A 72089-nucleotide genomic window follows, 5' to 3' on the forward strand; every position below is an offset into this window, starting at 1 on the left:
ACCGGGTGTTCGCCTTGCGGAGTATGGGGGTCAAGTATGCTAATTTTCAGTATTCCAGGGAGAGGACTGTGAGTGGCCCTGCCTGGGATAAATCTCCCGTGAATCAGTCCAAGGGAAGTTCAGAGGAGAAAAAGAATTCTGGGAGAAAGAGCCCTGTATCCAGTTCGAAGCTAGTTTGTTACTTTTGCAAACAGAGTGGGCACATCAAGCCTAACTGTCCTAAGTGGAAGGCCTCCCAAAATGCCACTAAAATGGCACTAATTGTAGGTTCGAGTCAGGTGAACGAGAGGAGTTGGGAGAGTGGTAACGGTGAGGGGGAAGTCTGTGGAAAGCTGGAGTGCAGCCGGCTGTGCTCGCTGCCAGCTCAGGCTGAAAAAGTTACCCAACATGCTACGCCACCTCCGAATGAATTGCCTCAGAAATCGTCCCTAGACTGGTGTAAACCTTTTATGTGTCACGGCACAGTGAAAATTCATGGGATCAGTTATCCAGTTACTGTGGCTCGTGATACCTGTGCACAACAGTCTGTGTGCAGAAACGTGACTGGAGGGCCTGTAAACTCAGGGAAGTATGTGCTGTGTAGAGGCATGAACTCAGATGAATACTATGATTATGTTCATGTGGAACTCGATTGCCCCATTGTTCAGGCTGCAGCTCAAGTAGCTGTTGCTGATGTAATGCCAGTAAAGGGGGTTGATTTTCTGCTGGGGAACGACCTGGCTGGGGAGAAAGTATTTCCATCTCTTCCCCCACCAGTTGTTGTGGCAGAGAAGTGCTTTGACGCCCCAGAAATTGGTATTGAAGTTGATGCAGAAGTGGAAGCCATGTTCCCGGTCTGTGCAATTACACGATCTATGGCACAGGTTGCAGCCCGGGAGGAAGAACTGGTGAAGTCACAGGTTCTTGGGGTCGACTGTGATGAGGCAGGGCCACCAATGGAGGAACCTAGTGAGCAGAGTGTTGCTGTGGTGGGTGAGGAGAGTGGGAATGCGTGCATGGGTGCCGCCCCACTTCCCACTCAGGACACTAGAGATGGTGCTGAGTGTGTCTGTGTGGAGACTGAACCCAGCCCATCGACTGAATTAGGAGAATTTCAGGACGCTGGGGTCGACTGCGGGGATGCAGGACCACCGTCAAACGCGCCTGAGGAACAGAGTGTCACTGTTGAGGGTAGAGGTGATGATGTCAGTGTGGAGTCTGACATTCCTCCCCCTGTCGAGTGTACTAGAGGTGGCGCTGAGATTGATCGCCCTTCGCAATCCAGTGTCCCGACCAGTTCCTTATCTCAGTCCTCAGTAGAGCTGGCGGGTGTTGGGTCAGCAGAATTGAGGGTGAAGCAACAGGAGGATGTAACATTAAAGCCCTTCTTTGCTCGAGTAGGGGAAGAAAGAAGTATGGAGTGTGGTAAGGAGGAGTTCCTGATTAAAGACAATGTTTTACATCGCCGATGGACGCCCACTGGCGCCACGGTGGATGGAGGAGTGGGTGAGTTAGTGCAGGTGGTGGTGCCTGTGCAGTATAGGGTGCCGTTAATACAGTTAGCACATGAGGGACCTTTAGCCGGTCACTTGGGAAACAGAAAGACAGTGCAGCGCTTAAGGTATAACTTTTGGTGGCCAAGTATGCCGGGACAAGTTGCTGCGTACATCAAGAGCTGTCACACGTGTCAGATAGTGGGCAAGCCTAATCAAGTTCTTCCTGTGGCCCCTTTGACTCCCATTCCTGCAGTTGAACCTCCGTTTACCCGGGTAATCATTGATATCGTGGGCCCTTTACCTCTTACTTCTGCTGGAAACAAGTATTTGTTAACCATAATGGATGTTACAACGCGATACCCAGAGGCTATACCAATCAGAAGCATGCAGGCGAAGTCAGTAGTCAAGCAACTTATCCTGTTCTTTACTCATTTTGGCCTGCCCAAGGAGTTGCAGTCAGACCGTGGAGTAAATTTTACATCTAATTTATTTAAGCAGACAATGACAGAGTTGGGCATCAAACACATTTTGTCCAGTGCCTACCATCCGCAGTCACAAGGTGCCCTGGAGAGGCATCATCAGACCTTAAAGACCATGCTGCGCACCTTCTGCTATGATAGTGGAAAGGATTGGGACCTAGCGGTACCCTTTGTTATGTTTGCAGTGAGAGAGGTACCAACTGAGTCGTTAGGGTTTTCACCCAATGAGTTAGTGTTTGGGCACAGAGTTCGTGGTCCCTTGGATGTGGTGCGAGAGGCCTGGAGTAACAACAAATCTGGCAACCAGGAATCCATGCTTGACTATGTCTGCCGCACTCGGGAGAGACTGCATTGCGCTTTAGAGCTTGCCCGTGACCATCTAATCGGGGCTCAAGCGAAAATGAAGGCTCATTATGATAAGAAGGTCAGAAGTCGTGAGTTTAAGCAAGGAGATGAAGTTTTGGCACTGCTGCCCATGCAAGGAAAACCTCTGGCGGCTAGATTCAGTGGTCCTTATATTGTGAAGAAGAGAGTTGGGGAACTTGACTATTTAATTGTTACCCCAGATAGGCGGAAGAGTACTCAGTTGTGCCACATTAATATCTTGAAGCCATACTACCGCCCAGTTGATTCTCATTGTGGGATGACTGCTGATGTCTCTCACCTGGGATGTGAAGGACGGGGAAAGGGGGACGTGGCATCGGGGGAGCGTGCTGTGGAGGGAGCTGTTGGTGCCGGTGATGTGAGTGGTGGACCGGGGTTGCAGCCGCAGTTCCTGGGGGGTGACTTTGGAGTGGACGTCGAGGGAACCAGGGATAAGAGCGCTCCTGTAGTTTTGACGATTGGTAGTGAGTTGGAGGAGCAGGAGGAAGTGCTTAGTCGTGGTGAGATGTTACCAGCTGACCTATGGGAGGGCAATGGTTATGCAGCTCTGGTGGAGAAATTGCGACACCTTGATCCAGTAAAGTGAGAAGAGTTGTGCAACAGATTATGGAAACATCCGAAAGTTTTTGGAGATTCACCGGGATTGACAACTTGGGCTACTCATGACATTGATGTTGGGGATAGTAAGCCTGTAAAATTAGCTCCCTACCGCATCAACCCTATCAGACAGAAAGCTCTCGATAATGAGATCAAGTATATGTTGGACCATGGATTGATCAGGAGGAGTTTCAGTGAGTGGAGTTCACCAGTTACCTTGCAGCCGAAGCCAGATGGGAAGGTTAGGTTGTGTGTGGACTTCCGGAAGGTTAACTCACTGTCTAAGACCGATGCTTATCCCTTGCCTCGGGTCGATGACTCCGTGGACAAGGTGGGAAATGCCACTTATATCACCAAGCTTGACTTAGTAAAAGGATACTGGCAGGTCCCGCTGACGGAACGGGCTAAACAAGTGGCTAGCTTTGTTGTCAGTGGTGCAGTATATCAGTGCCAGGTGATGCCTTATGGATTGAAGAATGCTCCAGCCACTTTCCAGAGGCTTATGGATAAAGTGGTGGATGGCATACCTAATTGTGTCGTTTACATCGATGATGTCATTGTGTATGACACCAAGTGGGAGGAGCACCTTGATCATGTGGAAATGCTCATTAAGCGGTTGGAGGAAGCTGGCTTAGTAGTCAACTTAGACAAGTGCGAGTTCGTACGTGCTAAGGTCCAGTACCTTGGATTTGTTGTAGGACATGGGCAAGTGGCTCCACCTCGGGCTAAGGTGGATGCCATTTCCAACTTTGCAGCACCCCAGTGTCGCCGTGCCCTCCAGCGATTTTTGGGCATGATCGGCTATTACAGACGATTTATTGGGAAGTACTCCACAGTGCTTGCCCCTCTTACTGACTTATTGCGCAAGGATAAGAAGTGGCAGTGGACAGCCGAGTGTGAGCAAGCTTTTACTACTGTTAAGTCTCTGCTGTGCCACCACCCTATATTGCGTGCACCAGATTTTGACAGATCTTTTGTGCTGGCAGTTGATGCTAGTCGAGTAGGGGTAGGAGCAGTGTTGATGCAGCCGGATGAGGGCCAGGTTGAACATCCCATTTCATACTTCTCAAAGAAGTTTAATAGAGCCCAGAAGAACTATTCCGTCATAGAGCAGGAGTTATTAGCGATTATCCTGGCCCTGCAACACTTTGCTGTCTACCTGCCCCCTTTTGGCCCTGTGATCAAGATTTATTCAGACCATCATCCCCTGCAGTTTTTGAACAAGTTTAAATTCAAGAACCAGCGTTTGACCCGCTGGAGTTTGCTTTTGCAGGAGTACAATTTAGAAGTTAGGCATATTAAGGGGATTGATAACGTAATTGCTGATTGTTTATCCAGGGAGGGGTCAGGGTCTTGATTCGAAAATTTTGATCCAGGGCTCAAAATTTTCCCTTGGGGAAGGGCGTGTTATGCTGTCCGCCTTTCCGTTCCCACGGATGCAGCCGTTACAGCTGGGCTAGGGGGATTATGCAGTATGTATCCGTGTCATTCGCGGAGTTTATATTAGCGAGTGCTACAAGTTCTTTTGTTTCTTTCGTTCCTGCCACTGAGGGCAATTTTATTTAATACCATGCTGAGAATGCATTTGATTATTTTGATTGTCTTATGTGAGCTACCAGTATATTTAATGATGTTTTGCTTGCATTAGAAGTACCAATTTATTGTAGAGAGAGAGGGTCACGAATTTAAGTTCTTATTAATTAATTTGATTCATGCGTTCGCGCTTGGCTGAACACGAGCCTAGCAGTAGGCCAGTCTCTTCCCAGCTAGCTTCCGTATCGTGCGTGTGTGCACACTCTCTCTCTCTCCCCAGTCATTTTTATGCCGAGCTGGCGTTTTCATTTAAGTTTATTTTTATTCTTTTGTTGCTGACTGAGGGAAGTAGTTATTTTATTTTGTTTTTGTAACCGTGTTGTCTTTGGAGGGCCAGTTTGGCTCACCGTGGTCCTCTCGCTGCCTTTGTTAACGTTCCCCAACACACGTACATACACACACACACCCCTAACCCCTACACAGTTAATCCCATCTCTTTGCTCAAGGCTAGTGAGAACCATCGTGAGCTATTAACTGCGTTCCCCCTTGGACACGGGTTAAGTAGAAAGTCGTCACCACCGGAAGTAAGTGGGAGGTGTTCCTGTAGGCTGTCTCGGGCGGTATTACTTCCGGTAGTGACGATAGTAGGCTAGATCTATAGGTAGGCTGTTCCGTTTTATTACCAAAGTACAGAGTGTTGCGTTCTTAAATAAGTACTTTTCCGTTGCGCAGTTTTTCTCTAGTTTGCGGAGTGTCAGTGCCGGGGTCTGCGTTATTTTTGCAACGCAGTGGAGGCCGATCATCTAAGGCTGACTTGTTGTCTTTTTGTAATAGCCCCGGGCTGGCGCAAACCGTAACAATATATACACACACAAGCATGTATAAATATATACTGTATACATACATATATATATATATATATATATATATATATATATATATATATATACACACACACAAGCATGTATAAATATATACTGTATATATATATATATATATATATATATATATATATATATATATAAAGTCCTATTATTTGGCATCCACGGGACCAAGCTGATGCCGAGAAATTGGATTTGCCGAATAATCAAAAACCTACCCACCCAGTACCTTCAATATACTGAACACTGTCATCACCACTTATGGTATTACAACTGTGTTTGGAGAGAGTACTGTATACTGTACAATACTGCAATGAATACAGTACTATACCTGAATCTGAAATAAATATATAAATTAGTGAACATATACAAGTGTAATGACACAGTAGGCCTACAAGTCAGATAACACTTCCAGCATGGCTGAAATCATAGGGAATATTACCTACCAGCTCAGTACATCACTTGTATTGGTAAACTCATCACTACTTGTATTATTACAAATATGTTTGGAGTGAGTACTGTATACAGTACTTTAACTAAACACACAACAAAACAGTTGGAAAATACATCAAATAAAGTGAAGGAATATGAATTGGTAAGATCTTTCTGATGAAAATTAAACGTACATTTAGCACTCATTCTTTTGTTCATTTTTTTGTTTACATGTGAAAGGGTGAGTATTGATGCAAACAGTAATGTATTCCATTAACCCCTTAATAACCTCGGGCATTGAACAATCCTTTACAGTAACGATGTCAGTGATGTCGAGTTAGTAAGCTATGAAAAAACTGTGAACAATTATGGGAAGAGAACGCAGGTCACTGGTATGTTTACACGACTCTACAATACGATTCTAAGCAATCAGGAGGTTGGTTAATCTCAGATGTTTTCGCCCATTTGATAAATGCACCGTAACTTTGTAATTTCTCCCATGAATCATAGCGAATCATAGCATGGGTTTAGGAAGCTAAATAACATTGTTAGGTGCGCCAGACGATTATCTTTACATCTTTAAGAAAATGGAAGAAATTTAATCCCTCTTTGAGTACGCAGACTAAGTTTCTTCCATTCTTCTGAAATCAATTTATTTTTCTTGAAGATGTGAAGATAATCATCTGGCGCACCTACAGTAGCATTGTGTTATTTAGCTTCCTAAACCCATGTTATGATATCGCTATGAGTCGCGGAAAAATTGATAAAGTTACAATGTATTTACCAAATGGGTGAAAACATCTGAGATTAACAAACCGCCTGACCGCTTGGAATCGTAGTGTAGAGTCGTGTAAACATACCAGTGACCTTCAATCCCTCCCCATAACTGTTCAGTTTTCTTTATGGCGCACACTAACTTGACATCACTGACATCGGTACTGTAAAGGGTTGTTCAATGCTGGAGGTTATTAAGGGGTTAATGGAATACATTATTGTTTGCATCAATACTCTTTCACATATAAACACAAAAACGAACAAAGGAATGAGCACTAAATGTACGTTTAACTTTCATCAGAAAGACCTTAGCAATTCATATTCCTCCAGTTTATTTTTCAGTATTTTTCTGACTTTATGTTAGGTTAGTTTGGTTAAATTGTTAGGTACAGTTAACCCGTCACGTCCCGAGGTTTTCCGCACCTCCGACATCCCCCAGTCTCGAGGTATTTTCGAAATTTTTTTTTTTGGCTAAAACCTCCGCTATTGGTGAGAAACATCGAAAATTCATAGAGAAATCGCTCACCTGAGGTTTAAAATACTCAATCCAGGTAGGAGTTCCTCCTTACCTGACTGGGTTTTCTAACATGCTGGCACCAAAGAAAACGAGTTCTATGGGAGGGTAACTATTTTATCCACTCATAAACGGTATTTATGTATTTACTTGGTACGAATTTATATGTAGTATGAGAGTATATTGGTTTTCAAGCAGTAATATAGGCATTATAAGCATTGTTTCATTCACTAACTAATCACCATTCATGACCTTTTTTTTCCCACATTACCTGATCATTATTTCAGACTATTTCTTCCTCTAATGCTATGTGAAACTTGTCCTCCACATTGTCATCGATTGGGGAATCACTCTGGCCCTGAATGTCTTTATTGGCCAGGTCACTGGTAACAGGTGAATTGCCGAGACAATGGCGTGAGGGGGGGGTTATGCGGTGTAAGGCATTGTCCCTGCTTAGGATCTTGTAGAGGAATAAAGGAAGGTGTCCTGTGTATACATACGAAAAATCATGTGCGAAAATTGAAAATTGTGCAAATTAGGGACCTTGCAATTGCAAGACGTACCGGTATGTCACCAGGACTGGCAAATGCAAATCGTTGCAACGTACCCATACGTCAACAGGACGGGGCGGGTTAAACACGGTTAGGTTAGGTTTAGTTAAACAGGACATTCCCTTCCACCATTATGCTGAGGAATGAAAATACTAGAGCTGTCACAGCCGTACAGCTAAAAACAACAGGGAAACTGATTTAACAAGCAACATTTATTTAAGTCACAGATAACACTTCCTGGACTGCCGAGATGATTCCAGACATCTGCCAAATAATCAGTGATTTTCGTAAATGGGACTTTTCTCAAAACTGCCGAAATGTCAGATTTGCCGAATAGTCAGCTGCTAAATAATAAGACTTTTACTGTGTATATATTCCGCTCTGACCGAAGGGCCGGGGGATCGAATCCACCCAAGGGTCATTGGTAGACATCAGGAAGGGCATCCGGTCACAAAATGCTACATGCTCCAAACCAAAGTCCTCTACCCAGGGGCAACGCCTTAGCCCTTATCCAAAAAAGGGGTACCTGGCGTAAAACTCACTATATATATATATATATATATATATATATATATATATATATATATATGTTTGTGGCCACATCGTACGGGATTAAGGCGTCTGGCAATACATACAGTACATAGATAAATGGATATATATATATATATATATATATATATATATATACAGTGCTCGTCAGAATATCGAGCGCCCTGCGTCCCTCCTATGAAACAAACCTTTCAACATTGAAAAAAAATATAAATAAATCATTTTATTTACCTTTAGTGCTTCATAGGGTAGCCTTTACGCTTCTTCACGGACCTGAGACGTCTTGGAAGTGAAAGGGCAAGGCTCCTGAGGTGCTGGTGGGGTATTTTGTCCCAGGAGTCACGAATGGCAGCTTCCAGCTTAGGCAGAGAGCTCACGTCCTTCCCTTGGAGACTCTTCTTTACGAGGTACCAGAGGTTTTCAATTGGGCTGAGGTCTGGGCTATTTCCTGGCCAGTCTTTCATGAATGATACCTCGCAGTCACGAAGCCAATTGGTGACCGATTTGGCCTTGTGAGTAGGTGCAATGTCCTGCTGAAACACTCGTGCACCTGTTAGCTTAAAGAAGTCTGGTAAATGATCACACAGATGCTCCAGGTAAACATCCTGATTCACTCTAAGGTTCTTGGGAAGTACAACAAGCTTCCCCAAACCCTTCCCTGAGAAACAACCCCATTCCATGAGTGAATCAGGATGTTTAACTGTGCTTTCTACATACCGTAGGTCAAGTGGGTCACTACCTTTGCATCGGTACACACGTGCTCCTCTGTTACAGGTGACACTAAACGTTACCTCGTCAAACCACAACACTGACAACCATTGCTCCTCACCCCAATTAAGGTATTTGTTAGCAAAGGCAAGCCTACGAAGTCGCTGGCTGCTAGAGAGAAGAGGCTTTTTCACAGGCCTATGGCTTGTGTAACAAAGTTCATGGACCCTACGAGACACTGTTCTCACAGACACCTCACCAAACACTTCCGGGTTGCTCTCCTTTATTTTCCTTGCACTCACACGAGGATTAGACTCCACTGCACATTTTAAAACATTAAAAGACCTTGGGGAAGTTCCTAGGCCTACCAGACTGCGGTTTCTTTGTGGGAACTTCACCACTGTTTTCCACTCGAAACCGTGCGCACCACCGACGCACTGTCGATCGAGCCACACCAACCAATTCACTGATTTCCTTTGTCTGGTGGCCTGCCTCCTTTAGAGCAATGATCTGGGATATGATTTCACTCGATAGTTCATGGGTAGGTGCCATAACAAAGTGGCAAAAGCCAAAACACTGCGGACCACTTGGTAAAAAAGGGAGCAAAAAGAGAGGGAGGCACGGCGGAGTTCCTCTCTCTCAGGCAGCCTGTGGGCAACTGAGGCGGGAACCAACCAGCTCGTCGGAAGGCCTCAGGCGACCATGATGTGATGCTAGTGTCGCAAACTTGTGGCTCAATTTTTACCACCAAAAACGGGTGATTCTTTTTTGGCCATGAGTATTGCACGCCCGGCCATGGGCGCTCGATATTTCTGACGAGCACTGTATATATATATTATGTGGAGTAGACTGTAGCACCAGTCGAGCAGGGCAGTACTCCCAAGGTGGATGGAAAACTGATGATAGGGAGAGCTGGAGCTGCTGTTTCATCAGCCCTCGGGACTAGGTCCTGACCATCCCCCTTTGCTGAACTTTTTCAGTGTCTCAGTAACACAGAGAGTAGGCCAGCATGCTCTCCAGTACAAGTTTCTCTAACTATCAACACCAAACTACATGCACAGTACACACATACTTCCTTTTCAAAATTTAAAAAGAAAAAATGGCATCGAATAACATAGCCTCGGAGTCCCCAGGGGGGGGGGGGACCATTAATGCCCCCACCTTCTGCCCCTCTCCCGGTGACGACTCAAGATGCCTGGACCCACTGTCTGACTCTCTTCTTTTTCATTTCTGCAACATTCATGGCCTTTCCTCTTACTTTCGCTCTGTTGAGCACCACCTCTCCTTCTCTAAACCTCACCTTCTTTTTCTAACTGAGACTCAGCTGTCTGAGGCAACTGACAGCAGACCCTTTTCTGTATCCTCCTATTTTCTCTATACTCATTTCAAAGCCAAAGGTGGCTGTTGTGTATATATATGCAACAACTTATCTTGCTCTCATGTTCCTGAACTTGATTCTTCTGAATTCTCTACACTCTGGCTTCGGCTTCCCTGTCATTCTCTGACTAAATATATCTGTGCTGTTTACTCATCTCCTAATTCTACTGACTATCAAAAATTCTTTGACTATCTTACTTCTACGATGGAACACATTCTATCCATTTCTCCTTTCTCTGAAATCTCCATTCTAGGAGATTTCAATGTTCACCACCAACTTGGGCTCTCCTCTCCTTTCACGGATCCACCTGGTGAACAAGCCTACACCTTTTCTATCCTTAATGACCTAGAGCAGCTTGTACAGCACCCTACCCGTATCCCTGACCGTCTTGGAGAAAGTTCCAACATACTTGACCTCCTCCTTACAACTAATCCTTCTGCTTACACTGTTAATCTTTTCTCTCCGTTGGGCTCCTCTGATCACAACCTTATCACCTTAAGCTGTCCTATCGCTCCAGTACGGCCTGCGGACCCTCCAAAGAAACGTCGTCTGTGGCACTTTGGAGCCACGGACTGGGAGGCCCTCAGGCAATACTTCTTTGATTTTCCCTGGAATGATTATTGCTTCCATGGCCGGGAGCCATCTGGGTGTGCCTTGCGCATTACAGAAGTTATTCTTTCGGGCATGGAAGCATACATTCCATTCTCATATCCTTTGACTAATGCACGAAAGCCTTGGTTTAATCACGCTTGTTCTAATGCTGTCCGCAACAAGGAAAGGGCCTATAAAAGGTACCGGAGCCAACCCACCCCTGAATCACATCTTTTATACGTTTCTGCCCGGAATCATGCTAAGTTTGTTCTTCGCTCTGCTAAAAATAATTTCATCCGTACTAAGTGCTCTTAACTCTCCAACTCGAATTCTTCCCGCTCCTTCTGGCACCTTGCCAAAAACCTTTCTAACAACTTTACCTCATCATCCTTCCCTCCTCTTTTCTACTCTGATGGTTCTGTAGCTATTTCTTCTACTGATGAAGCAGATCTCTTCGCTCAGACTTTCTCCTCCAATTCCACCTTAGACGATTCTGGTGCTGTTCCTCCATCACTTCCCCCCTCTGACTTCTTCATGGCTGACATTAAAATTTCTTCAGCTGATGTATTTTCTGCTGTCACAGGCCTCAATACTAATAAGGCATATGGGCCTGATGGAGTCCCTCCTGTTGTTCTCAAGAACTGTGCTTCTGTGCTTACACCCTGCCTAGGCAAACTCTTTCGCCTTCGTCTGTCAACTTGTACCTTTCCTTCTTGCTGGAAGTTTGCTCTCATTCAGCCAGTCCCAAAGAAGGGTGACCATTCCCAACTCTCTAACTATCGTCCAATTGCTTTAACATCCTGTATCTCAAAAGTTTTCGAGTCTCTTCTTAACAGAAAAATTTTAAAGCACCTTTCCTATCACAACCTTCTTTCTGATCGTCAGTATGGGTTCCATCAGGGACGCTCCACTGGCGATCTTCTCACCTACCTTTCAGACTCCTGGTCATCCTCCTTTCAGGACTTTGGTGAAAGCTTTGCCATTGCACTTGACATCTCTAAGGCTTTCGATCGAGTCTGGCATAAATCTTTGATTTCCAAACTGCCCTCTTACGGTTTCTATCCTTCTATCTGTGCCTTCATCTCTAGTTTCCTTTCTGGTCGTTCTATAGCTGCTGTTGTAAATGGCCATCGTTCTTCTCCTAGATCTATTAACAGTGGTGTTCCTCAGGGCTCTGTCCTATCACCAACTCTTTTCCCTTTATTCATCAATGACCTTCTAAGCTGTACATCTAACCCTATCCACTCATACGCTGATGACTCCACCCTTCACCTTTCCATTCGATTCCCGCAACGTCCATCTCAGCAGTTACTTCAACAAACAAGGGATGAAGCTATGGCACACCTAATGTCTGACTTGGCTCATATCTCTAGATGGGATAAGAATAATCTTGTTGTTTTTAAAGCATCAAAGACTCAGTTTCTTCACCTATCAACCCCACAAAATCTTCCACAGGTATACCCACTAATGTTTGATAATATTCAGCTTAATCCTGCATCATCCTTGAACATGCTTGGGGTTTCATTTACTCGGGACTTGTCTTGGAAAGATCATAGTACATCTCTTGTAAAATCTGCTACCAAGAGATTGGGTGTGCTAAGCCGACTCCGTTCCTTCTTTACCCCTGCACAATTGTTGACTCTATACAGGGGTTTTATCCGCCCGTGTGTAGAGTACAACTCGCATGTGTGGGGAGGCTCCCCACATACAGCTCTTCGCAATATGGTGGAGTCAAAGGCTTTTCGCCTCATTAACTCTCCTCCTCTTACTGACTCCCTTCAACCTTTGTCTCTTCGCCGCACTGTTGCATCTTTATCTCCTTTCTGTCACTACTTTAATGGTCACTGCTCCTCTGAACTGTCTGCATGCATTCCTCCACCCCTACGATGGGCGCGTAGCACCCATCTAGCAGCAAACTCTCATCCCTTTTCTGTCCAACTCTCTAATGCAAGAGTTAACCGTTACTCCCAGTCCTTCATTTATGCAACATGTCAACTCTGAAACTGTCTCCCTCTTTCTGTATTTCCTACTTCCTGTGATCTCCAGTTTTTCAAATGCAGTGTGTCCAGGCATCTGGAAATGATCGGATCTTGAATTTGGTTCTCTCTTGTATTTTGTTTTTCTCTTGGAAGGAATAGTTTTGCAGGCTCGTTGCCTTTGGTTCCTTCTTCCTCACATAAAAAAAAAAAAAAAAAAAAAAAAAAAAAAAAAAAAATTATAACCATCTACCGGTATTGCCAGAAGCCTTAATCCCGTACGGAGTGGCCACAAACAAATCGCCTCCATGTCACTCTGTCCCCCTCCATTTCATTGCCCTGCTCGCAACTCTCAGCCCCTCTCATATACCTCTCCACTCCATCCCTCCATCTCATCCTTGGCCTCCCCCTCCCTCTCCCCCCCTCCACCATACTCACATATACTCTCCTCATCAGTCTCTCACCCTTTGTCCTCCCCACATTATTTTTTTTTTTTTTTTTTTATGCGAGGAAGAAGGAACCAAAGGCCATGAGCCTGCAGTAACAGTTCCCTCCAAGAGAAAACAAAATACAATAGAGAGCCAAATTCAAGATCCGATCATTTCCAGATGCCTGGACACACTACGTTTGAAAGACTGGAGATCATAGGCAGCAGGAAATACAGACAGAGGGAGACAGTTCCAGAGCTGACCTGTTGCATAAATGAAAGACTGTGAGTAACGGTTAACTCTTGCATTAGAGAGCTGGACAGAAAAGGGATGAGAGTTTGCTGCCAGACGGGTGCTACGCGCCCGTCGTAGAGGTGGAGGAATGCAAGCAGACAGTTCAGAGGAGCAGTGACCATTAAAGTAGCAATAGAAAAGAGATAAAGATGCAACAGTGCGGCAAAGAGACAGAGGTTGAAGGGAGTCAGTAAGAGGAGGAGAGTTAATGAGACAAAAAGCCTTTGACTCCACCCTATTGAGAAGAGCTGTATGTGGGGAGCCTCCCCACACATGAGAGTTGTACTCCACACAGGGGCAGATAAAACCCCTGTATAGAGTCAACAATTGTGCAGGGGTAAAGAAAGAGCGGAGTCGGCTTAGCACACCCAATCTCTTGGAAGCAGATTTTACAAGAGATGTAATATGATCTTTCTAAGATAAGTCCCGAGTAAATGAAACCCCAAGCATGTTCAAGGATGATGCAGGATTAAGCTGAATATTATCAAACATTAGTGGGTATACCTGTGGAAGATTTTGTCTGGTTGATAGGTGTAAGAACTGAGTCTTAGATGCATTAAAGACAACCATATTATTTTTACCCCAGTCAGAGATATGAGCCAAGTCAGACATTAGGTGTGCCATAGCCTCATCCCTTGTTTCTTGAAGTAACTGTTGAGATGGGCATTGCGGGAACCGAATGGAAAGGTGAAGGGTGGAGTCATCAGCGTATGAGTGGATAGGGTTAGATGTACAGCTTAGAAGATCATTGATGAATAAAAGGAAGAGAGTTGGTGATAGGACAGAGCCCTGAGGAACACCACTGTTGATAGATCTAGGAGAAGAACGATGGCCGTCTACAACAGCGGCTATAGAACGACCAGAAAGGAAGCTAGAGATGAAGGCACAGATAGAAGGATAGAAACCGTAGGAGGGCAGTTTGGAAATTAAAGATTTATGCCAGACTCGATTGAAAGCCTTTGAGATGTCAAGTGCAATGGCAAAGCTTTCGCCAAAGTCCCTCCAATATCTGATGTAATACAGCCAAAAGCATGTCCAGAAAGTGGGTTTGTCAGCATATTGGGACCCTGCCTCCTGGACTGGTACTTATGTACCCTAACCCAGCCTAACTTAGAAAACCAACCACATAACTCCCTACCAGACATGCATAGCACCTATTCAAGATCCTATTCACACAAATAAGGGACAGAAAGCATGAAATAAGTGAAAAGGAACCAGAGAATGAGATTTAGAGGTTAGTATGGAAAATATTTAGCAGTATCCAGGGTACTTCCAACATGTCCGTGGCCATCGTGATGAATAACCAGCCTCCTCTCGGACCCTGACAGCAATAAGGCACACCTGAAGAACCTACAGTATTCCAGTGTTGCACTGCACTTCATCTTTGGCACTTTGATTTCTAATTTCTTCATATTGCGTATTCTTTTCTCACTTGCGCTGCACTTGAAACTCATCACTGTTGCACTCTGCACTTTAGCCTTTGCACTCTGAATTCTAATTTTTTAACACGGCACATTCTTTTCTTACTTGCTCTTGTACTTGAAACTCTCCACTGTACAGCAGCACTCTGCACTTAATCCTTTGCACTTTGAATTCTAATATCTTAACACTGTACATTATGCTCTTTACACTGCACAACACTGTAAATTCCGGTGTGGTCTAGTAATGAGTTTTTGTTGTTTATTCACTGTCAGAGTCTGAGAATAAGTGTTGCAGGTGGCTGAGGGGCACGTCGCTGGGACGTGGTGATGGACTACCCACTGCAGATGACTGAAGATAGCCGCAAATTCACGTCCAGTGACGACCCCACCGTGGTCGATGTGCTGGGCTGTGGCCTGTCTTGAGGAGGCAATGGTGTGGAGCCATGGCTGGGCATGGCCGGGGTAACAGGCCTGAAGAAGGTGTCAATGGTTGACTGACGTAAGGAACAGCGATTCTGGCGAGTGATGATGCGCTGTCTAAAAGCGTGCACTTCCTCCACAAGTCCCAGGGGCCTCATCTCCTTGTCAAATTCCGGATGGTCAAGGTAGTCCAGAACGAACTCAACGTGCTCCCGGAGTGCGCTCAGCTTGGGGATGGCTAGAGTAATGGCGCGCTGGGAGGAGTCCACATCATCCTTGTTGTCCTCGTTGGAATCTTCCGGCTGGATACTTGCAACTGAAGATGCGATCTCGATATCAGACATGATCTGATACCCAGGATCACCCTCGTCATCATCCATCCACTCACGCACTTCATCCACATCAGCATCATCACCAGCCACACGATGAAGTGCATGGAAGTTATCGTCAAAACCTACAAAGTCGTGCACCACATCAGCTCCAAGAAGCAGACAAGACCAACCACTTTCCAGAGTCCTGACAGAGACTTCCCTGCATGTACTGGCCCAGTTGTAGATGGCTGGCTTGACGTTGTAGCGGTGAAAGTCTTCCATAGTCCACTGGCCTTGCATATCCCATCCCTCCCTGTGCTTGTCCTCAAGAACAACCATCACCTAGTCCAGGAACTTCCTACGGTACAGTCTCTCCGTTCCCATGATCACTCCTTGGTCCATTGGCTGGATGAGATCAGTCGTATTAAGTGGCAAAAACATGCACCTAATGCAGCCATTCTCAGCCACCAACTCCTTATCAGATGGATAAGCAGATGCATTGTCCAGAAGAAGGAGGGCCTTTACCTGGTTTTGCGGGATTCCCAGTTTCTCCGTCTGGTAATGGATGACCTCCTTGACGAAGTGCTAGTGAAACCAGTCTTTGAAGATCTTGGCTGTGAACCAAGCCTTCACAGAATGATACCAAATGACAGGAAGGACATCCATCACCCCACGAAGGCACCGAGGCTGCTTTGCACAGCCAACAATAACAGGCTTGAGCCGATGCACGCTGTTAGCATTGGCACAACTCAAAGCAGATATCCATTGCTTTGAGGGCTTGTGGCCAGGTACACGCTCCTCTGTCTCCTCTGCTAGAGTGGTCATTGGCAACGAGCAACAGAATAGACCAATTTCGTCAGTGTTGTAGGCTTCACTGAGAGTGAGGCCCTCCCTGTCAATCAAGCCCTTCAACTTCTGCCGAAACTCTACTACTCCCTCCTAGTTGGCATCCAGAGCTTCGCCATGGGCCTTACGGTTGTTAAGTCCATGGGATAGCTTGAAAGCGAAGAGCTAACCCTCGGATGCCTTGAAGTCTGGGGTGTCGTGTAACCTTGAGAACTTCTCGCGGCAGCCTTCAACTCCGTACCATGCACCAGCACACCAGCAGCACGTTGTTGTCGGTACCAAATCAGTGTGAAGCGATCGATTTCTGCAAACCGGGGAGAGTACATAAGCTTCCTCTCCACATTGCGTTTGGTCTTCGATGCGAAGTCAGCCGCGTACTGCACGTTGTCCCAGGATTTCTTGATATCAAACAAGGTAGAGCGGGCCAGGTTGAATTCTTGGAGGATGCGCGACATCGACTATCCTGCATCCACCTTCTCCAATATCTCTCTCTTCTTCTCTAGAGTCAGAACCACTTGTTTCCTCTTCTCAGGCGACGGGGTCAGCATCATCACACACAAGTAAGAGGCAGACAGGAACAACACAGCCTGCAGGAAGTAGGGTACAATCATAAAAGCAAGCACGTGGGCAGCCATGGTGAGGAGTATGCACTCACGATGATCGGTAGGTGGGAAATGGGGAGGAGGCAGCGTCGCCCTTCCGGACATCAACAGAACTACGCGGCAAAACACAGCTGGTCCACGCCGCGCACCAATTCAAATTATGGGTGAAAAAAAAATCAGATTTTTTCTGGCTTTTCTACGTTTTATAGCCATTTGAGGGTTCTGAAGGCCCGGGCCAAAAATGTCCAGACATCGGAGTGTACAGTTACTGGGCATCCAGATATGAAAGTGATTACTTTGTATGTATATGTATATATATATATCTATATATCATCATCATCATCATCAGCCGTTTCAGTATCCACTGCAGGACCGGCCTATCCCAATCGAAGTCGGGACGATACAGCCAATGTATCTCTACCAAGTGGCTTAGGCTGTCTGGTAGAGATTGTATGTAGAGTGAGAAGTGCTTGTAAGTGTAATTATAGTGTTGGAGTGGCTCTGGATGTGTGTGTAGTCTGTGAACCAAGTGTAATCGGCCAGCGCAAGCCGACTGGGTGCAAGCATACTTTATAGTAAGCGACACTGGTTCAACCACAGCACCCCTTGTGTCTGCCAATGCAGTACGTGGCAGGGTGAACACTCGAAAAGTTTATTACCCTGGTGGGGCGCGAACCCTGGCTCACCCGTGCACGAAACGCACACTCTACCACTGTACCACAGAGGCTCCATATATATATATATACAGGTAAGCCCTTAATTCACGCGAGGGTTACATTCCCAGACCCTTCGCATATGTGGCAAATTCGCGTATATGTTCTGCCCTTGTGTGCACATAATTACGCATGTCTACTCAGTACATGAGTTGCAGGAGTACTGGCTGGTGGATGACATTACTTCTATCCCAACATTCGGGAAGTATATGTCACGAGATCGGTTCTGACAGCTGCTAGGATACCTGCACTTCGCTGACAATGGAAACCCGTCCCAAACTGACCCTTTGTGGAAAGTGAGGGATTTCCTCAACAGGATTAGGGATCGATTTATGCGATTTTTCCGTCCTATGCAAAAAGTCATCATAGATGAATCCCTGGTATTGTTCAGAGGACGTCTCAAATTCATGCAGTACATCCCCAGCAAACGCCACCGCTTTGGGATAAAGTTCTTTGTGCTGTGTGACTGTGAGACGGGGTATATCCTTGATTTCGTGATCTACTCTGCAAGTACAATGGACGTGGACAGGAAAGACCCTCTTGGCTTCTCTGGCTCCGTTGTAAAAGTGCTGATGGAGAGGTATTTTGGTGGGAATCATGTGTTGTACACAGACAATGACTACACAGCACCGAAACTCGCCAAATACCTGGCTGAACACGGCATCGGCACTGTTGGCACTGTACGGAGCAATAGGAAAGAGTGGCCAAGTTTCCCTGAAGCATCATCATCATCCAAGGGAGATGTGCATCTGAAGAAGTCTGACAAGCTTCTGGCGATCAGGTGGCACGACAAGAAGGTCGTGAATATGCTCAGCACCATCCACAAGGGGGAATTGCAGAGAACTCGGAAGGTCAGCTACAGGACGGGAGAGCCAATCATGAAGACCGATGCCGTTATTGACTATAATATCAACATGAGACTTGTTGATAAGTCTGACATGATGATTGGCGAGGTAGACTGTCTCAGGAGAAACACCCGATGGTACAGGAAGGCTTGCCTCCACATGCTCGATATGTGCATGCTCAACGCCTTCCTCCTCTACAAGACACAAGTCAGGGGCATAAGGCAACCATCCCTGAGACAGTTCTCCAAGACTGTCGTGCAGCAGCTGCTTGCACGATTTGGTCAGGTGACGGCATTGATCCCGAGGCGACACTCTGACACACAACCTGACCGTCTTGAGTGCCACAATTACATGAGCCGGCACCAGCTTGTGAAATTGCCTCTCACCACAGGCGACAGGTTGTCACAGGGCCGCTGCAGAGTGTGTCATAACACCACACGGAGGCCTCGGACGAGAAAAATGAGCACACACCAGTGCCAGGAATGCCAAGTCGCTCTCTGTGTGACTCCGTGCTTTGCCGAGTACCACTCTCTGAGTAAATACTGACAGTGACATACAGTGATGCAACAGTGACGTGCTTTACCAATAACTGTATAAGGGATAATGTAGTAATGAGGGATATTTTGCCTAGAAAACAATGTAAATATTGACCAGTATAATAAGTGATATTGTAATAAGAAAATCTGCGGCACTGCTGTGATTCTGTGATGCGACAGTGACGTGCTTTACCAATAATTGTATAATATAGTAATAAGAGATATTTTACCTAAAAAATTATGTAAATATGGCCAGTATATAAGTGATATGGTAATAAGAAAATCTACGGCACTGCTGTAATTCTGTGATGCGACAGTGACGCAATATAGTAATAAGTGCAGTGTAAATATAATGTATATTGCCCAGATTATATGTAAAATAGTAATAGAAGTTAGAAATAATGAAAATATCGCCGCTAACCAAACGTCAGTGAGCGTGTGATGCCGCAGTGAAGTGCGGGCAATTACAGTGCCTTTTACCTACCTCAGTGAACACAGAGTGGGTGTTTATTGTATGTGCAGTGTTCATATATGTTTATAGTACTATTATCAGAGAGTGGTTCGCATTTGGTACTGGTGTATAGGGCGTAAAATAGTGATTTTACACCCCTCACTTCTAACGGCACTGCCCGTCCTGTGAAAGTCCACAAAGTCATGAAACCTACATCACTGCAAAGCTGAAGGTTAGTACTTTCTAATGGTACCTTATTTTTTTTTCTAACTTTATTCTGTGCAGAGTTATTAAGGTTTAAAGGTTTGTTTACATTTGGCTGGAACCCCCGCGGGAGAGGCCAGTCGGGGCAAAACAGTGCCCGCGGTTAAAGGGTTAATAATGTTGAGGAACTTTCACAATGCTGTGAATGAAGCAGAATTGAAAGAAAATCCACTTAAAAAAAGAATACAGTATGTATTTGGGGAGAAGTAAACAATGTTTCGGCCCAACTAGGGCTCAAATGTTGTTTATTTCTCGCCAAATATTCTTTTTTTGTTTTTTACATGGATTTTCTTTCAAATTAATATTGTTGCTTTTAAGTTTTGAGTAACATAGCTCCCCAAATGGGTAGACTTTCCCAGAGTCCAGGAACATAACCCCCAATGTTACCATTGTTTCTTATGGGATTATTATGTTTAAACAACGCATTTTTAACTAACGCGACCTCTCCAGGAACCTAACCCTCACGTTATTTGAGAGGTTACTGTATATATATATATATATATATATATATATATATATATACTGTATATATATACTCAGTCCTCATAAATCACAGCAGTTTGAGTCTGGACCACTGCCGTGATATATGAATAATAACTCTTAAGTGAAAAATTAATTTGGGTCTGGACTTTGTCCAACCTGCCCCCAGAGCACCCCACCTACGCCGATCTAGGCACCATCAAACACAAACATACAAATTTAGGAATATTCAGTTCATGTATTAAATAGAAATAAGCAATATTAAGGGATCTCACCTTAATCCTATGATGAAATTGCTTAAGTGAATGAAGTGGGGTGATGTTGGGAAGAACTCAGAACCTCTCAGCACTCGATCTTCCCAAGCTCTTTCGCCAGCTTTGAAAACTTCTCTCCCTTCTCAACACAAAGAATGAGCTCCAAACTTTGACTGTACGACAACAGTGGCAGCTTGTTGATGCCATACTGCTTAGAGTGCTTCATCGGGGGGTCAGGAGGGGCCATGGCAGGTAGGAGACGGAGGGAAGTTGCACAAAAAAAACAGTTAGCTCTCGTACTCCATGGCGACGGTCTGTAATGTGCAGACTGGCGGGACAAGAACAACAACAACATGGCAGCATTAATATGCACACCCGCCACCAGGGACGCATGGCGATTGGTTGTTGGGTTGCGATTTTCAGTTTGAATATTGCAGTTTACGGGTCTCCTCGGAAAAGGCCCACTTGGGTGCCTGGGTCCACGATTTTCTTGACTTAACAGTGATTTAAGGTTGGCAGCAGTTTGACGGCCATTTAACTGTGATTTACGAATCCTTGATGTATGAACACATGATTTACGAGGATTGAGTGTACAGTAAAACTGTGTTTTTCGCAGCATGGATGTTCCACCAAAACCTCACAAACTGAGTAATGTTGAATTGTGAAGTTAAGAATCAATGGGAAAAATAGGGGAGCTTTCTGGTGGGACATGTACCTACCCTATCAGAAAGTACTATAACACCAAACAGGCCCTACCTGAAATTAAATGAAGATTGTTTGTTACTGCTAAAACAGCATAGCACAATAAACATGTGCCAGAAAAGACATTAAAACTGTTATAGAGCTGCAACACCAATAATCCTTACCAGAAATAAAGTGAAGACTGGCTTGAGTGGGAAGTGAAGGTGTGTTGAGAGTGGATGGGCTAGTTCCCAATGTCACTAACCAAGGAAAAGCCGTCACTTTTCACCTGATTATTTAATTTTCGTCATCAAAGTAGGTCAACTAAACCCGTCATTTTATGTGCCCTCTTTGTCACTAAAAGGAAGGGAGAAATTACATTAACATTATTTTACTCACTGCTACAAGGAAGAGTGGCTGTAATATAGTCAAATAGAATAAAAAATTGGTGGGCAGAGTCTACCATCTCTGTATTGGGACGGTTATTATTTTTTCCTTCCTTAAAAATCGATTAGCTTTAGTTTACATCCAATTCAGGTATTTGTCCATCAAAACAAAAATAAATAGCATTACAAGAAACATGTAACGATTCTTTGTTAAGAAATAGTAGCACGACACGGCTGAAGATCGTACGTTACGATCACAGACAATAACAAACTCACATGTCTACTGCCCAGCTGGACCTTCTGTGTATTCACGACACGGCTGAAGATCATACGTTACGATCATAAGCAATAATAAATTCACATGTGTCTACTGCCCTGCTGGACTTGCTGTGTAAAGATCCTGGAAAACTGTTGCATAGAAAAATGGACAGTGCCTAGACTGAGCATCGGTACGCATCATCTGCTGAGTGTCGGTTGCCAGCTGGGAGCATCGAATTGTGAGGAAATTCGTGAATTGTGAGACATCTCGGAAACTTTTTTGTTGGGCGAAAAATGAAGTGTCGAAGTAAAATGTCCAAATACAAGGACTTACTGTGTACAGTAAGCTCGCCCCGAACACGTTCTTGCCGAACGCGCTCGCAATTATACACGGTTAGTGCTGGGATCCGTATAAGACAACGTAAGATTAAAGAACCATTACGAAAACTATAAATTTATGCAAGAGAGGCCTTTGAAAGGCCAAATCCTCGAACTTCAGCGCAGCACGCACAGTTTGTTTTGATCACGTGATAATGTGATTTGCTGTACTGCTTTTCCACAGTACTGTATTTGTAAGTTAAATATTTACATTACTGTTCTGGTAAGTTTATGTACAGTTTAAGTACTATTAAATAATGTTAAAGCGAGAAATAAAGTCTTATAACCAGTTTACCTGATAGGCGTCGGAATACTGCCTTTTTTATTTGTTTGTTAAAGATTTGCTGCACTGATTTTTCACAGTACTGTATTTGTAAATTAAATATTTACTGTTCTGGTATGTAAGTTAAAGCTCTTAAATAAAGTTAAAGCATTAAATAAAGCGTTGTAACCAGTTAACCTAATTTATATGATTACCCATGATCGGCGGATTCCGAGACAATTATCCGTCAAGTCAATTCTCCGTCAGACAATTCCCCGTCAGAACAGGGACGATTCCCCGTCAGGGCAATTCGCACCCTGAACGATTCCCCGTCATTCTATAAATAAACTTATTTCGCTTTTGAATTATATTCTAGCGTCACCCACAGCTGTCTTCATTAATGACAGTGAATTGTCTTGTTATTGTAGTGATGGCGAATTGACTTGATGACAAATTGTCCCAAAACCAATTAGCATCGGAATGTTGCCTTGTGTTTACGTGTTTGTATGTTGAAGTTTTGCTGTGCAGTACTGTATTTGTAAGTTAATACTTTAAATAAATCTTCTAACCACTTAAAGTGCTTCATATTGTTTACCAATGGCAGATAACAGCAAAACACCACATTTAGGGGGTCTTGGGAACAAAATAAGGAATAGTTAAAACTTATGCGGTTTTGCACCGAATGCACTGTGGTTGGAACGAAACTCTCTCATTAGGGGTGAGTTTGCTGTGTATATATATATATATATATATATATATATATATATATATTAAAGATGCATGAAGAGAGCATTATAACCAGTTGTTGAATGATGAGTTTGACTGGGACAGGGAAGGTTTGGAGCCAGCAGATCCAGTGTCTGGCCCTTGGCCTTTGATACTGCTACTGTGAGTGAGGCAATAGGCAGGATGAGGGTGGGGAAGGCAGCAGGTGTGTCTGGGTTGACTGCCGAAATGCTGAAGGCTTCAGGCGATATAGGGGTGAGTTTAGTCACTGACCTGATAAATAGGATTATTTATGAGTGTGTTGTCCCAGATGATTGGCTGAAAAGTGTAATTGTAAATGTGTATAAAGGGAAGGGTGATGCCCTGGAAAGAGGAAATTATAGAGATATAAAGCTTTTAGATCAGATAATGAAGGTAATGGAGAGAGTTTTAGAAGGTATGATAAGAGAAAGAGTGAATATTGATGAGATGCAGTTTGGGTTTATGCCAGGTAGGGGGACCACTGATGCCATATTCATTGCTTGACAGCTTCAGGAAAAATATATTGGTAGGAGAAGGGATCTTTATTTTGTTTTTGTTGATTTGGAAAAGGCCTTTCACAGAGTCCCTAGAGAGGTGGTGAAGTGGGCAATGAGAGAGCTTGGCTTGGAGGAGTGGCTGGTTAGGGTGGTTATGGCCATGTATGTGGGTGCTCACACCCAGGTAAGAATGAATGGAGATTTGAGTGATGAGTTTTCCGTGAATGTTGGTGTGCATCAGGGGTCAGTCTTGAATCCCATGTTGTTTATCATGGTACCTGAAGCCCTTTCACGTGACTTTAGAAACAGACTCCCGTGGGAGTTGTTGTATCCTGATGATTTGGTGTTGATTGCAGAGAACGAAAGGGAGGCGGAGGAAAGGTTTAGGAAATGGAGAGATGGTATGGGGCACAAGGGTTTAAGGGTAAATGCAGATAAAACAAAAGTGATGATATCTAGGGTTGGTGGCGGTACTGGCAAAGACGAGGGAGAGTGGCCATGTGCAGTTTGCCACAAGGGCGTGGGAAGTAATTCCATCTTGTGCGGTGTGTGTGATAAATGGGTGCATAAGAGATGTAGTGGTATCAGAGGTAGACTGCAAGATAATGCTGATTTTATGTGTACGCCGTGCCGGGGTGAGCAGGTGGAGATTGTCAGACGTGAAAGGATTGAACTTGCTGGTGAATCTCTTGAGTGTGTGGAAGAGTTTTGTTATCTGGGAGACATGTTGTGTGCTGGGAGGTTGAGCTGGAGCTAGCTCTGTGGCTAGGGTGAGAAGTGGTTGGAAGAAGTTCAGGGAGCTCTTGCCTCTCCTGACATTGAGAGGTTTCTCCCTACGTGCTAAGGGGTCTTTGTGTGCAGCATGTGTTAGGAGTGTAATACTGTATGGTAGTGAGACCTGGGCAGAGAAGGAGGAGGATATTCGCTGGCTCAGACGTACAGAAATGACAATGATTAGGTGGATGTGCAGTGCGTCCCTGGGTCCACAGCCTGGAGGGGCTGGGTTTACGATGGAAGAGTTGAGAGGTAGGATGGGACTGGAGTGTACTGGTGTTGTGATGAGGAGAGGTAGATTGAGATGGTTTGGACATGTGGAGAGGATGGGGGATGATAATTGGGTGAGGAAGGTGAGAAGTGTTAATATTGGGGGTGGGGTTATGAGGAGTAAACCGAGAAAGACATGGGACAAGGTCATTAAGTGTGACCTCAGGGTTAAGGGACTGAACAGGGAGGCTGCAATGGATTGTGCAGAATGGAGAGCCGCCATTAGGTGACCAAGGCCGGCACATGCATGCATGTTGGAGCCTTTGAAAATATATATATATATATATATAAATTAGGAGGAGGCCATAGCACGGGCCGACCAGGGTAGTACTCCCGAAGGGAATGGGAATGCTGGTTATAGGGAGAGCTGGAGCTCCTGTTTCAGTAGCTATCTAACCATTCCCATTTGCTGACCTTTTCAGTTTGACAGTAACATGAGAGTAGACTAGCATACTCTCCCAAACATTTCCTCTGACTATCTATGCACTACACCACATGCACTTTACATTTCACACAACATATCCCACTACGTTACAGGGGTTGGCGCCAGCAACGGCATGCGGTCAGAAAACTTTGCCCCCGCTACCTAGTGGCGGACTTCTTGGGGGAGGCGTGGCGGGGGTTCCGCCGGCATAGATCATGTGTCCAGGGCAAGATGGGGCTCGAGCCTGTGCCAGAGGGTACAGGGCATTGCGGTTCCCAGGCTGCCGCTTCTGCATAATAGAGAGGGGCCCGAACCTGGGAGTAGCGCCCCAGGAGGCTGCCCTATCAGTGGGTGTATAATGGCGGAATAGTTGCAGTGCCAAGACGCACATGGAGGGTGTCCCTACAGCTGTCCTGGCAGGGTGGCCCGAGGCCACTACCACAGCCACAGGTAAGCTGGTGGGCTAGGAGTCCCAGATCCATTGCCTGGACCTGGGACTGTGCAGTGAGTGGGACCTGTGCTGTGTCTGTCCCGCTTTATTAATACTGAAGATGACAAAACAAAATAAGTTTCAAAGCAAGCCTGAGGATAGTAAATCACCCATGGGGATGAGGGTGGGTTCATGGAATGTGGGAAGTTTGAGGGGAAGAGCGGGGGAAGTCGTCGAGGCATTCAGTAGGAGGTGAGTGGATGTGGCGTGTTTGCAGGAAGTCCGGTACAGGGGTGGATCAACCAGAAAGATTGTTGGGAAGGACTGTTGCTATAAGTTGTTTTGGCAGGGGGGGACAGACGGATATGGAGGTGTTGGTGTGATGGTTGCGGAGAAATGGGTGGAATATGTTATGAATGTTTTGAGAGTAAGCGATAGGATATTGGTAGTGAAAATTCTGTTGGGAAGAAAGATAGCTGCGATTATATCGGCATATGCTCCACAGGCAGGATTGGATGAATCAGAGAAAGATAGATTTTGGGATGATTTAATACATGTAGTGAGTGGTATGAGGGATGATGAGATAGTGATTTTGGGAGGGGACTTAAATGGTCATGTAGGTGAAGCAGCACAAGGTTATGAAGAAGTGCATGGGGGATGTGTGCATGGTCTAAGGAATGCAGAAGGGGAAAGGATACTTGAGTTTGAGGAGGCAACTGACATGATTGTGTGCAACACATATTTTAGGAAAAGAGACAGTAGGTTAATTACGTATGAGTCTGGGGGAAATAGCAGTCAGATAGATTATTTTCTGGTTAGGAGGGCCGATGGGAGGTTAGTGAGGGATGTTAAAGTTATAGGAAGTGAGGAGTGTGTGTAGCAGCACAAACTACTGATTTGTGATATGGTGCTTAAAGAACAAGTGATGTAAAAGAGGACTTTATGTACCTAGGAGGAAAATATGGAACCTGAAAAACCAAGTAGTAAGGGATGCCTTCTATAGCGAGTTGAGGAGAGTGGTGGCTGAACAGGGAGCTGTAGACAGAGGCGTTAATGAAAAGTACAGAGCCCTCAAGAACAACTTCTTGAGAGTTACTGATGTAATATGTGGTTGGACAAGAGGACCACCAAGACATAAAGTAACTTGGTGGTGGGATGAGGGTGTAGAAGCTGCAGTCAAGGAGAAAAGAAGACATTTCCGGGAATGGAAGAAGGGTGGTAGCAAAGAGGAATATTTAGCTCCCAAGCGTAGGGCTAGAAGAGAGGTATACAGGGCAAAGTCTGAGTCATAGAGACAATTACTTGATAACCTAAATCATGGGGAAAGGAAAAATATATTTAGGGTGGCAGGTCAGGTGAAGGGGGATAATCGGGATATTATAGGTGAGCAGTGTGTGAAGAATGATGAAGGAAGGGTAGTGGTGAACAGTGAGGATATTAAAGATGCATAGAGAGAGCATTATAACCGGTTGTTGAATGAGGAGTTTGACTGGGACAGGGAAGGTTTGGAGCCAGCAGATCCAGTGTTTTGCCCTTGGCCTTTGATTGATACTGCTACTGTGAGCGAGGCAATAGGCAGGATGAGGGTGGGGAAGGCAGCAGGTGTGTCTGGGTTGACTGCCGAAATGTTGAAGGCCTCAGGCGATATAGGGGTGAGTTTAGTCACTGACCTGATAAATAGGATTATTTATGAGTGTGTTGTCCCAGATGATTGGCTGAAGAGTTAATTGTAAATGTGTATAAAGGGAAGGGTGATGCCCTGGAAAGAGGAAATTATAGAGATATAAAACTTTTAGATCAGATAATGAAGCTAATGGAGAGAGCTTTAGAAGGTATGATTAGAGAAAGAGTGAATATTGATGAGATGCAGTTTGGGTTTATGCCAGGTAGGGGGACCACTGATGGCATATTCATTGTTTGACAGCTTCAGGAAAAATATATTGGTAGGAGAAGGGATCTTTATTTTGTTTTTGTTGATTTGGAAAAGGCCTTTCACAGAGTCCCTAGAGAGGTGGTGAAGTGGGCAATGAGAAAGCTTGGCTTGGAGGAGTGGCTGGTTAGGGTGGTTATGGCCATGTATGTGGGTGCTCACACCCAGGTGAGAGTGAATGGAGATTTGAGTGATGAGTTTTCTGTGAATGTTGGTGTGCATCAGGGGTCAGTCTTGAGTCCCATGTTGTTTATCATGGTACTCGAAGCCCTTTCACGTGACTTTAGAAACGGAATCCCATGGGAGTTGTTGTATGCTGATGATTTGGTGTTGATTGCAGAGAACGAAAGGGAGGTGGAGGAAAGGTTTAGGAAGTGGAGAGATGGTATGGGGCATAAGGGTTTAAGGGTAAATGCAGATAAAACAAAAGTGATGATATCTAGGGTTGGTGGCGGTACTGTCAAAGACGAGGGAGAGTGGCCATGTGCAGTTTGCCACAAGGGCGTGGGAAGTAATTCCATCTTGTGCGGTGTGTGTGATAAATGGGTGCATAAGAGATGTAGTGGTATCAGAGGTAGACTGCAAGATAATGCTGATTTTATGTGTACGGCGTGCCGGGGTGAGCAGGTGGAGATTGTCAGACGTGAAAGGATTGAACTTGCTGGTGAATCCCTTGAGTGTGTGGAAGAGTTTTGTTATCTGGGAGACATGTTGTGTGCTGGAGGTTGAGCTGGAGCTAGCTCTGTGGCTAGGGTGAGAAGTGGTTGGAAGAAGTTCAGGGAGCTCTTGCCTCTCCTGACATTGAGAGGTCTCTCCCCACGTGCTAAGGGGTCTTTGTGTGCAGCATGTGTTAGGAGTGTAATGCTGTATGGTAGTGAGACCTGGGCAGTGAAGGAGGAAGATATTCGCCAGCTCAGACGTACAGAATTGACAATGATTAGGTGGATGTGCAGTGCGTCCCTGCGTCCAAGGCCTGGAGGGGCTGGGTTTACAATGGAAGAGTTGAGAGGTAGGATGGGACTGGATTGTATTGGTGTTGTGATGAGGAGAGGTAGATTGAGATGGTTTGGACATGTGGAGAGGATGGGGGATGATAATTGGGTGAGGAAGGTGAGAAGTGTTAATATTGGGGGTGGGGTTATGAGGGGTAGACCGAGAAAGACATGGGATGAGGTCATTAAGTGTGACCTTAGGGTTAAGGGACTGAACAGGGAGGCTGCAATGGCTCCTGCAGCGTGGAGAGCTGCCATTAGGTGACCAAGGCCGTCACATGCAAGCATGTTGGAGCCTTTAAAAACGAAACGAAACGATATAAGTAATCCCCATACTCTTCGGACGCCCACTTTCCGGACGCCCCCACTTACCGGATATTTTGAACCCGGGATTTAGTATTCCCAAAATTGCAAAAAATTAGAAATAATCCAACATTTTATCCCCCCGTAATTTGAACTCGGCGTGCGCTGCTCGGACCAGCTGTGGTTTGGTGCGCAGTTCCGCCGCCGTCCGCTACAGTGCCCCTGCATCCTCCCTGCTTACCACTCGTCTCTTGTTGTGAGTGCACTCTTATCATCATGGCTGCCCATGTGCTCGGTTTTGTGGTGGTGCCCTACCTCCTGCAGGCTCTGCTGCTGCTGTCCTGCCTCTTGTTAGTGTGTGTGATGATGGCCCCGCCGGCTAAGAAGAGAAAGAGAGTGGTTTTGACTCTGGAGAAGAAGAGGGAGATATTGGACAAGGTGGACGCTGGATGGTCAACCCCACGCATCCTCCCTGAGTTCAACCTGGCACGATCTACTTTGTTTGATATCAAGTGATCCCGTGACAAACTCATGCAGTAAACGGCTGACTTCTCGTCGAAGAACAAACGCAAAGTGGAGAGGAAGATGATGTTTACTCCCCAGTATGCTGAAGTCGACCGCTCCACGTTGATTTGGTATCAACAGCAATGTGCTGCTGGTGTGCTGGTGCGTGGCACGGAGCTGAAGGCTGCTGCTGAGAAGTTCGCAAGGCTTCACGACGCTCCAGACTTCAAGGCATCCGAGGGTTTGCTCTTCGCATTCAAGTTACAACATGGCCTTACCAACCGTAAGGCCCATGGCGAAGCTTTGGACGCCAACGAGGAGGGAGTAGAGGAGGGCCTCACTCTCAGTCAAGTCTACGACGCTGACGAAACTGGTTTATTCTATCGCTCTTTGCCAACGAACACTTTATCCGAGGAGACAGAGAAGTGTGTACCTGGCCGCAAGCTCTCCAAGCAACGGATATCTGCTTTGTGTTGTGCCAATGCTAACGGCATGCACCGGCTTAAGTCCGTTATTGTTGGCCGTGCAAAACAGCCTCGGTGTCTTCGTGGGGCGATGGATGTCCTTCCTGTCGTTTGGTATCATTCTTTGAAGGCATGGTTCACTGCCCACATCTTCAAAGACTGGTTCCACTGCCTTTTCGTCAAGGAGGTCATCCATTACCAGACGAAGACACTGGGAATCTTGCGTGACCAGGTAAAGGCCCTCCTTCTCCTTGACAATGAACCTGCTCACCCGCGCGACAAGGACTTGGTGGCTGAGAATGGGCGCATTAGGTGCATGTTTATGCCACCTAATATGACTGCTCTCATCCAACCAAGGGACCAAGGAGTGATCGTGGCAATGAAGAGGCTGTACCGACGGAAGTTCCTGGACGAGGTGATGGTTCTCGATGATGAGGATGAGCGCAGGGAGGGACAGGACACGCGAGGCCAGCGGACTTTGGAAAACCTTCACCGCTGCAACATCAAGTCTGCAATCTACAACTGGGCCAGTGCGTGGAAGGAAGTCCCTGTCAAGACTCTAGAAAATGGTTGGTCTCGTCTGCTTCTCGGAACGGATGTGGAGCACGATTTCCTAGGTTTCGATGTGGATGACTTCCATGCACGTTTACATGCGCATGGCGACAATGTTGATGTGGATGAAGTGCGTGAGTGGTTGGATGACTACGAGGGCGATCCTGGGTATCAGACCACATCTGATATCTAGATCGTATCTTCAGTTGCAGGTGTCAGTACCCAGCTTGAAGATTCTGACGAGGACGGCGATGATGATGTGGACTCCTCTCAGCGTGACACTACTCCAGCCATCCTCAAGCTGAGTGCACTCTGGGAACATGTAAGGTTCATTCTCGACTACCTGGAACACCCACACTGCAGCAGGGAGATGGGGCCCTTGGACCTTTTGGAGGAAGTGCGCGCTTTCAGGCAGCACATCATTAATCGCCAAAATCGTCGTTCCTTGCGTCAATCAACCATTGACAGCTTTTTCAGGCCCCTGCTGTGCCCAGCCCTGGCTCCACACCATTGCTTCACCAGGACAGGCCCTCATGCTCTGAGCCACAGCCCAGCACATCAGGCATGCTGGAGTCACCATTGGACGTGAGTTTGCGCCTCTCTTCAGAGTCGTCTGCAGTGGGTAGTCCATCACCACGTCCCAGCGACGCATCCCTAGGCCATCTGCTTCAGCTACTCTCAGACTCTGACAGTGATTAAACGACAAGAACTCTCCACTAGACCACACGGGAATTTACAGTGTTGTGCAGTGAAGAAAACAATGCGTAGTGTTATGAAATTAGAATTGTGAGTGCTAAGACTAAAGTGCAGAGTGCAACACTGATTTTATTGACGTTCAATGGAGCGCAAATTAGACAGGAGTGTGTAATGTTAAGAAAATGGATTTATGAGTCAAAGACTTAAGTGTAGAGTGCAACACTGATTTGATCAAGGTACAATGGAGCGCAAGTAAGACTAGAGTGCGCAGTGTTAAGAGAATGGAATTCCAAGTGCAAATGACTAAATTCAGTGCAATACTTCATGTACAGTGTACTGCAGGTGCTTCAGGTACTCCTTTGTACTGTCAGAGTCTGAGTGGAGGTGGGTTATTCATCGAGATGGACAGGGACTTGTAAGTACCCAGAATGTTTCATACTGTATTGTATTTTCCATACTTACCTCTAAAACCTCACTTCACTCTTTTATGTCTCTTATTGGTGTGAATAGGGTCTCAGGTGCTATGCATGTGCAGTAGGGAGGTGTTTTTCTGAGTTAGGCTAGGTTAGGGTCCATAAGTACCAGTCCAGGAGCCAGGGACTTGTTGTAAGTACCCAGAATGTTTAATATTGTATAAACTCGCCTCTAAAACCTCATTCTCTGTTTTTTTTGCATTAATGTCAGTCTTTTATGTACCTTATTGGTATGATTTTGGTCTTAAATAGGTTCTATGCATGTCCAGAGGGAGTTGTGTAGGTGTTTTTCTGAGTCAGGGTAGGTTAAGGTCCATAAGTAGAAGTCCAGGAGGCTGGGGCCCACTTTCCGGACATGCTTTTGGCTCTATTACATCGGAAAGTGGAGGGATTACTGTATCTCCTTTGTACTGTCAGAGTCTGAGTGGAGGTGGATTATTCATCGAGATGGACAGGGACTTGTTGTAAGTACCCAGAATGTTTCATACTGTATTGTATTTTCCATACCTACCTCTAAAACCTCACTTCACTCTTTTATGTCTCTTATTGGTGTGAATAGGGTCTCAGGTGCTATGCATGTGCAGTAGGGAGGTGTTTTTCTGAGTTAGGCTAGGTTAGGGTCCATAAGTACCAGTCCAGGAGCCAGGGACTTGCTGTAAGTACCCAGAATGTTTAATATTGTATAAACTCGCCTCTAAAACCTCATTCTCTGTTTTTTTTGCATTAATGTCAGTCTTTTATGTACCTTATTGGTATGATTTTGGTCTTAAATAGGTTCTATGCATGTCCAGAGGGAGTTGTGTAGGTGTTTTTCTGAGTCAGGGTAGGTTAAGGTCCATAAGTAGAAGTCCAGGAGGCTGGGGCCCACTTTCCGGACATGCTTTTGGCTCTATTACATCGGAAAGTGAAGGGATTACTGTATCTTCTTTGTACTGTCAGAGTCTGAGTGGAGGTGGATTATTCATCGAGATGGACAGGGACTTGTTGTAAGTACCCAGAATGTTTCATACTGTATTGTATTTTCCATACTTACCTCTAAAACCTCACTTCACTCTTTTATGTCTCTTATTGGTGTGAATAGGGTCTCAGGTGCTATGCATGTGCAGTAGGGAGGTGTTTTTCTGAGTTAGGCTAGGTTAGGGTCCATAAGTACCAGTCCAGGAGCCAGGGACTTGTTGTAAGTACCCAGAATGTTTAATATTGTATAAACTCGTCTCTAAAACCTCATTCTCTGTTTTTTTTGCATTAATGTCAGTCTTTTATGTACCTTATTGGTATGATTTTGGTCTTAAATAGGTTCTATGCATGTCCAGAGGGAGTTGTGTAGGTGTTTTTCTGAGTCAGGGTAGGTTAAGGTCCATAAGTAGAAGTCCAGGAGGCTGGGGCCCACTTTCCGGACATGCTTTTGGCTCTATTACATCGGAAAGTGGAGGGATTACTGTATGTATATATATATATATGTATATATATATACACAGGTAAGCCCTTAATTCATGCGAGGGTTACATTCCCAGACCCTTCGCATATGTGGTAAATTCGCGTATGTGTTCTGCCCTTGTGTGCACATAATTACGCATGTCTACTAATTATATTACATCTGAATAATACTGTTTATGCACTACATACACCTTATAAACTAGCATAAAGTGTGAAAAACAACAAAAGTGTAAGAAATTTAACACTGAAACCTGACAAGCACAGGCGTAGGTGGAGACACTTCTGCAGTCTGGTGCACAAGTCCTCACTGCCTCCCATATGTTACATTCTGCCTTTTTTATTGTCCAAACAGTTGACTCATTCACCCGAAACATGCGGTTCGAAACCAGTTCACAGGCATAGGTGGAGACACTTTAGCACAGTCTGGTGCACTGGCCCTCACTGCCTCCCGTATGCTACGTTCTGCCTTCTTTATTTTAGGAATAGTTGACTCACCCCAAACACACGGTTCCAAGACAATTCACCATCAAATCATGGACAATTCCCTGTCATTCTATAAATATACTTATAATTGATTAATTAACACTTTAATAACTAATTTTTAGGGGGATTTTATAACTCATATAAGTAAAAAACTCGTGTACTGTACTTGCTAAATAAACTGGTATGTAAATAAATGACGGGGAATCGTCCTGATGGAGAATTGTCACTGACATTCCTCCCTTAAGTTTGTCCAACACAACTTTCTCTGTCAGCAACATCATGTTGCAGTCCGTTTTGGTGTGTTACCACATGCATCACTAGCACTAAGCTTAAGCCCCATGTTGGTAGACAAGGCAAGGAATCACTGGAAGGCAGAAAAAATAAGCCACAATTAACGATTCGCGAGTCACACATGGTTCGACCGTCGGATTCAAACTGACTGTGTGGTACGTGGTAGACCGACCTCCCACACACACACACACACACACACACACACATATGTATGCACACGGGCAGCAGGTAGGCATTTTTATATTTTATTTATTTCTCTTGTATATTAAAATTATTTATTTGAATACTGTAATTTTATGTTTTAATTATTGTACGAAAAATTCGTGGATAACCGAAATCGCGTGAAAAAAGTTCGCTTGAATTAAGGGCTTACCTGTATGTATGTATATATATATATATATATATATATATATATATATATATTCTATACAGTGCTGGGCAGGTGCGCAAAGACTTTCGCAATGCTCAGATGCGCACTGCTGCTCTCCGATAAATATCATTTGCGCATTGTGCAGTGCACAAAACCTTACGCAATATTGCGCTTTTGCACATGAAATGGCGGGAGCGCAAGCACAAATTTAGTTGTGCTTACACAACTAAATTTGCACTTGTGTACCTGCACTGTGGATTGCACACTGCGCAATCCACGGGACACGATGTCTTGGGAGCTGCCTGTATGACTGGATAGGGGATGGGGGAAGCTTGGGTGGGTCACGAGGGTTCTGGATTGTTGGGGGAAGGTGGGAGGGTAGTAGCATTTCTTAAAATGCATCAACAGAGATAATGTTTTTTTCATATTTTTAAAATTCATTCATTCATTCATTCATTGCCAGACGCCATGTATCCCAAACGGGGTGGCCAAGGGCTTAGAGTTAATTGTTTTACAGGGAGGGGCACTAATCCTCCACCAACCCCACTTGACACGTAGGGAGAACGTTATGCCAACAGCATCTGGTGTTCCCAGGCGGTCACCCATCCAATTACTAACCAGACCCAACGTTGCTTAACTTCGCTGATCGGACGGGAAGCGGTGTACTCAACGTGGTATGGCCGTTAAAATTACTATTGCAATAATACCTCAGTATACGATACCCCGGCTTAATGATGGGGGTAGAAATTGCACTATACCCCGCCTAACGATGGCCAAACACCGGTTTAACGATGGGTTTTGATTTTTCTTACCGATTTTGATGATATTTTAGACTAAAATTGTGTGTTTAGGTTGATTTATAAACTATTTGTAGACTTCAATTAGTGTGTTTTAGCCATAGGTGGGGTGAACATTGTCATTTTGGGGGTACAGTTTACTAAGCTTGATTTTTTCCAGACATACTTTATGATATTCAGATTTGATTTGTTGGTTTTAGTGAGATATTTACAGGTGTTAGGCATAAGTTAGCTTCCTTGACAGCTGTTTGGCCATATTGATTGCCTTTAAACCTGATTTTGGGCTTATCTGGGTGGCATTTGGACTTAGTTTAGGGGGAAACCCAAGGCTGGTATATGGTCCACATTGAAATACATGTTAAAAGTACCCCGATACATGATACCCTGCCTAATGATGGGGTTTTACCTAACCAATTAGATCGTTAAACCGGGGTATGCCTGTATTAGTAAATAATAATAAAAAATACATTATTTATTAAGAGTAGCATATGCAATTCCATACAAATGTCATTAAAACATATTATTTAAATCAAATATCCACAGCCTGTTAATTTATTAGGCTATGGATATTTGATTTAAATAATATGTTTTAATGATTTTTGTAAGGAATTGCACATGCTATTGTATATCTATACTGAATTATTAAATAAAATGTCTTGCGAAAATGCAGATAAAAGTAAACTTGGCAGCATCACAGCCTTTGCTTCCCTGTCCCTCTGCTCCTATCACTCCTCTGTTTGAACTTTCATGAGTTAGCAACGCCTTACTCCAGTCCTACCGCCTTAGTCACTTGGTGAGTCAAATAAATCATTTTATTTCACAGTAAATAATTTCAGTTTCATTTGTCAGTAATGGTTGCCCCCATGGAGGCGATTTGTTTGTGGCCAGTGGCCTCCCCTTACATGATTAAGGCGTCCGGCAATAGATAGATAGAATAATAATAAGTAAAAGTATACTATTTTATTTAAATATCTCAATATTTTACATTAATTTTTAGTAATATTTAGCTTACGCAATGTCGCAAAGCGCAAGCGCAAACCATTTCCATATACTTGTAGGAATTACTGTAAAACATTGAGATATTTAAATAAATTAGCATACTTACTTTTATTTATTATTATTATTATTTTCTATTATTTGTAATTTGCGCAAGTGCACAATCTAATATTTAGCTTGCACAATGTTGCAATGCGCTAGTGCAAACCATCTGCATATATTTGTGGGAATTACTGTAAAATATTGAGATACAGTAATCACTCCAATATCCGGATCAATAGAGCCATCGGTAGGTTCGGATATTGGTTTTGTCCGGATATTGGGCCCCAGCTTATGGACTTGTACTTACGGACCCTAACACAGAGAAACACCTATACAACTCCCTCCGGACATGCATAGCACCTATTTAACACCCAAATCACACCAATAAGGCACATAAATGACTGAAATAAATGCAATAGACACATGAAATGTGGGTTTAGAAGTATGTTCATACATTAATAAACATTCTGGTACTTATGGACTCTAACCGAACCTAACCTAACCGAACCTAACCGAACTCTGAAAAACACATTCCTACTGCACATGCATGAGGTAAGTTTAGTATGGAAAGAAGTACAGTATGACACTTTCTGGTAAGTATAGTATGGGAAAAAATACAATATGAAACATTCTGGTAAATATAGTATGGAAAATAGTACAACATGAAACATTTTGGCTACTTACAGCAAGTCCCTGGCCACCTCGATGAATAACCGCCTCCTCTCGGACTCTGACAGTAAAAACGATTTCCTGAAGCACTTGCACTACACTCTTCCTGAAGTCTTGCACTGAACTTAGTCACTAACACACAGAAGTCCGTTCTTTTCACAGTGTTCACTTTAGTCCAAATAATGTTCCATTAAATTTAAGTGTTGCACATTAACTTTTCCCAAGTTTTTTTAAGTTTCCAAAGCCAAAACAAAGAAGGTTAGTTACGTTAAATTTCTTTTCTACTTAGTCTTTTCTCCCAACTTGAAAACCTTAACACAACACACCGTTTTTTTCACTGCACAACACTCAAAATTCCCGTGTGGTCTAGTGGAGAAGTTCTTGCTGTTTATTCACTGTCAGAGCCCGAGAGTATCACTGGCAGGCGTCCAAGGGGTGCATCGGTGGGTAGTGGTGATGGCGTACCGACTACAGAAGACTCTGAAGACAGCCGCAAACTCACGTCGAGCGGTGACTCCACTGTAGCTGATGTGCTGGGCTGTGGCTCGGAGCATGAGGGCCTGTCTTGGGGAGGCAACGGAGTGGAACCAGGGCTTGGCACAGCGGGGGTCACGGGCCTGAAAAAACTGTCAATCGTTGACTGACGCAAGGACCGACGATTCTGGCGATTGATGATGCGCTGCCGGAAAGCACGCACTTCCTCCACGAGTCCCAAGGGCCCCATCTCCCTGTCGCAGTCCGGGTGTTCCAGGTAGTCTAGGACGAACTCTAGATGTTCCCGGAGTGCGCTCAGCTTGGGGATGGCTGGAGTAGTGTCCTGCTGGGCGGAGTCTGCATCATCATCGCCTTCGTCGTCGGAATCTTCAAGTTCGGGACTGACACCAGCAACCGAAGACGCGATCTCGATATCAGACAACGTCTGATACCCAGGATCGCCCTCGTCGTCGTCCAACCACTCACGAACATCGTCCACATCAACATCGTCGCCGTGCGTACGTAGCCGTGCATGGAAGTCATCCACGTCAAACCCTAGGAAATCGTACTCCACATCTGTTCCGAGAAGCAGACGAGACCAACCATTTTCAAGAGTTTTCACAGGGACTTCCTTCCATGTACTAGCCCAGTTGTACAGCGCAGACTTGATGTTGTAGCGGCGAAGGTTTTCCAAAGTCCGCTTGCCTCGAGTGTCACGTCCTTCCCTGCGCTCGTCCTCGTCCTCGAGAACCACCATCACCTCGTCCAGGAACTTCCGACAGTACAGGCGCTTTGTTGCCACGATCACTCCTTGGTCCATTGGTTGAATGAGAGCAGTCGTATTAGGTGGCAGAAACATGCACCTAATACGGCCATTCTCAGCAACCAAGTCCTTGTCGCACGGGTGGGCAGGTGCATTGTCGAGGAGAAGGAGAGCCTTTACCTGGTCGCGAGGAATTCCCAGTGTCTTCGTCTGGTAATGTATGACCTCCTTGACGAAGTGATGGTGAAACCAGTCTTTGAAAATCACAGCTGTGAACCATGCTTTCAAAGAATGGTACCATACGACAGGAAGGACATCCATCACCCCACGAAGGCACCGAGGCTGCTTTGCACGGCCAACAATAACGGGCTTAAGCCGGTGCATGCCGTTAGCATTGGCACAACACAAAGCAGATATCCGTTCCTTAGAAAGCTTGCGGCCAGGTACACGCTTCTCCGTCTCATCGGCAAGAGTGTTCGTTGGCACCGAGCGATAGAATAGGCCAGTTTCGTCAGCGTTATAGACTTGACCGAGAGTGAGGCCCTCCCTGTCGATCAAGCCTTTCACCGTGTGCCGAAACTCGTCCACTCCATCCTCGTTAGCGTCCAATGCTTCGCCATGTGCTTTACGGTTAGTAAGGCCATGTCGCAACTTGAACGCGAAGAGCCAACCCTCGGATGCCTTGAAGTCTAGGGTGTCGTGAAGCCTTGCAAACTTCTCAGCAGCAGCCTTCAGCTCCGTTCCACGTACCATCACACCAGCTGCACGTTGCTGTCGATACCAAATCAACGTGGAGCGGTCGATCTCTGCATACTTGGGGGTAAACATAACCTTCCTCTCCACGTTGCGTTTGCTTCTCGACGAGAAGTCAGCCGTGTACTGCATGAGCTTGTCTCGGGAACGCTTGATATCAAACAAAGTCGACCGGGCCAGGTTGAACTCGCGGAGAATGCGAGAGGAAGACCAACCCGCATCAACCTTCTCCAATATCTCCCGTTTCTTCTCCAGAGTCAACACCACTCTCTTCCTTTTCTCAGGAGGCGGGGCCATCATCACACACACTAAGAGTAGGGCAGAGAGCAGCAGGAGGCCTTGCAGCAAGTACGGCACCACCACAAAAGCGAGCACGTGGGCAGCCATGGCGAAGAGCGTAGGTCTTGTCGCGGTGAGAGACAGGCGGGAAGTGGGGAGGATGCAGTGGCGCTCTATCGGACGTCGGAGGAATGACGAACCAAAACAATGCTCTCACGCGGCGCGCGCGGCAAGTTCAAATTACGGACGGCAAAAAATCGATTTTTTTTTTTCCAATTTTTTTGGATTTTCGGACCATTTTGGGAATGTTTGATCCCAGGACGATAAGGTTCGGTTAGTGGGGATGTTCGGTTATTGGGCGTCCGGATATTAGAGGGATTACTGTATTTAAATAAAACAGTATACTTTTACTTATTATTATTCTATCTATCTATTGCCGGACGCCATAATCATGTAAGGGGAGGCCACTGGCCACAAACAAATCGCCTCCATGGGGGCAACCATTACTGACAAATGAAACTGAAATTATTTACTGTGAAATAAAATGATTTATTTGACTCACCAAGTGACTAAGGCGGTAGGACTGGAGTAAGGCGTTGCTAACTCATGAAAGTTCAAACAGAGGAGTGAGAGGAGCGGAGGGACAGGGAAGCAAAGGCTGTGATGCTGTCAAGTTTACTTTTATCTGCATTTTCGCAAGACATTTTATTTAATAATTCAGTATAGATATACAATAGCATGTGCAATTCCTTACAAAAATCATTAAAACATATTATTTAAATCAAATATCCATAGCCTAATAAATTAACAGGCTGTGGATATTTGATTTAAATAATACGTTTTAATGACATTTGTATGGAATTGCATATGCTACTCTTAATAAATAATGTATTTTTTATTATTATTTACTAATACAGGCATACCCCAGTTTAACGATCTAATTGGTTAGGTAAAACCCCATCATTAGGCAGGGTATCATGTATCGGGGTACTTTTAACATGTATTTCAATGTGGACCATTTACCAGCCTTGGGTTTCCCCCTAAACTAAGTCCAAATGCCACCCAGATAAGCCCAAAATCAGGTTTAAAGGCAATCAATATGGCCTAACAGCTGTCAAGGAAGCTAACCTATGCCTAACACCTGTAAATATCTCACTAAAACCAACAAATCAAATCTGAATATCATAAAGTATGTCTGGAAAAAATCAAGCTTAGTAAACTGTACCCCCAAAATGACAATGTTCACCCCACCTATGGCTAAAACACATTAATTGAAGTCTACAAATAGTTTATAAATCAACCTAAACACACAATTTTAGTCTAAAATATCATCAAAATCGGTAAGAAAAATCAAAATCCATCGTTAAACCGGTGTTTGGCCATCGTTAGGCGGGGTATAGTGCAATTTCTAACCCCATCCTTAAGCCGGGGTATCGTATACTGAGGTATTATTGCAATAGTAATTTTAACGGCCATACCAAGTTGAGTACACCGCTTACCGTCCGATCAGCGAAGTTAAGCAACGTTGGGTCTGGTTAGTAATTGGATGGGTGACCGCCTGGGAACACCAGATGCTGTTGGCATAACGTTCTCCCTACGTGTCAAGTGGGGTTGGTGGAGGATTAGTGCCCCTCCCTGTAAAACAATTAACTCTAAGCCCTTGGCCACCCCGTTTGGGATACATGGCGTCTGGCAATGAATGAATGAATGAATGAATTTTAAAAATATGAAAAAAACATTATCTCTGTTGATGCATTTTAAGAAATGCTACTACCCTCCCACCTTCCCCCAACAATCCAGAACCCTCGTGACCCACCCAAGCTTCCCCCATCCCCTATCCAGTCATACAGGCAGCTCCCAAGACATCGTGTCCCGTGGATTGCGCAGTGTGCAATCCACAGTGCAGGTACACAAGTGCAAATTTAGTTGTGTAAGCACAACTAAATTTGTGCTTGCGCTCCCGCCATTTCATGTGCAAAAGCGCAATATTGCGTAAGGTTTTGTGCACTGCACAATGCGCAAATGATATTTATCGGAGAGCAGCAGTGCGCATCTGAGCATTGCGAAAGTCTTTGCGCACCTGCCCAGCACTGTATAGAATATATATATATATATATATATATATATATATATATATACATACATACAGGTAAGCCCTTAATTCAAGCGAACTTTTTTCACGCGATTTCGGTTATCCACGAATTTTTCGTACAATAATTAAAACATAAAATCACAGTATTCAAATAAATAATTTTAATATACAAGAGAAATAAATAAAATATAAAAATGCCTACCTGCTGCCCGTGTGCATACATATGTGTGTGTGTGTGTGTGGGAGGTCGGTCTACCACGTACCACACAGTCAGTTTGAATCCGACGGTCGAACCATGTGTGACTCGCGAATCGTTAATTGTGGCTTATTTTTTCTGCCTTCCAGTGATTGCTTGCCTTGTCTACCAACATGGGGCCTAAGCTTAGTGCTAGTAATGCATGTGGTAACACACCAAAACGGACTGCAACATGATGTTGCTGACAGAGAAAGTTGTGTTGGACAAACTTAAGGGAGGAATGTCGGTGACAATTCTCCATCAGGACGATTCCCCGTCATTTATTTACATACCAGTTTATTTAGCAAGTACAGTACACGAGTTTTTTACTTATATGAGTTATCAAATCCCCCTGAAAATTAGTTATTAAAGTGTTAATTAATCAATTATAAGTATATTTATAGAATGACAGGGAATTGTCCATGATTTGATAGTGAATTGACTTCATGGTGAATTGTCTTGGAACCGTGTGTTTGGGGTGAGTCAACTGTTCCTAAAATAAAGAAGGCAGAACGTAGCATACGGGAGGCAGTGAGGGCCAGTGCACCAGATTGTGCTAAAGTGTCTCCACCTATGCCTGTGAACTGGTTTGGAACTGCATGTTTGGGGTGAATGAGTCAACTGTTTGGACAATAAAAAAGGCTGAATGTAGCATATGGGAGGCAGTGAGGACTTGTGCACCAGACTGCAGAAGTGTCTCCACCTACGCCTGTGCTTGTCAGGTTTCAGTGTTAAATTTCTTACACTTTTGTTGTTTTTCACACTTTATGCTAGTTTATAAGGTGTATGTAGTGCATAAACAGTATTATTCAGATGTAATATAATTAGTAGACATGCGTAATTATGTGCACACAAGGGCAGAACACATAAGCGAATTTACCACATATGCGAAGGGTCTGGGAATGTAACCCTCGCATGAATTAAGGGCTTACCTGTGTATATATATATATATATATATATACTGTATATACATACAGTAATCCCTCCACTTTCCGATGTAATAGAGCCAAAAGCATGTCCGGAAAGTGGGCCCCAGCCTCCTGGACTTCTACTTATGGACCTTAACCTACCCTGACTCAGAAAAACACCTACACAACTCCCTCTGGACATGCATAGAACCTATTTAAGACCAAAATCATACCAATAAGGTACATAAAAGACTGACATTAATGCAAAAAAAACAGAGAATGAGGTTTTAGAGACGAGTTTATACAATATTAAACATTCTGGGTACTTACAACAAGTCCCTAGCTCCTGGACTGGTACTTATGGACCCTAACCTAGCCTAACTCAGAAAAACACCTCCCTACTGCACATGCATAGCACCTGAGACCCTATTCACACCAATAAGAGACATAAAAGAGTGAAGTGAGGTTTTAGAGGTAAGTATGGAAAATACAATACAGTATGAAACATTCTGGGTACTTACAACAAGTCCCTGTCCATCTCGATGAATAATCCACCTCCACTCAGACTCTGACAGTACAAAGGAGATACAGTAATCCCTCCACTTTCCGATGTAATAGAGCCAAAAGCATGTCCGGAAAGTGGGCCCCAGCCTCCTGGACTTCTACTTATGGACCTTAACCTACCCTGACTCAGAAAAACACCTACACAACTCCCTCTGGACATGCATAGAACCTATTTAAGACCAAAATCATACCAATAAGGTACATAAAAGACTGACATTAATGCAATAAACAGAGAATGAGGTTTTAGAGGCGAGTTTATACAATATTAAACATTCTGGGTACTTACAACAAGTCCCTGGCTCCTGGACTGGTACTTATGGACCCTAACCTAGCCTAACTCAGAAAAACACCTCCCTACTGCACATGCATAGCACCTGAGACCCTATTCACACCAATAAGAGACATAAAAGGGTGAAGTGAGGTTTTAGAGGTAAGTATGGAAAATACAATACAGTATGAAACATTCTGGGTACTTACAAGTCCCTGTCCATCTCGATGAATAACCCACCTCCACTCAGACTCTGACAGTACAAAGGAGTACCTGAAGCACCTGCAGTACACTGTACATGAAGTATTGCACTGAATTTAGTCATTTGCACTTGGAATTCCATTCTCTTAACACTGCGCACTCTAGTCTTACTTGCGTTCCATTGTACCTTGATCAAATCAGTGTTGCACTCTGCACTTAAGTCTTTGACTCATAAATCCATTTTCTTAACATTACACACTCCTGTCTAATTTGCGCTCCATTGAACGTCAATAAAATCAGTGTTGCACTCTGCACTTTAGTCTTAGCACTCACAATTCTAATTTCATAACACTACGCATTGTTTTCTTCACTGCACAACACTGTAAATTCCCGTGTGGTCTAGTGGAGAGTTCTTGTCGTTTAATCACTGTCAGAGTCTGAGAGTAGCTGAAGCAGATGGCCTAGGGATGCGTCGCTGGGACGTGGTGATGGACTACCCACTGCAGACGACTCTGAAGAGAGGCGCAAACTCACGTCCAATGGTGACTCCAGCATGCCTGATGTGCTGGGCTGTGGCTCAGAGCATGAGGGCCTGTCCTGGTGAAGCAATGGTGTGGAGCCAGGGCTGGGCACAGCAGGGGCCTGAAAAAGCTGTCAATGGTTGATTGACGCAAGGAACGACGATTTTGGCGATTAATGATGTGCTGCCTGAAAGCGCGCACTTCCTCCAAAAGTTCCAAGGGCCCCATCTCCCTGCTGCAGTGTGGGTGTTCCAGGTAGTCGAGAATGAACCTCACGTGTTCCCAGAGTGCACTCAGCTTGAGGATGGCTGGAGTAGTGTCACGCAGAGAGGAGTCCACATCATCATCGCCGTCCTCGTCAGAATCTTCAAGCTGGGTACTGACACCTGCAACTGAAGATACGATCTACATATCAGATATGGTCTGATACCCAGGATCGCCCTCGTAGTCATCCAACCACTCACGCACTTCATCCACATCAACATTGTCGCCATGCGCATGTAAACGTGCATGGAAGTCATCCACATCGAAACCTAGGAAATCGTGCTCCACATCCATTCCGAGAAGCAGACGAGACCAACCATTTTCTAGAGTCTTGACAGGGACTTCCTTCCATGCACTGGCCCAGTTGTAGATTGCAGACTTGATGTTGCAGCGGTGAAGGTTTTCCAAAGTCCGCTGGCCTCGCGTGTCCCGTCCCTCCCTGCGCTCATCCTCATCATCGAGAACCATCACCTCATCCAGGAACTTCCGTCGGTACAGCCTCTTCATTGCCACGATCACTCCTTGGTCCCTTGGTTGGATGAGAGCAGTCATATTAGGTGGCATAAGCATGCACCTAATGCGCCCATTCTCAGCCACCAAGTCCTTGTCGCGCGGGTGAGCAGGTGCATTGTCAAGGAGAAGGAGGGCCTTTACCTGGTCACGCAAGATTCCCAGTGTCTTCGTCTGGTAATGGATGACCTCCTTGACGAAAAGGCAGTGGAACCAGTCTTTGAAGATGTGGGCAGTGAACCATGCCTTCAAAGAATGATACCAACCGACAGGAAGGACATCCATCGCCCCACGAAGACACCGAGGCTGTTTTGCACGGCCAACAATAATGGACTTAAGCCGGTGCATGCCGTTAGCATTGGCACAACACAAAGCAGATATCCGTTGCTTGGAGAGCTTGCGGCCAGGTACACACTTCTCTGTCTCCTCGGATAAAGTGTTCGTTGGCAAAGAGCGATAGAATAAACCAGTTTCGTCAGCGTCGTAGACTTGACTAAGAGTGAGGCCCTCCTCTGCTCCCTCCTCGTTGGCGTCCAAAGCTTCGCCATGGGCCTTACGGTTGGTAAGGCCATGTTGTAACTTGAATGCGAAGAGCAAACCCTCGGATGCCTTGAAGTCTGGAGCGTCGTGAAGCCTTGCGAACTTCTCAGCAGCAGCCTTCAGCTCCGTGCCACGCACCAGCACACCAGCAGCACATTGCTGTTGATACCAAATCAACGTGGAGCGGTCGACTTCAGCATACTGGGGAGTAAACATCATCTTCCTCTCCACTTTGCGTTTGTTCTTCGACGAGAAGTCAGCCGTTGACTGCATGAGTTTGTCACGGGATCACTTGATATCAAACAAAGTAGATCGTGCCAGGTTGAACTCAGGGAGGATGCGTGGGGTTGACCATCCAGCGTCCACCTTGTCCAATATCTCCCTCTTCTTCTCCAGAGTCAAAACCACTCTCTTTCTCTTCTCAGCCGGCGGGGCCATCATCACACACACTAACAAGAGGCAGGACAGCAGCAGCAGAGCCTGCGGGAGGTAGGGCACCACCACAAAACCGAGCACATGGGCAGCCATGATGATAAGCGTGCACTCACAACAAGAGACGAGTGGTAAGCAGGGAGGATGCAGGGGCACTGTAGCGGACGGCGGCGGAACTACGCACCAAACCACAGCTGGTCCGAGCAGCGCACGCCGAGTTCAAATTATGGGGGGATAAAATGTTGGATTATTTCTAATTTTTTGCAATTTTGGGAATACTAAATCCCGGGATCAAAATATCCGGTAAGTGGGGGCGTCCGGAAAGTGGGCGTCCGAAGAGTATGGGGATTACTTATATCGTTTCGTTTCGTTTTTAAAGGCTCCAACATGCTTGCATGTGACGGCCTTGGTCACCTAATGGCAGCTCTCCACGCTGCAGGATCCATTGCAGCCTCCCTGTTCAGTCCCTTAACCCTAAGGTCACACTTAATGACCTCATCCCATGTCTTTCACGGTCTACCCCTCATAACCCCACCCCCAATATTAACACTTCTCACCTTCCTCACCCAATTATCATCCCCCATCCTCTCCACATGTCCAAACCATCTCAATCTACCTCTCCTCATCACAACACCAATACAATCCAGTCCCATCCTACCTCTCAACTCTTCCATTGTAAACCCAACCCCTCCAGGCCTTGGACGCAGGGACGCACTGCACATCCACCTAATCATTGTCAATTCTGTACGTCTGAGCTGGCGAATATCTTCCTCCTTCACTGCCCAGGTCTCACTACCATACAGCATTACACTCCTAACACATACTGCACACAAAGACCCCTTAGCACGTAGGGAGAGACCTCTCAATGTCAGGAGAGGCAAGAGCTCCCTGAACTTCTTCCAACCACTTCTCACCCTAGCCACAGAGCTAGCTCCAGCTCAACCTCCAGCACACAACATGTCTCCCAGATAACAAAACTCTTCCACACACTCAAGAGATTCACCAGCAAGTTCAATCCTTTCACGTCTGACAATCTCCACCTGCTCACCCCGGCACGCCGTACACATAAAATCAGCATTATCTTGCAGTCTACCTCTGATACCACTACATCTCTTATGCACCCATTTATCACACACACCGCACAAGATGGAATTACTTCCCACGCCCTTGTGGCAAACTGCACATGGCCACTCTCCCTCGTCTTTGACAGTACCGCCACCAACCCTAGATATCATCACTTTTGTTTTGTCTGCATTTACCCTTAAACCCTTATGCCCCATACCATCTCTCCACTTCCTAAACCTTTCCTCCACCTCCCTTTCGTTCTCTGCAATCAACACCAAATCATCAGCATACAACAACTCCCATGGGATTCCGTTTCTAAAGTCACGTGAAAGGGCTTCGAGTACCATGATAAACAACATGGGACTCAAGACTGACCCCTGATGCACACCAACATTCACAGAAAACTCATCACTCAAATCTCCATTCACTCTCACCTGGGTGTGAGCACCCACATACATGGCCATAACCACCCTAACCAGCCACTCCTCCAAGCCAAGCTTTCTCATTGCCCACTTCACCACCTCTCTAGGGACTCTGTGAAAGGCCTTTTCCAAATCAACAAAAACAAAATAAAGATCCCTTCTCCTACCAATATATTTTTCCTGAAGCTGTCAAACAATGAATATGGCATCAGTGGTCCCCCTACCTGGCATAAACCCAAACTGCATCTCATCAATATTCACTCTTTCTCTAATCATACCTTCTAAAGCTCTCTCCATTAGCTTCATTATCTGATCTAAAAGTTTTATATCTCTATAATTTCCTCTTTCCAGGGCATCACTCTTCCCTTTATACACATTTACAATTAACTCTTCAGCCAATCATCTGGGACAACACACTCATAAATAATCCTATTTATCAGGTCAGTGACTAAACTCACCCCTATATCGCCTGAGGCCTTCAACATTTCGGCAGTCAACCCAGACACACCTGCTGCCTTCCCCACCCTCATCCTGCCTATTGCCTCACTCACAGTAGCAGTATCAATCAAAGGCCAAGGGCAAAACACTGGATCTGCTGGCTCCAAACCTTCCCTGTCCCAGTCAAACTCCTCATTCAACAACCGGTTATAATGCTCTCTCCATGCATCTTTAATATCCTCACTGTTCACCACTACCCTTCCTTCATCATTCTTCACACACTGCTCACCTATAATATCCCGATTATCCCCCTTCACCTGACCTGCCACCCTAAATATATTTTTCCTTTCCCCATGATTTAGGTTATCAAGTAATTGTCTCTATGACTCAGACTTTGCCCTGTATACCTCTCTTCTAGCCCTATGCTTGGCAGCTAAATATTCCTTTTTGCTACCACCGTTCTTCCATTCCCGGAAATGTCTTCTTTTCTCCTTAACTGCAGCTTCTACACCCTCATCCCACCACCAAGTTACTTTATGTCTTGGTGGTCCTCTTGTCCAACCACATATTACATCAGTAACTCTCAAGAAGTTGTTCTTGAGGGCTCTGTACTTTTCATTAACGCCTCTGTCTACAGCTCCCTGTTCAGCCACCACTCTCCTCAACTCGCTATAGAAGGCATCCCTTACTACTTGGTTTTTCAGGTTCCATATTTTCCTCCTAGGTACATAAAGTCCTCTTTTACATCACTTGTTCTTTAAGCACCATATCACAAATCAGTAGTTTGTGCTGCTACACACACTCCTCACTTCCTATAACTTTAACATCCCTCACTAACCTCCCATCGGCCCTCCTAACCAGAAAATAATCTATCTGACTGCTATTTCCCCCAGACTCATACGTAATTAACCTACTGTCTCTTTTCCTAAAATATGTGTTGCACACAATCATGTCCGTTGCCTCCTCAAACTCAAGTATCCTTTCCCCTTCTGCATTCCTTAGACCATACGCACATCCCCCATGCACTTCTTCATAACCTTGTGCTGCTTCACCTACATGACCATTTAAGTCCCCTCCCAAAATCACTATCTCATCATCCCTCATACCACTCACTACATGTATTAAATCATCCCAAAATCTATCTTTCTCTGATTCATCCAATCCTGCCTGTGGAGCATATGCCGATATAATCGCAGCTATCTTTCTTCCCAACAGAATTTTCACTACCAATATCCTATCGCTTACTCTCAAAACATTCATGACATATTCCACCCATTTCTCCGCAACCATCACACCAACACCTCCATATCCGTCTGTCCCCCCCTGCCAAAACAACTTATAGCAACAGTCCTTCCCAACAATCTTTCTGGCTGATCCACCCCTGTACCGGACTTCCTGCAAACACGCCACATCCACTCACCTCCTACTGAATGCCTCGACGACTTCCCCCGCTCTTCCCCTCAAACTTCCCACATTCCATGAACCCACCCTCATCCCCATGGGTGATTTACTATCCTCAGGCTTGCTTTGAAACTTATTTTGTTTTGTCATCTTCAGTATTAATAAAGCGGGACAGACACAGCACAGGTCCCACTCACTGCACAGTCCCAGGTCCAGGCAATGGATCTGGGACCCCTAGCCCACCAGCTTACCTGTGGCTGTGGTAGTGGCCTCGGGGCACCCTGCCAGGACAGCTGCAGGGACACCCTCCATGCGCGTCTTGGCACTGCAACTATTCCGCCATTATACACCCACTGATAGGGCAGCCTCCTGGGTCGCTACTCCCAGGTTCGGGCCCCTCTCTATTGGGCAGAAGCGGCAGCCTGGGAACCGCAATGCCCTGTACCCTCTGGCACAGGCTCGAGCCCCATCTCGCCCTGGACACATGATCTATGCCGGCGGAACCCCCGCCACGCCTCCCCCAAGAAGTCCGCCACTAGGTAGCGGGGGCAAAGTTTTCTGACCGCATGACCTTGCTGGCGCCAACCCCTGTAACGTAGTGGGATACGTTGTGTGAAATGTAAAGTGCATGTGGTATAGTGCATAGATAGTCAGAGGAAATGTTTGGAAGAGTATGCTAGTCTACTCTCATGTTACCGTCAAACTGAAAAGGTCAGCAAATGGGGATGGTTAGATAGCTACTGAAACAGGAACTCCAGCTCTCCCTATCACCAGCATTCCCATTCCCTTCGGGAGTACTACCCTGGTCGGCCCGTGCTACGGCCTCCTCCTAACTTATATATACATATATATATATACAGTATATATATATATATTTTCAAAGGCTCCAACATGCTTGCATGTGCCGGCCTTGGTCACCTAATGGCGGCTCTCCATTCTGCACGATCCATTGCAGCCTCCCTGTTCAGTCCCTTAACCCTGAGGTCACACTTAATGACCTTGTCCCATGTCTTTCTCGGTTTACTCCTCATAACCCCACCCCCAATATTAACACTTCTCACCTTCCTCACCCAATTATCATCCCCCATCCTCTCCACATGTCCAAACCATCTCAATCTACCTCTCCTCATCACAACACCAATACACTCCAGTCCCATCCTACCTCTCAACTCTTCCATCGTAAACCCAGCCCCTCCAGGCTGTGGACGCAGGGACGCACTGCACATCCACCTAATCATTGTCATTTCTGTACGTCTGAGCCAGCGAATATCCTCCTCCTTCTCTGCCCAGGTCTCACTACCATACAGCATTACACTCCTAACACATACTGCACACAAAGACCCCTTAGCACGTAGGGAGAGACCTCTCAATGTCAGGAGAGGCAAGAGCTCCCTGAACTTCTTCCAACCACTTCTCACCCTAGCCACAGAGCTAGCTCCAGCTCAACCTCCAGCACACAACATGTCTCCCAGATAACAAAACTCTTCCACACACTCAAGAGATTCACCAGCAAGTTCAATCCTTTCACGTCTGACAATCTCCACCTGCTCACCCCGGCACGCCGTACACATAAAATCAGCATTATCTTGCAGTCTACCTCTGATACCACTACATCTCTTATGCACCCATTTATCACACACACCGCACAAGATGGAATTACTTCCCACGCCCTTGTGGCAAACTGCACATGGCCACTCTCCCTCGTCTTTGACAGTACCGCCACCAACCCTAGATATTATCACTTTTGTTTTATCTGCATTTACCCTTAAACCCTTGTGCCCCATACCATCTCTCCATTTCATTAACCTTTCCTCCGCCTCCCTTTCGTTCTCTGCAATCAACACCAAATCATCAGCATACAACAACTCCCACGGGAGTCTGTTTCTAAAGTCACGTGAAAGGGCTTCAAGTACCATGATAAACAACATGGGATTCAAGACTGACCCCTGATGCACACCAACATTCACGGAAAACTCATCACTCAAATCTCCATTCATTCTTACCTGGGTGTGAGCACCCACATACATGGCCATAACCACCCTAACCAACCACTCCTCCAAGCCAAGCTCTCTCATTGCCCACTTCACCACCTCTCTAGGGACTTTGTGAAAGGCCTTTTCCAAATCAACAAAAACAAAATAAAGATCCCTTCTCCTACCAATATATTTTTCCTGAAGCTGTCAAACAATGAATATAGCATCAGTGGTCCCCCTACCTGGCATAAACCCAAACTGCATCTCATCAATATTCACTCTTTCTCTTATCATACCTTCTAAAACTCTCTCCATTACCTTCATTATCTGATCTAAAAGCTTTATATCTCTATAATTTCCTCTTTCCAGGGCATCACCCTTCCCTTTATACACATTTACAATTACACTCTTCAGCCAATCATCTGGGACAACACACTCATAAATAATCCTATTTATCAGGTCAGTGACTAAACTCACCCCTATATCGCCTGAAGCCTTCAGCATTTCGGCAGTCAACCCAGACACACTTGCTGCCTTCCCCACCCTCATCCTGCCTATTGCCTCACTCACAGTAGCAGTATCAATCAAAGGCCAAGGGCCAGACACTGGATCTGCTGGCTCCAAACCTTCCCTGTCCCAGTCAAACTCATCATTCAACAACCGGTTATAATGTTCTCTTCATGCATCTTTAATATATATATATATATATATATATATATATATATATATATATATACTGTATATTTATATACAGCAAACTCGCCCCTAATGAGAGAGTTTCGTTCCAACCACAGTGCATTCGGTGCAAAACCGCATAAGTTTTAACTATTCCTTATTTTGTTCCCAAGACCCCCTAAATGTGGTGTTTTGCTGTTATCTGCCATTGGTAAACAATATGAAGCACTTTAAGTGGTTAGAAGATTTATTTAAAGTATTAACTTACAAATACAGTACTGCACAGCAAAACTTCAACATACAAACACGTAAACACAAGGCAACATTCCGATGCTAATTGGTTTTTGGGACAATTTGTCATCAAGTCAATTCGCCATCACTACAATAACAAGACAATTCACTGTCATTGATGAAGACAGCTATGGGTGACGCTAGAATATAATTCAAAAGCGAAATAAGTTTATTTATAGAATGACGGGGAATCGTTCAGGGTGCGAACTGCCCTGACGGGGAATCGTCCCTGTTCTGACGGGGAATTGTCTGATGGAGAATTGACTTGACGGATAATTGTCTCGGAATCCGCCGATCATGGGTAATCATATAAATTAGGTTAACTGGTTACAACGCTTTATTTAATGCTTTAACTTTATTTAAGAGCTTTAACTTACATACCAGAACAGTAAATATTTAATTTACAAATACAGTACTGTGAAAAATCAGTGCAGCAAATCTTTAACAAACAAATAAAAAAGGCAGTATTCCGATGCCTATCAGGTAAACTGGTTATAAGACTTTATTTCTCGCTTTAACATTATTTAATAGTACTTAAACTGTACATAAACTTACCAGAACAGTAATGTAAATATTTAACTTCCAAATACAGTACTGTGGAAAAGCAGTACAGCAAATCACATTATCACATGATCAAAACAAAATGTGCGTGCTGCGCTGAAGTTCGAGGATTTGGCCTTTCAAAGGCCTCTCTTGCATAAATTTATAGTTTTCGTAATGGTTCTTTAATCTTACGTTGTCTTATACGGATCCCAGCACTAACCGTGTATAATTGCGAGCGCGTTCGGCAAGAACGTGTTCGGGGCGAGCTTACTGTACACAGTAAGTCCTTGTATTTGGACATTTTACTTCGACACTTCATTTTTCGCCCAACAAAAAAGTTTCCGAGATGTCTCACAATTCACGAATTTCCTCACAATTCGATGCTCCCAGCTGGCAACCGACACTCAGCAGATGATGCGTACCGATGCTCAGTCTAGGCACTGTCCATTTTTCTATGCAACAGTTTTCCAGGATCTTTACACAGCAAGTCCAGCAGGGCAGTAGACACATGTGAATTTATTATTGCTTATGATCGTAACGTATGATCTTCAGCCGTGTCGTGAATACACAGAAGGTCCAGCTGGGCAGTAGACATGTGAGTTTGTTATTGTCTGTGATCGTAACGTACGATCTTCAGCCGTGTCGTGCTACTATTTCTTAACAAAGAATCGTTACATGTTTCTTGTAATGCTATTTATTTTTGTTTTGATGGACAAATACCTGAATTGGATGTAAACTAAAGCTAATCGATTTTTAAGGAAGGAAAAAATAATAACCGTCCCAATACAGAGATGGTAGACTCTGCCCACCAATTTTTATTCTATTTGACTATATTACAGCCACTCTTCCTTGTAGCAGTGAGTAAAATAATGTTAATGTAATTTCTCCCTTCCTTTTAGTGACAAAGAGGGCACATAAAATGACGGGTTTAGTTGACCTACTTTGATGACGAAAATTAAATAATCAGGTGAAAAGTGACGGCTTTTCCTTGGTTAGTGACATTGGGAACTAGCCCATCCACTCTCAACACACCTTCACTTCCCACTCAAGCCAGTCTTCACTTTATTTCTGGTAAGGATTATTGGTGTTGCAGCTCTATAACAGTTTTAATGTCTTTTCTGGCACATGTTTATTGTGCTATGCTGTTTTAGCAGTAACAAACAATCTTCATTTAATTTCAGGTAGGGCCTGTTTGGTGTTATAGTACTTTCTGATAGGGTAGGTACATGTCCCACCAGAAAGCTCCCCTATTTTTCCCATTGATTCTTAACTTCACAATTCAACATTACTCAGTTTGTGAGGTTTTGGTGGAACATCCATGCTGCGAAAAACACAGTTTTACTGTACACTCAATCCTCGTAAATCATGTGTTCATACATCAAGGATTCGTAAATCACAGTTAAATGGCCGTCAAACTGCTGCCAACCTTAAATCACTGTTAAGTCAAGAAAATCGTGGACCCAGGCACCCAAGTGGGCCTTTTCCGAGGAGACCCGTAAACTGCAATATTCAAACTGAAAATCGCAACCCAACAACCAATCGCCATGCGTCCCTGGTGGCGGGTGTGCATATTAATGCTGCCATGTTGTTGTTGTTCTTGTCCCGCCAGTCTGCACATTACAGACCGTCGCCATGGAGTACGAGAGCTAACTGTTTTTGTGCAACTTCCCTCCGTCTCCTACCTGCCATGGCCCCTCCTGACCCCCCGATGAAGCACTCTAAGCAGTATGGCATCAACAAGCTGCCACTGTTGTCGTACAGTCAAAGTTTGGAGCTCATTCTTTGTGTTGAGAAGGGAGAGAAGTTTTCAAAGCTGGCGAAAGAGCTTGGGAAGAACGAGTGCTGAGAGGTTCTGAGTTCTTCCCAACATCACCCCACTTCATTCACTTAAGCAATTTCATCATAGGATTAAGGTGAGATCCCTTAATATTGCTTATTTCTATTTAATACATGAACTGAATATTCCTAAATTTGTATGTTTGTGTTTGATGGTGCCTAGATCGGCGTAGGTGGGGTGCTCTGGGGGCAGGTTGGACAAAGTCCAGACCCAAATTAATTTTTCACTTAAGAGTTATTATTCATAAATCACGGCAGTGGTCCAGACTCAAACTGCTGTGATTTATGAGGACTGAGTATATATATATATATATATATATATATATACAGTAACCTCTCAAATAACGTGAGGGTTAGGTTCCTGGAGAGGTCGCGTTAGTTAAAAATGCGTTGTTTAAACATAATATTCCCATAAGAAACAATGGTAACATTGGGGGTTATGTTCCTGGACTCTGGGAAAGTCTACCCATTTGGGGAGCTATGCTACTCAAAACTTAAAAGCAACAATATTAATTTGAAAGAAAATCTACGTAAAAAACAAAAAAAAAATATTTGGCGAGAAATAAACAACATTTGAGCCCTAGTTGGGCCGAAACATTGTTTACTTCTCCCCAAATACATACTGTATTCATTTTTTAAGTGGATTTTCTTTCAATTCTTCTTCATTCACAGCATTGTGAAAGTTCCTTAACATTATTAACCCTTTAACCGCAGGCACTGTTTTGCCCCGACTGGCCTCTCCCGCGGGGGTTCCAGCCAAATGTAAACAAACCTTTAAACCTTAATAACTCTGCACAGAATAAAGTTAGAAAAAAAAAATAAGGTACCATTAGAAAGTACTAACCTTCAGCTTTGCAGTGATGTAGGTTTCATGACTTTGTGGACTTTCACAGGACGGGCAGTGCCGTTAGAAGTGAGGGGTGTAAAATCACTATTTTACGCCCCACACACCAGTACCAAATGCCAACCACTCTCTGATAATAGCACTATAAACATATATGAACACTGCACATACAATAAACACCCACTCTGTGTTCACTGAGGTAGGTAAAAGGCACTGTAATTGCCCGCACTTCACTGCGGCATCACACGCTCACTGACGTTTGGTTAGCGGCGATGTTTTCATTATTTCTAACTTCTATTACTATTTTACATATAATCTGGGCAATATACATTATATTTACACTGCACTTATTACTATATTGCGTCACTGTCGCATCACAGAATTACAGCAGTGCCGCAGATTTTCTTATTACCATATCACTTATATACTGGCCATATTTACATAATTTTCTAGGTAAAATATCTCTTATTACTATATTATACAATTATTGGTAAAGCACGTCACTGTCGCATCACAGAATCACAGCAGTGCCGCAGATTTTCTTATTACAATATCACTTATTATACTGGTCAATATTTACATTGTTTTCTAGGCAAAATATCCCTCATTACTACATTATCTTTTATACAATTATTGGTAAAGCACGTCACTGTTGCATCACTGTATGTCACTGTCAGTATTTACTCAGAGAGTGGTACTCGGCAAAGCACGGAGTCACACAGAGAGCGACTTGGCATTCCTGGCACTGGTGTGTGCTCATTTTTCTCGTCCGAGGCCTCCGTGTGGTGTTATGACACACTCTGCAGCGGCCCTGTGACAACCTGCCGCCTGCGGTGAGAGGCAATTTCACAAGCTGGTGCCGGCTCATGTAATTGCGGCACTCAAGACGGTCAGGTTGTGTGTCAGAGTGTCGCCTCGGGATCAATGCCGTCACCTGACCAAATCGTGCAAGCAGCTGCTACACGACAGTCTTGGAGAACTGTCTCAGGGATGGTTGCCTTATGCCCCTGACTTGTGTCTTGTAGAGGAGGAAGGCGTTGAGCATGCACATATCGAGCATGTGGAGGCAAGCCTTCCTGTACCATCGGGTGTTTCTCCTGAGACAGTCTACCTCGCCAATCATCATGTCAGACTTATCAACAAGTCTCATGTTGATATTATAGTCAATGACAATGGTGTGCATCAGGGGTCAGTCTTGAGTCCCGTGTTGTTTATCATGGTACTTGAAGCCCTTTCACGTGACTTTAGAAACGGACTCCCGAGGGAGTTGTTGTATGCTGATGATTTGGTGTTGATTGCAGAGAATGAAAGGGAGGCGGAGGAAAGGTTTAGGAAGTGGAGAGATGGTATGGGGCAAAAGGGTTTAAGGGTAAATGCAGATAAAACAAAATTGATGATATCTAGGGTTGGTGGCGGTACTGTCAAGGACGAGGGAGAGTGGCCATGTGCAGTTTGCCACAAGGGCGTGGGAAGTAATTCCATCTTGTGCAGTGTGTGTGATAAATGGGTGCATAAGAGATGTAGTGGTATCAGAGGTAGACTGCGAGATAATGCTGATTTTATGTGTACGGCGTGCCGGGGTGAGCAGGTGGAGATCGTCAGACGTGAAAGGATTGAACTTGCTGGTGAATCTCTTGAGTGTGTGGAAGAGCTTTGTTATTTGGGAGACATGTTGTGTGCTGGAGGTGGGGCTGGAGCTAGCTCTGTGGCTAGGGTGAGAAGTGGTTGGAAGAAGTTCAGGGAGCTCTTGCCTCTCCTGACATTGAGAGGGCTCTCCCTACGTGCTAAGGGGTCTTTGTATGCAGCATGTGTTAGGAGTGTAATGCTGTATGGTAGTGAGACCTGGGCAGTGAAGGAGGAAGATATTCGCCGGCTCAGACGTACTGAAATGACAATGATTAGGTGGATGTGCAGTGCGTCCCTGCGTCCAAGGCCTGGAGGTGTTGGGTTTACAATGGAAGAGTTGAGAGGTAGGATGGAACTGGAGTGTATTGGTGTTGTGATGAGGAGAGGTAGATTGAGGTGGTTTGGACATGTGGAGAGGATGGGGGATGATAATTGGGTGAGGAAGGTGAGAAGTGTTAATATTGGGGGTGGGGTTGTGAAGGGTAGACCGAGAAAGACATGGGACGAGGTCATTAAGTGTGACCTTAGGGTTAAGGGACTGAACAGGGAGGCTGCAATGGATCGTGCAGCGTGGAGAGCCGCCATTAGGTGACCAAGGCCGACACATGCAAGCATGTTGGAGCCTTTAAAAACGAAACGAATGACGGCATCGGTCTTCATGATTGGCTCTCCCGTCCTGTAGCTGACCTTCCGAGTTCTCTGCAATTCCCCCTTGTGGATGGTGCTGAGCATATTCACGACCTTCTTGTCGTGCCACCTGATCGCCAGAAGCTTGTCAGACTTCTTCAGATGCACATCTCCCTTGGATGATGATGATGCTTCAGGGAAACTTGGCCACTCTTTCCTATTGCTCCGTACAGTGCCAACAGTGCCGATGCCGTGTTCAGCCAGGTATTTGGCGAGTTTCGGTGCTGTGTAGTCATTGTCTGTGTACAACACATGATTCCCACCAAAATACCTCTCCATCAGCACTTTTACAACGGAGCCAGAGAAGCCAAGAGGGTCTTTCCTGTCCACGTCCATTGTACTTGCAGAGTAGATCACGAAATCAAGGATATACCCCGTCTCACAGTCACACAGCACAAAGAACTTTATCCCAAAGCGGTGGCGTTTGCTGGGGATGTACTGCATGAATTTGAGACGTCCTCTGAACAATACCAGGGATTCATCTATGATGACTTTTTGCATAGGACGGAAAAATCGCATAAATCGATCCCTAATCCTGTTGAGGAAATCCCTCACTTTCCACAAAGGGTCAGTTTGGGACGGGTTTCCATTGTCAGCGAAGTGCAGGTATCCTAGCAGCTGTCAGAACCGATCTCGTGACATATACTTCCCGAATGTTGGGATAGAAGTAATGTCATCCACCAGCCAGTACTCCTCCAACTCATGTCTCTTGATATGGGGCATCAAGAACATGAGAGCAAAGAACACATACAGCTCTCTGATCCCGACAGGCAACCAAGACACTTGCTTTGGTGAGCCAATAGGTCCCAGCCCTTCTGTTGCACACTAAGCTGCATACCTATTGGTCTCATCGCTGACAAACTGCACGATTTCGTCATCCATGAAGACCAGGAAGTAGTCAACAAAGTCATCTCCTTCACTGCATGGGAAGGCAGGCTGTATTCCCGCATTTGTCATGTCAAACGGCGGATTGTGTGGCTGAAAAACAGCACCGTCAGACCAAACAAATGCATCCACTTTCCCAGTGCGTGGTTCAGTGGCAGTGGCAGGTCGCATTGCACTCTTTTCCCCGTGAGAAGGAGCTGAGGTGGAGGCAATGGGTGAGGCAGGAGGTGAGCGGGAGGGGGGTGAGTGGGGGGGTGGTGAGTGGGGGGGTGGCGAGGGTGAGGGAGCTGGACGGGGGGCAGGCGGGGGGGTTACTGACCTGGTGTGTGGTGAAATCTGACCCTTTCTTCGCCGCTCATCACCTCGCTTATCAACCAGCTTTGCCCTCCTACTGCCATGCATCCCCTTTGTTCTAGGCCGGCCTGCCCTGCTTACCCTGCCTGCACGGCTTGCCTTCCCTCGCTGTGCAGGCTCTGGGAATTCATATTCCTCAGATGATGTAGACTGAGGAGAGGGAACGGCAGATGAAGATGATGTGAGGGCAATAGGGCTAGGGGAACGGGAAAGTGGTGGGAAATGCTTGCTAGGGCCTGGTGTAGGAGACGTAAGTCTGCGCTTCACTCCCTTCCCACGTGCTACACCAATTTTCCCCATAGGCGCCTTCCCTTTCCCAGAGTAAGTTGGGGGCGGTGGGGAGGAAACAACATATTCACTTTCATCACTGTCACTGTCAATCCTAAACGGTTCACCACCAATCACTGCATAGTCGTCACTACTACTTGCTGTAAGTGTATCACTCTCACTGCCACAATCCAGAGTTGTACTTACAGTTTTATCCAGCTCTGTCCTAATTTCTGGGGTGCTCAACCCCTTCTGCCTCGCCGTCGGCAGTTCCTTCCTCAGTGTAGAGGAAGAAGGCACACTAGCACTAATAATTTCCGAGGAGGAAGCGAGCGACGATGACTCGGGACGGAGTGCCATTATCACGCACAGAGCTGGACAGATACTGACTGATGCGTGTCAGGGCAGGGGTGGGGGGGCCCCCAGGGGGTGGGAGGAGGGAGGTGTGGGAGGGCTGGTGTGAAAGAACTCGACAGCTACTCTTGCGTGAAACAATTTGCGCACAGGAAAAACACGCGGTGTTCAAAATATTCACGAACATTCCAGAATGACGCCCGCGGTTTGGTCCAGTTTTGTCGATGTCATTCTGGAATGACACCCGCGGTTAAAGGGTTAATGCATTAGTAGGTCATAAAAACACTACAGTAAAAGCAACATTTTCATTACAGTAAGTAGGTCACAAACAATAACAACACACAGCCTCACTTCATCTATGCATCACTCGTCCTCTGCTGCTGGCCCTCCTCCCCACCTCCTACCGCTCCCCACCCTAAATTTGTTGTCCCTCCTCGCTCTGCTGTCCTTCCTCTTCTTCCGACTCCCGTGCTACTGGTGATGAAGATAACTCCCTTAAGTTTTCTGTCTTCTTTATAAAGAACTGCTCTATCTTCGTCCAAGTGGTTTTCTTCTTTTTCTTCTGCAGCATCAAGTCGCAACAATTTAGATCTGTCATCACTTACCTGGTTAAATTTTGTCCGAAAATGAGCCAAATTGCTCAGAATGGGACCAAACTTCATTTTTGAATATTATAGTTTGAATAAAACCGGTTTAAGCAACAGGCAAATAAAAAATTGTATTTATGCATAAACTGCCACACACGGTCTATCAGCTCGGGACTGTCCAAGACGCACGGCTTATTTGAAACCATCACATACGTGTAACGCCGTGTTAAATCGAGAAACCCTTGTTGGTTAAACTTATCTTCATAAATATTTGCTCGTGTTAAAACGAAAAACCCCCCTACCCTGAGGGTAGGGGTTTTTTTCAAGAATACTCCCCCAGTATCCCTGCTTGTTGTAAAAGGCGACTAAAAGGGTTGGCGGAGGGTTAGTGCCCCTCCCCGGAAAACAACTAACTAAAAAAACAAACAATAAGCCTCGGACAAGGACTGACCAAACGATGACGACCAAGGACCGGATAAAGGACATGGTAATTGGAACTTGGAATGTAAGGGGAGCGAATGATGAGGTGAAAGAGAGAGAGATTGTCCAGGTGCTTGAGGGTGCGAAAGTGGATGTATGTGGAATAACTGAAACAAAATGGAGAGGAGAAAGTGTGAGAGAATGGGAGTATGGATGGGGTATATGTGCAGGAGTAGGTGAGAATGAGAGGGCAAAGGAAGGAGTATGTATAGTTGTGAGTAAAAGATGGAAGAGGAGCATAAGACAGTATGGATCAGTTGGATCAAGGATTGTGTTGGTAAAGTTGAAAGTTGGAATACAAATGTGGGTGATTGTGTGTGTGTATGCACCAATGCAAAATCGTGCTAGAAAAGTGAGAGAAGAGTTCTGGACAAATGTAGAAGTGTGCATGGAAAAGTTTGGAAGGAATAAGAGAGTGTTTTTGATTGGTGATATGAATGGTAAAGTTGGGAATGTGAAGGTGGATGGAATAGTTGGTGAGTGGGGTGTGCCTGCTGAGACAGATGAGAATGGGAGTGCATTAGTGAACATTTGTGCTGGGAGGGGGTTGGTGATAGCCAATACCCTTTTCAGGCATACAATGATCCACAGGTATACATGGCGAGTGATGAGAAGGGTGGGTGGTGAACTGAATGAAAGGAAGGCAATGACTGATTATGTGTGTGTGGATGAAAGGATGCAAAGATGTGTAAAGGATGCAAGAGTGTATAGAGGTTGGGGGAATGGACTTTCTGACCACTACTTGGTGGTGGCCAGAATTAGAATGCAAGAAAGATGGAGGAATAGAAGAAGGGAAAGACAAGAGGAAGGAGTAGTTGCAAGGAGAGTGAAAAGGTTACAAGAGGATGAGAAAAAGGCAGAGTATAAGAGAGAAGTGGAGGAACGATTGGGCAAATATGAATTGGAGCAGATGGGAGACGTGGAAGGTGTGTGTAAGATATTTACAGAAGAAATATGTGCAGCATGTGATGTGCTGTGTGGAAGGAAGAGAAGACGGAGGGGGGTGCAAGGAACAGTGTGGTGGACTGAAGAGGTGAAACAGGCTGTGGCACAAAAGAAGAAAGCATACAATGAATGGATGAGAAATAGGGGCGTGGAAGAAGTTGAGAGGCGGAAGAGAGAGTTATATGTAGAAAGAAAGAGAGAGGTGAAAAGATTAGAAGATTAGTAAGAGAGAGTAAGAAGAGAGTGGATGAGGAATTTGGAAGGAATTTGAGTGTAAAGTGGAGGGACTGTAAGAAAATGTTCTGGAGAGAGGTGAAAAGAGTAAGACAGGGTGGAAGTGAAGTTAGCAGGGGAGTGAAAGATAAAAATGGTAGATTACTAGTGGAGAAGGGAGAAAAAGTGAGCAGATGGAGAGAACACTTTAGGGAATTGTTGAACGTAGAGGATGGAAGGTATGCGAGTATAAGTGGCTGGGGAATGGCTGGGAGAAGGAGGGAGGTGAGAAGACAGGAAGAAATCAGTAGGATACAAGTTGTGGAAGCAATGAAAAAAGTTAAATAGGGGAAAGCCCCAGGAATTGATGGAGTGTGTGGTGAAATGCTGAAGCATGCGGGAAAGATAGTAGTAGAATGGATGTGGAAGATGTGCAGATTGGCCTGGGAGGAAGGTAAAGTCCTGGAGGATTGGAAGTCAGGTATAATTATTCCCCTGTACAAAGGAAAAGGGGAAAAAGAAGTGTGTGGTAATCATAGGGGCATTTGTCTTCTCAGTATAATAGGAAAAGTGTATGGTAGGATACTTATAGACAGAGTTAGAGAAAGAACACAGAAATTAGTTGGAGAAGAACAGGGAGGCTTTAGGAAGGGAAGAGGTTGTGTATATCAGATATTCATTCTTAGATCTTTAGTGGAAAAGTTCCTAGAGAAGGGAAAGAAGTTGTATGAGGCTTTCATGGATTTAGAGAAAGCATATGACAGAGTGGATAGACAAGGATTGTGGAAAGTGTTAAGAATATATGGAGTAGATGGGAAGTTGTTGAATGCTGTGAAGAGTATGTATGATGGTGTGAAGGCTGCATTGCGTGTGGATGGTGAACTAAGTGAATTTTTCTCTTTGAAAATTGGGTTGAAACAGGGATGTGTCATGTCTCCATGGTTGTTCAATCTGTACATGGATGGGTAAAGAGGTACAAGGTAGGGTAGTGGATGCTGGAGTGGCCCTGGTGAAAGAGGATAGTGTTTGGAAACTCCCTGTACTGTTGTTTGCAGATGATACTGTGTTGTTGAGTGAAGACGAAAGGGAGCTGCAAGGCTTGGTGGATAAGTTTGAGAGAGTGTGTAAGAAACGGAATCTAAAGGTGAATGTAAGGAAGAGTAAAGTGATGGTCTTTGAGAAAGGTGAAGTTAGTGACTGTACAGCGAGGTTGGATGGTGAGGAATTGGAAAATGTGAGTACATTTAAATACTTGGGTAGTGAGACGATTAAGGATGGAGGTTTGGAGGGTGAAGTGCTTGAAAGGGTACAGCAGGGAAGAAAGGTTACTGGTTCTTTGAAAGCAGTGATAAGAAACAGGGAAGTGAGCATGGAAGTGAAAAAGTTACTACATGACAGTACTGTGATACCAATTCCAACGTACGGAAGTGAAGCTTGGACATTGTTGGAAAGACACAAGTCAAGAGTGAGAGCAGTGGAAATGAGTTATTTAAGAGGAGCCTGTGGAGTCACGCGGAGAGACAGGCTGATGAATGAGGATATAAAGGAGCGTTGTGGTGTTGATGTGGATGTGATAGGAAGCGTTATGAGGAACACACTGAGGTGGTTTGGCCATGTGGAGAGGATGGAGGGTGAAAGACTGACGAACAGAGTGTGTGTGAGTGGGGTGGAAGGGGGAAGAGGGAGGGGAGGCCGAGGATGAGATGGAGGGATGGGGTGGAGAGGTATATGAGAGAGGGCGATGAGTTGGGAGCAGGGCAGTGAAATGGCGGGGGACAGGGCGACTTGGAAGCGATTTGTTTGTGGCCACCCCAAACGGGATTGATGCGTCTGGCAATAGATAGATAGATAGAAAGATAAATATATACACAGTAAGATCTCACTTATGTGTATGTGAGTGGGATGGAAGGGGGAAGAGGGAGGGGAGGCCGAGGATGAGATGGAGGGATGGGGTGGAGAGGTATATGAGAGAGGGGTGTGAGCTGGGAGCAGGGAAGTGAAATGGTGGGGGAGAGGGCGACTTGGAAGCGATTTGTTTGTGGCCACCCCAAACGGGATTGAGGCGTCTGGCAATAGATAGATAGATAGAAGATCTCACTATAATGGACTAATTGGGGCCCAAACCATTCCGAAAAATGCGAAATTCCGATAAAAGCGACATCCAGACTTCCCCCTGGTAATCTGGACTTTTTCCGATATATCAGACATTAGTACGGATCACATGAATGGTTTTTAAACTGTTTTGTCTACCATTGCTGTACTGTACTGTGTTATAACTTCACTACATTAATCAAATAGTATAATATATATAATATTACTATACTGTACACTGATAAACATGTCTTTTATTTACCTTGTTGTGGTGAGCATAGCTGAAGTGGTCAGGCAGTCCAGATTGCTTCTGGCTTTATCAGACTTTTTCCGATACATAAGAATTTAGTCCAGTAGCTCCTCGAGTCCGATGAAAGTGAATTCCAGTCTATTGAAGTCTGTTATATCGAAGTTTTACTGTATATATATATATATATATGTATAGGGCAGTGAAATGGCGGGGGACAGGGAGACTTGGAGGCGATTTGTTTGTGGCCACCCCAAACGGGACTGAGGCGTCTGGCAATAGACAAATATATATATATATATATATATACACACACACACACAGCCGAGAGGGATGCTGACCAAAATCATCATGGGTTTTATGTTTAGGATGCAAAAGTCCTCTGAGGAATGGTGGCTTGTACATAAAACAATCTGCCTTAATTATTTATTAAGACTGTGCAAAATGTTAAAAAAAATGACACAAGGGAGATTAGAATAATATGCAACTGCCAAAAGAAGACAGAAAAGATGTGAAGGGAACCGACTTTATGAAAAGAAAACTATCATCGACTACTGTAAACAACAGAGTTTCTAGTACATCTTCAAAATTTGAAGTAAAATGCCTCACCACAGATTGGATCTTCATCACCCTTTCCTTAATTTGTTGGTGGTGCCCTTAGCAAAATAAAGACATCTGGCATTACTCATCATACAATATTCGAGGGCTGCTAGGGCAATGTTAATCAACATACTGGGTACTGTATCTCAATCTAAGTCATGTTTAAGAAGTGTAATGCTTTATGGTCCCATACTGGAGTGAAAGCTGAGGACTACAAGAGGATGACAGGCATATGTAGATAAATATGTAGCACTTTCCTGAATTACAGACATGTAAAACACAACTATTCAAAACAGCAATAGGAGCTACTGGTGATGTGATGTACATAAGGGAGACCGTGGTATTCTGGGCATGTGGGGAAAATGGAAAATCAAAGCTGGGCGAAAAGATCTGCATGTGAGTGTGGAGGATGGAGCACCAACTAGGAAAACCTGGGAAGACTTGAGATGGCAAATGCCTGTTAGATGCCAAAACTGCTGGTTAAGACACCAGTTATGGGTACTACATGAAATTACAAGAAAGCTATAAAGAGCTCCCACAGCAGCTCTTTCCCAAGAATTATAGACTTAAATTCTTCAATTCAATTATACATAATTTATTTTAATCACCCTGCCATCAAACTATCGTTTTCAACTTTGGCAAGGCCTCCATAGTAAATGGGTTAGCGAAGGCTAAATTTAACCTCAAAGTTCAAAATGTTTCTCTAAGGCTGAGCAGAATCACTTGGAGGCAACAAAATACTGAAATTATGTCCTTGGACTGAAGGGGTTAATATGGATCTCCAATGCCAGATCATTTACAAGGTCTAGTCCCTGTGAAGTCTTTGCTGGAACTGGGTTAATGGTGTGCTTAAGCTCTTGTGATACAACATGATAAAAAGGAATTTTTACCCTTAGCTAACAACCGTGACATTCCATGGCTTACGTTCAAGTAAGAAAGACTGAGTGACTAGAAGAATATAAGTAGCAGTGATATGGAATGTTATTTGTAATTAAAAAGACACTGGAAATCATGGAGCACAGTATAATACCTACCTTGTATATACAGAGGTAGCACTATGGGTAGGACTGAGGTAGAAAGGGTTATGGGGATGGTGGGCTGCGGAGGTTCCATCTTTGGTATCATATATACCACTTGCCATACTGCTAAGACAAAATTCAAAAACATTACTCATTGTCAATTAAACAGCAAAAATAAGAGTAAAACTACTACTAATTTTATGATGCTAGTCACAAATTTATGCTAAACACCACACATATTACTAGGTACACTCAATTACTGTACATATTAACATATCTAAGTCATGTATGTTTTTAGTCAAGGTATCTGCTATGAGAAATTAATCAGTGCAATGATGCTAGGCTTCCTTTTAAAGGAATCATCACACTGCCTTATAGATGGTCATAGCACAGCAGTTTTCTGTAGACTGGAAGCTAAACCAAATGCCAAAACCAACTAACTATTTCTCAACAGTTGCTGGAAACTGATAGGAGCAATCTAAGATATACCTGTATATGATCTGAAACAATGTGGCTTGGTACTATGTACTTCATTATGATGTTTTCTGCCAAACAGTGATGATTGTGTAGCTAGTTACAAGGTTGTAGCCACATTTCACTCTTACGTCAGTACCTCCCAGGGTTGATGGTATCTAGTCATCTACTGATTTCACAATTATTACAGGTATTGTACAGTAAATCCAGAAAGTTTGGATGCAAGTTACGGTAAAGAAAAATGAAAACATCATATACAGAGAGAGAAAGAGCCCTTACATCATACTTTAGCACACGAAACAATTCCCCTTCTATCTGAGGCACTTCTGTAGCCATTAAGGGACACTATCAGCATGGCCATGCCAAAAAAGTTTCAAAGTAGCTCAGGCCTCCTTAACAGCCTCTTCCAGTCTGGGAACAATAGAGGTGTTCCCATCATGGCGGTGTTGTTTCAGTACACTCCACAGGTTTTTCAGCAGACTGAAATCTGCTCTGTTACCCGACCAACCACTAATGTATGGCACCTCACAATGTTCATCCACTGAATGACACTTCTTGCAGTGTAGTGGGGAGCACTGTCCAGTATAAAAAGGAGAGCACTGGATTTCTCAAAAGAACTTGGCAGGTTGTCGCTTAAAAGCTTAAAACAGCTATTCAGGTCCATACCATATACAAAGGATGGTGCTTAACGGTCTTGGAAATGTACTAAAGAACATGCAGGCCCAAATGGAGGGTCAGAAGGTAGTAAACTCGCTTCTCTCCACTCCCTGTCAAAAAGAATGTCAACTCATTTTACCACAGTACTACACTCCATTAGGTGTTGTGGACTGAAACTTCAGACAGTGACACCTCATTCTAACGGTCTGATTGGGGGGGAAGGTAAGGCAACCAAACCAATTATCTGTTAATACCAAATATTGCCAAAACTGCTTCCTTTTATTACCTTTGGATGTGACGTTTTGTTCATTTTGTTTATAAAGGCTCCAATATGCTTACATGTGTTGGCCTTGGTCACCTATTGGTGACTGTCCACACTGCTTGGTCTCTGGCAGTCTCCATATTCAGTACTGTACCTCATCCCTGAGCTCTCACTTTATGACCTCATCCCAGGTCTATTTTGGTCTGCCCCTCGCAATCCTGCTCCTGACTTCACACTTCTCATCTTCTGCACCCAAGTCATCCTCCATCCTCCTGACATGCCCAAACCATCTCAGTCTACCCCTCCTCATCACAATACCAATACACTCCAGTCCCATCCTTCCTCTCAACTGTTTAAATTATAATCCTAGCCCCCCCAGGCCGCAGATTCAAGGATACACTACACATCCATCTAATCACTGTCGATTCTGTACGTCTGAGCCTAGGTATATCCTCTTCCTTTACTGTCCAGATCTCTCTACCAAACAGCATTACACCCCCAACATGTGCCGCATATAAAGAACCCTTAGCATGAACAGTATCAGGAGGAATAGGAATAAAGGAGGGGGACAGAAGTAACAGGAGGAGGAAAGGTATGAAATGAGACTGAGAAAACAGAGGAAATGAAATGTACAGAAGGAAAAGTGGGAGAAATGCAGAAAGGGAGAGAGAAAATTACAATTAACAAGTGGTAGTCTGCTAGAGAGAGAGAGAGAGAGAGAGAGAGAGAGAATGCCTGCTGTGTCCATGTAAATACTGTTAAGTGTGGTGGGACTCAGTTTCTTATGTTTTCTCTTTTAATGACTCCTTCTCCCTTTTTTAATGTTTTCTTTTATAATCTTTGGATGTGAAAGAAAATGGAATAAGAAAGCAGGAAAGAAGTTACAAAAGGAAGCACAGAAAGAGAAAGGAGAAAAAGACAGAAGAAATGTATAGCCTAGCAGCAGGGAAAGCGTAAAAAGGAATGAGAAAGGGAGACATAATTAACACATTTAATTTGATACTTCTACCACTCAATTACCATACTAAATTCCTTTAAACCTCTTTAATGCCACAGTCTTATATCTGCCCCACACTTACAGAACCATGTACATGTTGTACATACATATACTGTAGTAGAGTATGTGTAAGCAGAAAATGTTAAAAAATTTACTTCTTACAGTTCAAACACCTGGGTAAGTACACCATCTCGGGTAGGGTAGGACTCCAAAATTTGCACATTAGATCTAAAATATGTTGGATTGAGGGTTTACTGTATTTCCTGAAACACTTGATATGTTTATCCCTCCAACTTTGAATTAGAAGACTTTTTTGTGTGTGTGCATAGTTGTTCTGCAAATTCAGACAGTCATGGATGCATTGCTATATATAATGGATATAACATAAAGAAACATGTCCATGCAGGCATAAGTTCTTCTTCAAAACTCCAGCAGTTACCTGAGAGGTTGGTGTTAACATCACAGGAAACAACATGTCAGGTCCTACAAGACACTAAATTAACCCCTAAATACCGAAGCACGTCAATGTATGTGTTGACCACTTTAACCCTCTCAGCCGAATCACATCAGTATAGCGTGCCTTGTAAAAAACTGCCTGCACATTGCTCCGCCCTGATTGTGACATATATCCCTTCAAGCCAATGAGAACTAACCCCTCCGGCCTCGGGCTGGGTGATCCGGCCACTCTGGGGGCAGGGGGGGTCATCCCCCACTCTCAGCCCACCCATTGCCTGAATGTTTTGTCATGTCACATAGTAAACCTCTATGAAGACCCTCCCACCCCTCTGTATGCCCCTATAGGACGTTGTCAAAGTTTACTCATCCCCCAACCACAAGGCCCATTCCATCCCCCTCCACCTTCCCCTCCTACCTTGTATACCCCTACCTACCCTACCCTCTCCCTCCCTTTCAGCCCCATACTACCCTCCTACCCCCAATAAACCATCGTGTGATAATGAGCACGCAACTTGACTTGCTCCCCCCCCCATGCCTCCCCTCCCCCACTCTCCCCACCCCCAACACATGTACACGTGCTTTATATACAGGTATATTGCCTTTTTTTTTTTTTTTTTTTTTTTTTTTTTTTACCTGAACATAATAAATGCTTCTCTGTATACTATTCTATACATGCAAACACGTGCAATCACAGACATCTGAGCCCCAGCCCCCCCACCACCACCCAGCCCCATTCCCCCAACACCACCCTCCACCTCAATATAGCAAAGACAGTTACATTTTCCCTTGCATGCATCTGCAACAATATTGAACAATATTCTATTTTCCTTCATGCAAATATAAACATTTGGTGTTTCTGAAAGTTTCTGAAGCACAACAAGATTGAACAATATTCTATTTTCCTTGATACAAATATAAACATTTGGTGTTTCTGAAAGTTTCTGAAGCACTATGAGGCACTGCAGGCTTACTCCCCATATGTGAATTATCTCCCCACACCTTCAAACACACCTGCTTGCATGGCTGATATGCTAAATCACATAGATTTTGTTTGTTTCAACTTGCCAAATTGGTTGTTACTGTAAATGATCTCCCAAGGTTCAACGTACTCGTTGTGGGCCTCTCCCCGATCGAAGTTTATCTCCCCACACGTACATACAAATCTGTTTTCATGGTAGTTGGTGAAGAACAAACTAAAGTGCTCATCTTTGATGAGAAAAGATGGTTTTATCCAACCGCCATACCTACAAGCCATCTCCCCACAGGGTACTTTATCTCCCCAAAATCAAGTAATCTCCCCACACCCCAAAACAACTGTTCTCGGGCTTGATGTGACATATGATATTGCAATGACCTATTTCAGTAATAGAAATAATTAGTTATCAAAACTATGGGGGCTTTCAAAAATTTTTGAGGTAACTATTTTTTTTTTTCTTCTCAACTTTGACCCTCGATTGTGCAGTAACCATTAGGCCTAAGGGGGTGCCGATTGCGCTGTCAGGTGTGTAAATTCTTCCTCTTTACCCAGAATATATTGATTTTCCCCTTGGTGAACGTAAAAAAAACACCCCCGAATTGCTGCTCCAGTGGCAGACAAGCCAGATCGAATTGCGATATTTAGGGGTTAAGCATGTCTGACCCAGGTAATGTGTCCTCTCCAAGCTCATGACAACATTTAACCAATTTCTTTCCGCTGTGCTGGCACATGCCAGTCTGCTTCAATTAATCTTTTAGTGGATAGTTTGCCTCATATAATGCACACACAGCGGCTATGTTTCCCTCTATAGATACCCTCCCAGATATATCTGGTGCCCAAGTGTCACAAGTGATCCAGGAAACGTGCTATAACAAAGGCCAAATATGACACAATTGCTCTGGGGGGTGGGAGGGGTCACCTACAGCACACTGGCCACAACCAGTGGGGCTTGCTGAGCTGCCAAATGTTTCTAGTTTCCTTCACGACCCTGCATCCTGGTACAGCAACTAGCATATATATACAAACTGAAAAAAACGTGTATAGCTACTGCATTTAACTTGTCAGCCCTGTCATATCCAAACTTTCCAAGCCTACTGGTAAACTATGGTAAAATCCTTGCTTCAGCCCATAAATGATCTTGTAGTCTCTGAGATGTTCTCTAGTTGGCACTCACTTGCACAAACACCTATTCTTCTACAACACTAACATTGGAAATCAGTAACAGAAATATGGTACTCATACAGGTACGTATACAGCATTAAAAACTCTAGCACTCACTTGCACAAACACCTATTCTTCTACAACACTAACATTGGAAATCAGTAACCGAAATATGGCACTCATATGTATACAGCATAAAAAACTCTCAATTATCTGCAGTATAACCGTCTAGGTGTTGGATAGTGGCATACTGACAGACAGTGATGTAGTAACCCCCAAAGGGAGTATAATCCAATAAAGCTCTCTACCTGTACTAAACAGTACCGTAAACTGTAAAAAGATAAAAAACACTCTTGAATACTGTAACAAGCATGATAAAATGTAAAGCCGCCATGACACTGTGCTTGAGTGATGTAATGAATGGCACAGATTTTTATTTTGGGGCTTCCCTGGGAAAATTCAGTTACAGTATTTGCAGTGATGGATAATTGAGATTTACTATACTATATGTAGTTCCTCCTGAGCCTTTGGTGCTTCCCTTTCCATTGTGCATGCACTTCTTTGGCAAGATGGGAGGAATTTGCCCCCTTAAACCTTTTTAGTCACACATGAAACCATGCATTATTTATAAGTGCTGTATCTTTCTTATTAGTTACTAATCTCTGATAGAAGCATCACAGAAGAACAGGTGTGAGTTAAGTAACTTACAGAACATTGCAACATAACCAGATCCAATATGGGCTGAAACAAAAATAATACCAATAAATTAATTGAAAGGCCTGGTGCTGTATCGCCAGGGAATTGAATGCAAACACAATTATAAGTGAAGTAAGAAACAACTGCCCTGACAAGTCAAGCTGTGACTTAGCTGAAAACAGACCCTCGGCATATCAAACCTTGGTATAACTGATTTCAGATTTATCCAATGCCTCTGTGCCCAAAGAACTGTTATTGCTTATACCGAACTACAATCAATAAATGGGGTGGTACAGTGTAAAATACATGTGTTTTCTACCTTTCTTACTCCAACCTGGCCCCAAACTGCCCTCTCCCCATCGTGATTACTGAGTTTTAATAACAGATTACAGCAAGTGATCATTCTATTATCCGGACGCTGTGATCTGAATGTTCAAAACCATTATCCATCCATTTTTCCACAATATCTAGGCAAAAAATTGCATCTGGATGAATATTGTGGTCACTCCTGAGTATGGCCCTGCAGTGGAGATTGCCTATCTGTGGTTGATGGGTCTGCTTGACCATGATAATTGCTTCATTTCATTTTTGAAGGCTCTAACATGCTTGCATGCATTAGCCTTGGTCATCTAACAGCAGCTCTCCATGCTGCTTGATCTCTGGCAGCCTCCCTGTACAGCCCCTTGATCCTGAAGTCACACTTAATGACCTCATCTCAGGTCTTTTTTGGTCTATCCCTCACAACCCCACCCCTTGAGGTGAGGTTTATAGGTCTGTCTGACTGTGGTTGTGGTACATAAGTCTGCTTGACTAGACAGAGTAGTGTTAAACAACAGGAACAAGTGTTGTACGCTGTACTGAAGTGGCCTTTTACATTGGCTTTCAAAGTTAGGAGTCCATTATCCGGACATGATTTTGGCTCTATTATGTCGGATAATCAAGCAATAGTCTATTCTATCTATCTATCTAC

General features: G+C 44.5%; 1 non-coding gene and 1 pseudogene across 1 annotated transcript; one reads left to right on the forward strand and one right to left on the reverse strand.

Annotated features, from left to right (window-relative positions):
- Positions 1–34858: 34858 nt before the first annotated feature.
- On the reverse strand, positions 34859–34977 carry LOC145410500 (5S ribosomal RNA). Its single transcript, XR_013899290.1, has one exon. It is a non-coding gene; the product is annotated as a 5S ribosomal RNA (ribosomal RNA).
- A 5549-nt stretch (positions 34978–40526) lies between these two features.
- On the forward strand, positions 40527–40645 carry LOC145410516 (5S ribosomal RNA; annotated as a pseudogene).
- Positions 40646–72089: the final 31444 nt, after the last annotated feature.

The sequence above is a fragment of the Coenobita brevimanus genome, chromosome 85 (assembly GCF_032717465.1).
Source record: "Coenobita brevimanus isolate Jiangsu-jjx chromosome 85, ASM3271746v2, whole genome shotgun sequence".
In the NCBI taxonomy this organism is placed as follows: domain Eukaryota; kingdom Metazoa; phylum Arthropoda; class Malacostraca; order Decapoda; family Coenobitidae; genus Coenobita; species Coenobita brevimanus.